The sequence below is a fragment of the Medicago sativa genome, chromosome 7, assembly GCF_051527215.1.
Source record: "Medicago sativa cultivar Bolivia chromosome 7, Bolivia_mono, whole genome shotgun sequence".
Lineage (NCBI taxonomy): Eukaryota > Viridiplantae > Streptophyta > Magnoliopsida > Fabales > Fabaceae > Medicago > Medicago sativa.
This window is the reverse complement of record NC_140755.1, coordinates 62,468,726-62,540,814: the sequence shown is the minus strand read 5'-3', so window position 1 is coordinate 62,540,814 and position 72,089 is coordinate 62,468,726. Positions and strand designations below refer to the sequence as shown.

The 72,089-nt window shown below is 34.4% G+C and overlaps 3 protein-coding genes, 2 long non-coding RNA genes, 1 other non-coding gene and 3 pseudogenes across 11 annotated transcripts; 4 read left to right on the top strand and 5 right to left on the bottom strand.

Annotated features, from left to right (window-relative positions):
- Positions 1-16,012: 16,012 nt before the first annotated feature.
- Positions 16,013-17,911, bottom strand: LOC146907478 (uncharacterized). The gene is made up of 2 exons (XR_015018484.1): positions 17,412-17,911; positions 16,013-16,480 (listed from the first exon to the last, which is right to left on the bottom strand). It is a non-coding gene; the product is annotated as an uncharacterized LOC146907478 (long non-coding RNA).
- Positions 17,912-19,812: 1,901 nt separating this feature from the next.
- Positions 19,813-20,943, top strand: LOC146907477 (uncharacterized; annotated as a pseudogene).
- Positions 20,944-21,266: 323 nt separating this feature from the next.
- LOC146907476 (uncharacterized) lies at positions 21,267-22,642 on the top strand (annotated as a pseudogene).
- Positions 22,643-31,411: 8,769 nt separating this feature from the next.
- On the top strand, positions 31,412-34,199 carry LOC146907475 (F-box/kelch-repeat protein At3g23880-like). The gene is made up of 2 exons (XM_085724309.1): positions 31,412-32,598; positions 34,060-34,199. Exon 1 carries the CDS (start codon positions 31,412-31,414, stop codon positions 32,594-32,596), a length of 1,185 nt encoding a protein of 394 aa, XP_085580435.1. The 3' UTR covers positions 32,597-32,598; positions 34,060-34,199.
- A 6,107-nt stretch (positions 34,200-40,306) lies between these two features.
- Positions 40,307-43,225, bottom strand: LOC146907474 (F-box/kelch-repeat protein At3g23880-like; annotated as a pseudogene). Its single transcript, XR_015018019.1, has 2 exons — positions 42,646-43,225; positions 40,307-41,183 (listed from the first exon to the last, which is right to left on the bottom strand). The product of XR_015018019.1 is annotated as an F-box/kelch-repeat protein At3g23880-like (transcript).
- Positions 43,226-46,442: 3,217 nt separating this feature from the next.
- On the bottom strand, positions 46,443-49,248 carry LOC146907473 (uncharacterized). 4 transcript variants are annotated; one of them, XR_015018022.1, is made up of 6 exons: positions 48,808-49,248; positions 48,582-48,704; positions 48,379-48,483; positions 48,152-48,294; positions 47,975-48,063; positions 46,443-47,594 (listed from the first exon to the last, which is right to left on the bottom strand). It is a non-coding gene; the product is annotated as an uncharacterized LOC146907473 (long non-coding RNA). The 4 variants fall into 4 exon arrangements; XR_015018024.1 differs by having other exon boundaries at positions 48,379-48,486; positions 48,582-48,747; positions 49,031-49,248; XR_015018021.1 differs by having other exon boundaries at positions 48,582-48,747; positions 49,031-49,248.
- A 2,749-nt stretch (positions 49,249-51,997) lies between these two features.
- Positions 51,998-53,939, top strand: LOC146907472 (uncharacterized). The gene is made up of 4 exons (XM_085729111.1): positions 51,998-52,223; positions 52,718-53,295; positions 53,650-53,676; positions 53,769-53,939. The coding sequence occupies exons 1-4, from the start codon at positions 51,998-52,000 to the stop codon at positions 53,937-53,939; spliced, it is 1,002 nt and encodes a 333-aa protein (XP_085585237.1).
- A 6,455-nt stretch (positions 53,940-60,394) lies between these two features.
- Positions 60,395-60,466, bottom strand: TRNAT-UGU (transfer RNA threonine (anticodon UGU)). Its single transcript has one exon. It is a non-coding gene; the product is annotated as a tRNA-Thr (tRNA).
- Positions 60,467-61,889: 1,423 nt separating this feature from the next.
- On the bottom strand, positions 61,890-67,966 carry LOC146907470 (telomere repeat-binding protein 6-like). 2 transcript variants are annotated; one of them, XM_085724307.1, is made up of 12 exons: positions 67,730-67,966; positions 67,104-67,187; positions 66,806-66,968; positions 66,275-66,555; positions 65,638-65,984; positions 65,093-65,278; positions 64,938-65,000; positions 64,463-64,542; positions 63,728-63,963; positions 63,141-63,458; positions 62,989-63,052; positions 61,890-62,426 (listed from the first exon to the last, which is right to left on the bottom strand). In XM_085724307.1, exons 3-12 carry the CDS (start codon positions 66,875-66,877, stop codon positions 62,277-62,279), a joined length of 1,797 nt encoding a protein of 598 aa, XP_085580433.1. In that variant the 5' UTR covers positions 66,878-66,968; positions 67,104-67,187; positions 67,730-67,966; the 3' UTR covers positions 61,890-62,276. The 2 variants fall into 2 exon arrangements, with proteins under 2 accessions (XP_085580433.1, XP_085580434.1); XM_085724308.1 differs by having other exon boundaries at positions 67,104-67,169.
- Between the last annotated feature and the right edge of the window lie 4,123 nt (positions 67,967-72,089).

The following is a 72,089-nucleotide window of genomic DNA, read 5'->3' as shown; positions in this document are numbered from 1 at the left end:
CAGGTTTCTCAAAGATGTATTTGATTGGATCCATTCGGGATATCAACCAAGTTGTATGATTCACCATATAATGACGCAGGCGTTTGGCAGCCCATGCTAAAGCACAACAAGTCTTTTCAAGCATTGTATACCGAGTCTCACAGTCGGTGAACTTCTTGCTCAGATAGTAGATGGCATGCTCTTTCTTACCAGTCTCATCTTGCTGACCGAGAACACAGCCCACTGAATCATCTAACACTGACAGATACATAATCAAAGGCCTTCCTTCCACTGGCGGGACAAGGATAGGTGGCTCCAACAGGTATTCTTTAATGCTATCAAAAGCTTCCTGACATTCATCATTCCATACAACAGGCTGATTCTTTCTGAGTAATTTGAAAATTGGTCCACAGGTAGTAGTCATGTGAGATATGAATCTTGAAATATAATTCAGACGTCCGAGGAAACCTCTGACTTGCTTCTCAGTTTGAGGGGCCGGCATCTCTCTGATGGCTCAGACTTTGTCAGGGTCAACTTCAATGCCTCTCTGGCTGACAATGAAGCCTAGCAACTTTCCGGATCTTACACCGAATGTGCATTTATTAGGATTCAATCGCAGCTTGTACTTTCTCAATCTTTCGAACATCTTTTTCAAATACACAACATGCTGCTCTTCATCACTTGACTTCACAATCATATCATCAACATATACTTCAATCTCTTTGTGAATCATATCATGAAACAGAGTGGTCATACCCCTTTGATAGGTAGCACCAGCATTTATCAAGCCAAACGGCATCACTTTATAACAGAACGTTCCCCACAGAGTGATGAAGGACGTCTTTTCCCTATCTTCAGGTGACATCCGTATCTGGTTATAGCCAGAGAAACCATCCATGAAAGAGAACACTTTGGATTGAGCAGTACTGTCAACAAGCACATCAATATGAGGCAATGGGAAGTTATCTTTTGGACTGGCTTTGTTCAGATCTCTGTAATCAACACACATTCGAACTTTCCCATCTTTCTTTGGTACTGGTACGATGTTGGCAATCCACTCAGGATATTCAGCTGTCATGAGGAAACCCGCATCAATTTGCTTTTGCACCTCAGCCTTGATCTTAAGAGCCATGTCTGGACGAGACCTTCTCAATTTCTGTTTGACAGGAGGACATTCAGGTCTTGTCGGTATCCGATGTTCCACAATCTTGGGATCTAGACCCGACATATCTTCATAGGACCATGCAAAGACATCTGGATAATCATGGAGAAGCTGAGTGATCTTCCTTTTCACCTCTGGCTCAAGTGCAGCACCGATCTTGATCTCTCGCTTGTTCTCTTCAGTACCCAGGTTGATAAGCTCAATCTCTTCCTGGTGAGGCTGAATGGCTCTTCTTTCTTGCTCAAGCAATCGAGTGATCTCATACGGTATCTCTTCCTCATCATCCTCATCTTCAGCTTCATATACAAGGAATTCAAAATTTGGAGGAACCATAGGGTCACTGTGTTCAACGGGTTTATTGTGGTTCAATCTGCATAATATGATTGGGATGATTTTAGAAAAAGTTTTTCATGCAGATTTTTGAAATTAATAAGAAAATATAGATGTTTTGGTTTTTTCTGGCATTAGAATTATTTCCAAGAAAAAGGCACTAAAAAGTAAAAAACAAAGAGTCGTGAGAAAAACGACAACTTTTATTGATAACGGCAATGCCGAAACAAACACGCCCTTACAATGATATCACTTTCGCCTTGGGCAGAGCGAAAGGATTGTTATTTTGAAAACGAAGAAAAACATGAGCAACAAGACACATTACATGGAAGCATGCATGACCAAAGGAACATCAATGGCTTCCCAATTTCTCACGGTGCCTCCTGGTATAACAAATGTAGGCACGTGACTACTTCCAGCAGCATCTTCGGCAATAGCATTGATGAACCCAGCACTGTAGAAAGCTCCAGTTGAAACGCCAGAGGTTGGGGAGAATCCAAAGCCCTCTTTACGCTTGTTTTCCAAGATCTGAATCACTTTGCCCCAGCCTGCAGCTTGCCCTGCTTGAACAGCCTTCTGGGCATCCTTCAATGAAGCCATGCTAGTACCAGCTCTTCGAGGCTCCACACCTTCAACAGTCAAGCCTTGAAATGACGTCCCCTCAGCGGACCCGTTCCTCATGAACTTGAGCTTTTGATGCAAAGTAGAAGTTACTGCTCTAGCGTCGTGAATCCACGGTCTTCCGAGGAGACAACTGTAAGAGGCATTGATGTCCATGACCTGGAAAGTGATCTGAAATGTCTCAGGACCAATGGTGATTGGCAAGTCTACCTCCCCCAGAACATCTTTGCGAGATCCGTCGAAAGCCTTAACCAAGTAGCTGCTTCCCCTCAAAGAGATTCCATGATGGCTCAATTGCCTTAGTGTGGATTCAGGCATTACATTTAAGGATGATCCAGTGTCCACCAACACATTTGATATCATGTCAGACCTGCAGTGTACTGAGATATGCAAAGCTGAATTGTGATGTTTCCCTGCTTCGGGGAGCTCATCATCACCAAACCCCAAGTTGTTGCAAGCAATAATGTTACCCACTATTCCATCAAACTGGTCCACAGAGACTTCATGATCAACATAGGTCTGCTCCAGTACCTTCATCAACACTTTCCTGTGAGCTTCTGAGCTCAAGAGCAGAGACAAGATGGATATTTTTTGATGGAGTTTGCAGCAGCTGGTCAACAATTTTATAATCGCTCTTCTTGATGAGCCTCAAAATCTCGTCCAGATTAGACTCTTCAATGGGCTGGCCCGAGGGGCTGGCATTCTCTTCCTCAAGGTTAGCCATATTTCTTCTCTTGTACAATCTTGTTTGATGAATTCTAGCCGGTTGGTAAACCTTACGAGCACGAGCCACCTTTCAGACTGCGGCGGAAAAACCAGTAGACAATGAGCACGGGAAGCCATTTGTGACCGATGAATGATGCATATGATGCATGATATGCAAATGCGAAAAGACTCTTTTTTTTGTCAGAGGATTTGTCAAAGTGGTTGTGAACATCACGGAGAAACACGGTTTTATTTGAAGATCTTGAGCAAAACTAGGAGTTTAGTTGAGATGGTATCACTTGGTGTTCACATCCGTGATGTTCAAAAGATGACTTGTCTAAGTCCTCTGATAAATGCATGGAAAAAAGTTTATGCATGTATGCATGTATGCATGATTATGTTCAAGTTCGGAGAAAACATGGTGGGTTGAAGTTCAAAGTCGAGGAGTCATGGGTGGACACGGTGTCCGGTGAAACTAGGGCTTTAGGATAATGGTAACCGGGTTCTAAAAAGGTTCCCAAGTTGCAACCTCTCCGACGTATATCATGGTGTCACGAGACAACACTCGCTCCATGATTATCCGTGGAAGGTCTAACTTGAGTGTAGTGTCGCGTGACGACTAAAACTCGAGACAACACTCGGTTTAGCCTCCGCACTACGTCCTAGAAAATGGCCATGGATGGGTTTGGTTATCTACGGTTCATAGCGTCATAGAACAATTAGAAGTAAAGTGCCTAAACGCGACAACACGCGCCGACAACATCACCCCCAAAATGCCTTAGCTATGTGGGATTGATCGCATAATCCAAAACACGAGGCAACCCCCGGAATGAATTGTTGATTATATCCCCCCTAAATCCTAAGTTCACTCGGCCCGGGTGCAGGGCTTTTGATATTCTCACCCCACACGTTTGCAAGAAATTAAACATTTATTCACATAGGAAAGCAAGTAAAAGAAGCAAGTAAAAAGACAAGTGCAAGCGTGGAAATAAAGACTAGGCGTAACTCTCGAATTCCCCAGTGAAGTCGCCAGCTGTTTTATCTTGGTTTTCGGGTGTCAAACATTGATTACGTTTGAACCTTTTTAACCGGTGATATCTTATTTTTTCTTGGGAAGGGAAAAAGTAAGCAAAACCCTTGAGAATCGAGGTCCGGGAGTTGTTTTCGCTACGGGAAGGTGTTAGGCACCCATAACGACTATAGTATCCTATAGGAACCGTCTTTAATTTCTACGCGCGCGCTTTATTTTTAAATGCTATTTTGAAATGATATTTATTTAAACCTAAAAGTTTCTAAGTGAAGAATTGGAGGGAGAAGAATGTTTTTGGATTTTTATTTTAGTTGAATTGAAGGAATTTTGTTCCTTGCCTACGTACCCGTTTAAGGGATCAAATCCACCGTAGTTCTCTTCCAAAAATGTTTTTGTTTTTGTTGGTTGATTTTAAGTTTGAAAATAGGATTTTGAAGAATAGAAAGAGGCCTTAAAGGCATGAGATTATGAAAAGAGTGAGGTGTGATTAGTTGTTTGCAAAATGTGGTCTAAACATGATTATTTTTCATTGAAATTTGATTAAGAAAATGAAAAAGGAAAATTCAATGGGATTTAGATCCCAAGGTTTATTAGGAAAAAAGATTTGAGTGATGTTGTTCACATTTTTTTGGAAAATGATTTTTCTAAGTATAAAGCCTAAACATTCATCTAAACATACAATCCTAGACATACATCTAAACATGCATATTCTAGCTATATACCTAAAGTGGTGTGTGTGCGTGTGTCGGTGCTTGTGTCGGTGTACATTATTAGAGTCCATTGTCCTTTACATCATTGGCCTAGATACATTCTATGGCCTCTTTGCCAAGAAATTAAAATTGCATAAAGGAAAATATTACAAAACTCCTAAGTGTTTACATTCTAACTTTGGTACAAATTAAATTGCAAGAAAAATAGAGATGAATATGGGATGAAATGGAGATGCTTATGAAATGATGAAACATGAAATGAAAGGAGTTAGTAGCACATGACAATATCAAAGGAAATAAAGCAAGAGAAACACTAGAACATAAAGGATAGGAAATGAGTGCAAACATGGCTAAAATTTGTTCATAGAATGCAAGAACCATATGACCTATAATTCTCACATTCCAATACATTTTTAAAGGTTTAGAATCAAACTTTGGAATATGAATTAAGGCAACATGGTTAACTTGACATTTTGGAAGCAAACTTAAGCATTTTTGCATTATTTAACTACACAACTAACTTGTAAGCTAAGTAACCTATCAAGATTCACAATCATGCAGCAATATCAAACACAAACAGTGGCTAAAACTCTCTCAAATCAAGTGGCATAGGTCACAAATGTTCATCAAGCAATCGGGATTGAAATCAAGCAAATTTTCATTCATTTTTAGCACAAAATATCACAAAATAGTAGGAAAATTAGCCACATTATGTCCACCAAATTTTAATATGTAAAAATTATCACAAAATGCTACAAAATTATCAAGAAACCTATATGAATTTTTTAGGAATTTTTTAAAGGTTTTTTGGACTAAAAAAAAAGTACAAGAAAATTATTAGTTTTAACAAGAATGGTAAAAAAATGCAACACATATTTTTTTATCAAATTTTGTTATGCAAAAATATTTATAAAACATCAAGAAAATTATTAAGAACCCATGGAATATTATTTGGAATTTTTATGAAGAGTTTTGGGTACGTAAAGGTACAAACAGCAAGAGGCAGTGTAGAAATAGCAAGAAAACATAAAAGAAAAGAGTCTGCACAAAAATCCAGTCCAGGCCCAAGGCTACAGATGGATCTTGGACTATCCAAATGCCTCAGAGGCGTTGGATTGATCCAAGTCCATCAAACCCTAGATCTAAAGGCTGAGATCACGTGGCGCATGGTAAGCTTATCCAGACACACCAAAAAGTTAAATCAGGACCATACACGTAGTCAAGCAGCGCAATCAATGGCTGTGAAAGCAAGGGAACAAGAACGTATGGTGCATGCGCGCGCGTGGAATCACGAAGCAAGTATATAAGCAAAAAACAAAGGGGAATCATCACAGTTCTCACTCCTTTCTCTCTCTACACATCCTAGAGAGAGAGAGTCTGCAAATGACTCTCCTCTCCGACCTAACGCCGGTCATCTTCAACCTTTCTCCGACGCGGTGGCCGGCGGTGGCGCCGCCGCGTCAGAGGCCCAAACCGCCCAGATCTCAAACCTAATCACATGTTTCTAAAGCTCTTTCTCTCCTCTATTCGATTCTAACGTCAGTTTTCAAAAGAAACTCTTGAATCAACGTAGATCGGAAATTTTTTACGGCTTTGATGTTTTTTTCGTTAACTCTTTTCCTTTTTTTTGTTCAAATGATTCTTTGAAGGAGAACTCTTAAACCGTTCCGATCTACCTTGATTCGAAGCAGAAAACGCATGTATGGAGCAAACTCCTCAGATTTTCGAAGAGAAGAAACGAAAAGAAAAGGAAATAGAGCTTGATACCTGTGTTAAGGTCGGAGATGAGATGAACGAAAGAGATGTGGATTCTCCGGTTGTTCTTCTTCTGATGAATTTCGTATTCTTCCTCTTCTCTGCTATGACTTCGAATTTGATCTTTTTCCTCTTCTCCTCAAATCCTTCGTGATCGTGTGAGTTTCGTCGTCGTTTGATGATGATCTTGCACTGGAATTGCGAAGGTGAACTCGATGATGATGCTTTGGAAATCTGAGAGTTTTTCTTCTTGCAAATTCGCACTGGTTCTTGTTAGTTTCTGTGAAATTGGAATGAAATTCGATGTGGTGATGATTCTGTGATGCTGAATTTGGTGTGAATTGGACGAATTTGAGCAATTTGGTGATGGATTGTGTTGCTGGAAAAGTGGTTAGGGTTTGAAGATGATGAACTTGTTCATCATGTTCTTGAGTTCTTTCTGGGTTTTTTGGTGTTTGATCTGTGAGAAATAGAGAGAGAAAAGAAAAGTTGTTATGATGATGTGTAAAGGAATGAATGGATATGTTGACCCTTTGACTGATGACTGGAATTTATAGGCTGATGCAGTAATGCCTGGACTAATAGGATGATGCCACGTGGCATCTGGACTAATGAAAAAAGGACATGTGGACTTGGACTTATAACAAACTTTCTGGACAAATAAAAGACTGACAAGTGGCATCTGGACTAATGACTTGGACAATTAAGGACCTAAAATGCGAATTTAAAGGATTTAGGACTTAAAAATAAAATAAAATGAATTAAAATTGGTAACCGGCAAATAACGTAAAGTGAAACGATTAAAATTGACAAAACGGACTAAAACGAACCAATGGCCTAAATGAGGTACTTTAAAGTAACCTCTCTCTGCCGAAATTTTGTGTGAAATGACCAAAATGCCCCTGGGGCTAAAATGACTGAAAATGACTCAGATACAAATTTTAAAATGGATTTTTAACAAGAAATTGAAGCAAAGACTCATACAAGCAAAATTAAAATACTCAGAGACAATTTTTAGGATTTAAACAGGGCTTCAACACATGAAAAGACTAAAATGCCCCTAGGGGCAAAACTGACTCAAAATGACTTCAAATGCAATTTTTAAAATGGATTTTGACATAGAATGAAACAGAGACTGATTCAAACTACTTGAAAGGGCTCAAACAAAATTTTGAAAGACTGAGAGAAGTTTGACATAGGGAATGACTAAAATACCCTTGCATGTGAATTTTGCAAATAACATTGAAATAGAATGCAGAGAAAGATGCAATTGATCAGAGACATATCAAATGGCTTGTAATGCAAGGAAAGAAGAATTGAGTTGGTATTTTTAGGTCCAAAATTAGGGAATAACAGGGGGAACATATTTTTGTCCCGTATCTTCGTATTCTTGCGCTGTATTTGTTCCAGTCCTCTTTCTTTTGCTCCAAGGCACCTTCCACCATATATTTATTCCTAAAATAAAATAAAAGACAATTTGAAGTAAAATATTCTAAACTAAAATAAAATGCAATAAAATAAAATCAAATCTAAAATAAAACTAAACTAAATAAGGCAGTAAATAATACTATCTATGACTCATCAGCTTGTAAGGTGAGAATTGCATCCTCTTTATAAACTCTCATCAAGAGTCTCATCTATCCGATGTGGGACTTGGGTTTTCCCAATACACCCCCCTCACGCCCAGCACTCTTTGGGCTTGGTGCATGAATAGGTAGGTGGCCTTTGAATTCGACTTTATAAACTCTCATCAAGAGTCTCATCTATCCGATGTGGGACTTGGGTTTTCCCAATACACCCCCCTCATGCCCAGCACTCTTTGGGCTTGGTGCATGAATAGGTAGGTGGCCTTTGAATTCGACAAGCTTTGATACCATGTTGAAATTTGGGGCCTAACTCATCCTCACAAAACCGGATTGTAAGGTGAGGATTGCCTCGTCTTTATAAACTCTCATCAAGAGTCTCATCTATCCGATGTGGGCCTTGGGTTGTAAGGTGAGGATTGCCTCCTCTTTATAAACTCTCATCAAGAGTCTCATCTATCTGATGTGGGACTTGGGTTTTTCCCAATAGTTCACTTGATAAGAAGTTGGCTCATCCGTAAATTTATGGATTTAACTTCTGTAGTCGATTTGAGAAATTTTCTATGGGTGATACTGATATGTAAATACCATTTTTGAAGTTTGAGGTTTGTCTTTAATCATGGTGAGCCTCCAAAGTGTATGATTGGTTATACATTGATGAAAATTCATTTTGGTTAAATTAAGGTCAATATAAATTGATTTTTGTTTGGATGTACTAATAAGAAAGTTATTTTTTTATCAATTAATGTTATTTGAATAGTTTGTACTATCAAAATTTCTTATGAATTTCTATTACAAAAAACATTTTTGAGTGTATAAATGTTACATTAGCCTAACTTCAACAAACAAACAAAAAGTTAAAATCTTTTATTTTCTAGTGGTGTTAAGACTTTTCATTGAATGGACGCTGATATGAACATATGTTTATAAGTAGAGACAATTATCACCTTAAAAATTTGTTTTGTTAGGATGAGTTAGATCCAACCAAGCTTAAAGAGGGTATAGGACATTATCGAAAATTTGTTGTGTCATCTGCTATCATATTTCCAACATCGCTCAAACCACGCTCCAAATATCCAATCCCAAAAGAGGTTTTAAGAGTCCCGCGTTGAATGAAATAAGACATGCATTGGATGAGAGATGATCCAAACATGTGATTTTATGCGGGAGTAATCATAACTTTATAGATCAGTTTCATAACATGTGATAAAAATATTTCATTCTTTTAAGTTTCTCTTTTTGAATGTTTTATGATGACACCTTGTCATTACGTAATTTTATATGTATTTTCATCACAAAATGGAGTTCACAGAAGACTTATGCAGCAAAAAGAGCAGAAAAACTGAAGGAAACGCAAAGAAATAAAACGTGTCACGATTTGGTACAAACGTGACACGATTTGGGAAGCACAAGAAGCCTTGTTTCGACATTATGAAAACGTGTCACGATTGGTAAAACGTGACACGATTTGGTGAAACCCTAATTCAGTTTCTTGCTCCAGAAGGTAAAAACGTGTCACGATTCACTTAAAACATGACACGATTTGGGCGATATTCTGTGCCTATTTAAGCTGAAGTCTATTCCAAAAACAAGGGTTACGAATTCTGGAGAGAGAAAGTGCGATTTGCAGACCTGGAGACTGAAGAACGGGGTGATTTCCTCCATTCTTTACCAGTTTATGTATGTTTTAATTCTTTCATTGATTATGCTATTTGTAAACTCAATTATGAGTAGCTAAATCTCTTAGAGATTAGGTCTGAGATGATTCTTTGTAACCCTAATTGATACATGATGCTGTGAAACTCTATTTATTGTGAATGATTATTTAGTCTTTATTCAATTCAATTGTTCTTAATGCTTTTTATATCCTGATCAAATATAAACATGATTTTGTGAGAACGAATGACTACTGACCATAGCTTTCGACTTAGACCAAATTGAATTGTTCTAATAAACATGGTTAGTCTAGGAATGGATAATCGTTTGTTAGTGATATTAGGTTAACGTGCTTAAACCTTCAAATATTATTAGACCACCTAAGGGATTAGGGGATGTAGTGTGAGAAGAGGGTCCTAACTCAAGGGATTGATTAGGACTATTTTGTTAACTATCGTGGGACTAGGAAATCAGTCATAAGAATAGGTGCAGTATACCAATTAGGGGAACATAGATGATTCGAAAGACCTGATCTCATCTCTCTATTATTTTCTAACCAAATCTTTATTTTATGTTATTTAATTTTATGCAATCAAATCTACTGCCTAGTGGCAAACCAAAAATAACTTTTACGCATCCTAAATATTTTACCTTATTGCTGAATTGAGATTAACACAGTCCTCGTGGGATCGATATTTTTACTACTTCGATAGTATTTGGTGCACTTGCCAATCTCCTATCAAGTTTTTGGCGCCGTTGCCGGGGACTGTTGAGTCATTTCAATTTGGTAATTACGTTATTATTTAAGATTTCTGTCTTTTATATTTTTGTATATATATATATATATATTAAAAAAATAAAAAAAAAATATTATGCTCTTTGTTTTCTTCTGATTGTACTGTGCTACTGAAAAGTTTATCCTAGTTTTGCAGCTATGATAGACAGGGTACTCCTCTATGACACAGAAGAGATTGCTAAGTTGCAGTATGAAAAATATATGTTATCTTTTAAGATCAAAATTTTGGACAACAAAATCTCGAGTTGTGGTCATTATGAGGCGAATCAACCAGGTAGTGATGGTGAAGGGAAGAAAGAGGTGATCAACATCGATTACAATACTCAAATTCAGAATATTTTAGATGATTTCTTGATCTCAAATCAAGTTTCATTTGAGAAGTTTGATCTTAAGTGTGGTGATCTTGTTGAAAAAGCACATGAGTCTCATAGGAAATTGGTTCAGATGAAGAGTGAGTGTCACAAGGTTGTGGTGGAAGAAAAACCCAAAGTAATGAGTGTTGATATTTTCCCAAAGTCTGGACCAACGGAGGTTAAGGAAATCACTCGTGTGCAGATGGATGCACGTCCTTCTCTACGGTGGAAGAGCTTAAATTCCAAAGGTTTAACGATGAGAGCATGGGAGCATCTACTTCTTTGCTACAAATTCATGGAATTCTTACCAAACAAGAGGAAGAAGAAGGATGATATATTCTTTCTATCATATTTTCCACCCTAACATTGGTTGAAGCGTCAAGCTCAATGACGTAAAAGAAAGCGCTTGGTGGGAGGCAACCCATCCTTTTTATTATGTCTTTATTTTCAGTATTTTTTTTTATTTTTTTTTTTGTTTTGTCGAGTCAGACAATTGTCAGTATGTTTGAATAACTCAGTTGTATCCCCCTGTTATGTGATTGAATCTGAACTTGTTTATTATTGATGAATTTGCTTGTTTAGTTGACTTTTTACAGTTTGATAACAAATAGTTGTTCAAGTGGTATTCCAAAAGTTCAAAAGGAGGAGTGACTTGATTCAAAGGCGAAGTGTACGACAGTAAAGATAGGTAGTCACAACTCCCAGAAATCTCAGCCATAAGGTTCATTGCCATATTTTATTTTTCAATTTACTTATATTTAGATTAGTTTTCCATGCAACTACATTTATAGAACTTGCATTGTTTCTCTATTATTGATTGGTCTTTGTTAATTACACACTGAGGCAAAAGTGCTTGGTCCTGTGAGCCTTTTGAAGCCTACCCTGATTTTAATTGTTAAATTTTATCCTTATCTTAGCCACTTTGAGCCGGTAGGATTAGAACTTTTTGTTCGGTGACAAACTACATTACAAACTTAGAGACTTTTAGGATTTGTCCCTTATTGTTTTCTGAGTTAGGCATTGTAGAATGTTGCTTAAAATTAAGTTTGGGGTTGCTATTGGAATTTGCAACCAATTAAGTTTGGGGTGGGGGTACTAGAGAATAAGAGAACAAAAAGAAAAAAAAAATATGTCATGCAAAATGCAAAAATACACACAAAATTGGTGTATGAGAAAGAAAAAAATTGAAAATGAATGATGAAAAAGGGACAAAACATTGAAAATCCGAGTAACTTCAAACTCGATTGTTCCTAAATGTTAAAAATATTCTCTAGTGCCTTTGCATTGATTGTTATTCCACAAGGTGAATGATTGTAGGATTGAATTTGTGCTTTAACTTCCGTAGGAATGCCTGACTCAAATTTTGTGTAGCCTACTTATCCAAATATATCCCACCTTTCACCTAAGCCCCGTTATAACCCTAAAGACCTCAAAAGTGTGTAATGATATTGACTTTGATTGATGTTTAGAAACTTTTCAAGCGTATGGTAATATGTAGACCTGGATGTCGACTGGTAGAACCCTATTTCAATTATTTGCGTGGAGTTGTGAATTGGTGGATGCATACAAGTCAAACTAGCTCATCTTTAGCTAGTAAGGTGTTGAACTTTTGGGTACTACTGCTTGAATAGGTAATTGTTATTTTACTGTCGATTGTCAGCTTTGCAAGTAAATTCCTTGAGGACAAGGAATGGTTTAAGTTTGGGGTTGTGATGACACCTTGTCATTACGTAATTTTATATGTATTTTCATCACAAAAAGGAGTTCACAGAAGACTTATGCAGCAAAAAGAGCAGAAAAACTGAAGGAAACGAAAAGAAATAAAACGTGTCACGATTTGGTACAAACGTGACACGATTTGGGAAGCACAAGAAGCCTTGTTTCGACATTATGAAAACGTGTCACGATTGGTAAAACGTGACACGATTTGGTGAAACCCTAATTCAGTTTCTTGCTCCAGAAGGTAAAAACATGTCACGATTTGGGCGATATTCTGTGCCTATTTAAGCTGAAGTCTATTCCAAAAACAAGGGTTACGAATTCCGGAGAGAGAAAGTGCGATTTGCAGACCTGGAGACTGAAGAACGGGGCGATTTCCTCCATTCTTTACCAGTTTATGTATGTTTTAATTCTTTCATTGATTATGCTATTTGTAAACTCAATTATGAGTAGCTAAATCTCTTAGAGATTAGGTCTGAGATGATTCTTTGTAACCCTAATTGATACATGATGTTGTGAAACTCTATTTATTGTGAATGATTATTTAGTCTTTATTCAATTCAATTGTTCTTAATGCTTTTTATATCCTGATCAAATATAAACATGATTTTGTGAGAACGAATGACTACTGACCATAGCTTTCGACTTAGACCAAATTGAATTGTTCTAATAAACATGGTTAGTCTAGGAATGGATAATCGTTTGTTAGTGATATTAGGTTAACGTGTTTAAACCTTCAAATATTATTAGACCACCTAAGGGATTAGGGGCTGTAGTGTGAGAAGAGGGTCCTAACTCAAGGGATTGATTAGGACTATTTTGTTAACTATCGTGGGACTAGGAAATCAGTCAGAAGAATAGGTGCAGTATACCAATTAGGGGAACATAGATGATTCGAAAGACCTGATCTCATCTCTCTATTATTTTCTAACCAAATCTTTATTTTATGTTATTTAATTTTATGCAATCAAATCTACTGCCTAGTGGGAAACCAAAAATAACTTTTACGCATCCTAAATATTTTACCTTATTGCTGAATTGAGATTAACACAGTCCTCGTGGGATCGATATTTTTACTACTTCGATAGTATTTGGTGCACTTGCCAATATCCTATCATTTTATTTTGAGTGTGTGGATCATAAAAGAGTAAATGGGCAAGAGGCGGAACAATATTAAGGGGTCCATTGTAAGATCTAATGTTTGGAAATTGCTTTTTTTTTTTGGCATCTTTTATTAAGCTCTAAACTCACATCTTTGAAATAAGTCATTTTAAATAAGTTCTAGAGACGTTTTTTATCAAATAAATTACGAAAATGTTGTATGCGTGAAATTTTGTAGAAAATAATAGTTCAAATGATTATGGTCAAAGTTAAAGGAGTTGATAGAATAAAAGGAACCGAGAGAATATAGACTTATTTATATGCTCAAGTCTGGCCTATTTAAGTAAATAAGCTTTTTAAAAAGGCTAGGCCTGGATCTTTTACTAAAGAGGTTAGGTCAGGCCTGGCCTGGCCTTAAATAGGTCATGTAACACCCTAATTCCCAACGTTGATTTAATAAATAATGTGAATAACTTTAAACAAAAAGGATGTTACACATACTCATCAATCAATCCTTCAAATAATAAATAATAACTCATATTTCAGAGTGCAGAAAATACTTCAAAAATATTACATAAAATAAACAAGTATGAATCTCAACCGTCATTGTAGAAAGTGTCATAAAGATTTCAAATACTTAACCTTAATAAAGTTAAACATTGAACATTTAACCTCAACCCTAGTGTTACAGATCATAGCACATTCTTATTCGACTACGTAACTAATTAGATAATAGCTACGGAAATATATCTTCGTTGCCACCTTCTAAACGTCTCGCAAGCTAGAGCTCCTCGTTCTTAGTGTTTGTACCCCAAGAGTACATACATCATAATACACAACAAAACAAAGGGGTGAAAATATTCATCATAACATATATTGGGATACATGAATAATATATATATATATATATATATATATATATATATATATATATATATATATATAAATAGGCATAACATCATTGATCATCATTTACAACATATTCACAATTCTTCATAAGGTTTTACAACATCATCATCATCATAAATCATCAGTTTCAAAACATTAAGGAAATGCACATAACACTCAAAATATATCAATATTAACACTTATCACATATATACCACATATATCACATAAACATCATATACACCAAACATGAGCCATATGCAAATACACTTCATTCCTAGACCTATATGCATCCTGGTATCAATTTCTAATCAACATTTGTATGTCAGAGTTGTGTTACTTAACATACATACATCTTAATCAACCCGGTATCATTTTCTAATCAACATTTGTATGTCAGAGTTATGTTACTGAACATACATAACATGGTATTACCTATGATATGATGCATGAGGGACGACTCATTTAAATACTACATATAGCACATCATTAATAATTATAGATAAAGATTGTTTCATCATTACTCATCATCATAGACATCATTTACGTCATCTCTACTCAACATTATACAACATAGTTATTTCTTCATCATTCAAAATTTTACAACCTAGTCATAACATCATCACTCGACATCATAATTACTCAACATCGTCCTTAAACCCTATACTCTTCATTGACTATCTCCATGCCTTAAGTGCTTCATCTTCACGATAACAATCCATTCTTCGTTTTTAGTTAAGTTTTCATCTTACCATTATCTTTACGACTATCACTTTTATTCTCCCTATTAAAACAACCTTACGCCAAATTACCTCTTGTCAACATTAATAACCTTATAGGACACTAATTCATTCTCAACATTAGCAGACTATTTACTCTACGTCACAACTACACCATAACCTAGTGTCTCACCACACATTCACCGTCATTTATAACCTCATTCAATCTCATCATCCTTACTTAATTCTAACTTAGGTCATTATCTCTCTATTGATTCATTATCTTGTCTCATAACTAATATTACCTCTAACATCATTCGTTAATTAACACACATCTTTCTACTCCCGTGCTATTTCATCTTATCAATTTTCTCAACATCATCTATCCTCTTAATCGACCACACTTTATTCATTTTAACTTAAGGTCATTTCTTCACCATAATCATTATTAACATTATCCCTTACTTTTACACTTTTATAATTCCAATTACCTTCGTCTTAATTCTTCACCTAGCATCTTCATTACCTCAAACCACTTCACCACTCTACGTGTTCATTTTGGCTTTACCCTTTCCATCTATGGTGTATCCTACTCTTCATCTTAGTTTTAAGCACTTACCTCATCATTTCTTCCACTTATAAACTTCTATCTTCATGTATTGACTCATCTTATTCGCTGCCTACTGCCACTACAAAAAACGCGCCTGGATTGCGGCGGTTTTTAAGCCATTTTCCGGGGGTTTTTAACCTCCGCGGAATGTTTTGCGGGAGTTTTCAAAACCCCCGGTTATACTAATCCCACAAATTATCTGCGGGAGTTTTTGGCAACCGCTGGTATTCTGCCAAACAAACTGCGGCGGTTTTGTTGCGGAGGTTTAAAACCCCCGCAAAATGTTAAATTAATTAAAAAAAAAATTGGATCATTTTAATCAAATTTCATTAAAATATAGTAATACAACTCAAAATTATTGTCATCAATTTAGTCTCCTAATAATGTCAGGTTTTCTCTCCTCTTCAACTTCATCATTATACTCAAGTTCTCATTACAATTTCACAATACAACTCAAAAGTACTAATTCTTATCATTTCAGTCTGTATATTGTCAATCTTCTCTCCTCTTCAGCTTCATCTTTATCCAAGACATCATCTATGGCATCTGATTCTTTTCAGTCTGCACATAAATTACAGAGTCTAAAGCACTATAGACTTATTAACAATATCAAAACCTAAAGACTCACAATGTTTGATATTTGAAGGCCCTGACTTCTAAGCTTCAATACCTAAAGTACATTAGACCATTGATAGCTTACATAGATATTAATTGAATTCAGTATCCAACTATGTAACAACAATGATAGGCCATGAACAATCCCCTGCAAAATTTAGCAGCAGTTCAAACACAAAAGATCAATTGATAACTAGTTAACCACTTTATACAATGACAATCTTTGCAGAAAATTAGGAACCCACAACAACAAAATTAGACTAAAATCAACATATGCATCACCTTAATAAGACTCAAGTCACTCAACACCAAAAGCAAAATGTAAATCGATAAATAAAATTGTGAAATTAAATAGCTAGATTACATTGATGAGTTGAAAGTTGAGACCCATTAGTTATCATAATAATAATAATAATAATAATAATAATAATAACGCATAAAAGAAAAAGATGTTACATAGCTCCTTAGTACACAAGGTAGGCCAGATGCTCGTAATGATAAAGATGGTTCTTTTACCCTAGACTAGATTTTCATGAGATTTGGCTTTCAGTTTTGGCTTCTTAATGGTTTTTCTAAAACACTTGGAACAAAACATATTTATAAAGTATAAAATTTAAGTGTCTGACTGAGGTTATATACAACAGAAAAATCATGAACATAGTCACTCATGAATAAATTTAGGTGTAAACATAGTACAAGTAAGTTTGCACCCTCAAACACAATCGTTAAATACATAAATAGATTGCAGATAATAAAATATTTTACTCTTAATCTTAAACAGGGTATGCCATCGAATTCCAAAATACCCAAAAACATATGTCACTGTACCAGAAGAACACCATTTTTTTGAATCAAAGACTTGGCATCAAATCAAATTCAAAGCAACTCTAGAACCCAAAATCACAAATTCAAAGCAAATCAAAGGTGAAACCCTAAAACCCAAATTCACAAATTCTCAGCTAATCAGAGGTGAAGGAGCACATAAATCAAAAACCCCAAATCAGAAACCCTAACGTTCTAAATCACAAATTAGCAGCAATAAAATCAATTTAGAAAGATGGATATTGTGATTCACTAACCTTTCCAGATGGATTTTGAGTGAGAAAGTGGATTGTGGACTGAGTAAGCTAGCAAAATTCTGTATACTGAAATAGGTGGCGAGAGAGAGTGAGAGTGTGATGGACGGTTCTGATGTGGGAAAGGGTGATGGGGAGTGAGAACTGATAGAGTTTCTAGAGACACATAGGTTCTTAGATTGGGTTTTGAGAGAGAGGGAGGAGTTCAGGTTGAGTGATAAGGGTTTCAAGAGACAACATAAGGGTTTCTTCTTTTTCACCAAAAAAAGAAAAAGAGGGAAACGAAAAAAGAATGAAATAAAATCAAAAAATCAAGCGAGCCACCCTAGAAAAACAAGCGGGAGAGGAAAAAAAGGGAAGCTAGCTTGAAATTTGTGGGGGTTTTCAAAACCTCAGAAAAATAATGAGCCTTTCCGACGGTGTGGAATCCAGGCGGCACTTTTTAGATTGAATTGCGGGGGTTTTCTAAAACCTCCCCAAAAAAACCGCCGGAATGAAGCGCGTTTTTTGTAGTGTGCCTTAGGCTGCTAACAACATATGTTTGTTTTACTTATGTTTTGCACTCTTTAATTTTAACTTATGTGGTGAGACACAACCTTTATTCTAAGTTTTTAGAAATGTTTTCTTATTCAGATCATTTTGCAAAAGAAATTACTAAGGAAAGTTGTTGAAGATATATCGATGGAGTGGATTTAAAGCCTTGATTAAAGAGAAATATGGTGGATACCCTATTAGTGGTCGAATGAAGTCATATGAATACTTCTAAATCAACTATACCCTACTGCATATTCTGCCAAGGATGACTAGGGCAAACCCGCTCCTCTCCATGAGCTTCGCGGTTGCACCAATTCCAAAGAAAATGACGGCTAGCCGCCCATACACATCCCCAACGCGCTATCGAGTCCTTTCCAAGCTCATCGTACAAATTCATGGTAATCCGCTCTCGCAAATCAACTATATACAAAGATTCACGCACTTCATTTTTTCATAAAGGGTTAATTAAGTAAATGATCCCTATAAATATCGAGAATTTTGTTTTTAGTCCCTACAAAATAAAATCACACTTTTTAGTCCCTATAAAATTTTCCGTCAGCATTTTTAGTCCCTAAAAAAAATTTCCATCATCATTTTTAGTCCCTGTCAACATTTTTGGTCCCTAAAATGCTTAAGGAAAATGTCAGAGGGACTAAAAAGTGTGATTTTATTTTATAGGGACAAAAAACAAAATTCTGAATATTTATAGGGACCATTTCCTTAATTAACCCTTTAATAAATTACACCTGCTTTTGTAAGAGGGCAATCACTCAACACATGCAGGACATCTTCAACAATATAAAACCAATGCCGACATCAAGGCTCTCCGATATGCATTTTTTTTTTATACAAATATGCATTTTACTCTTGCGGTAATTAGTAATTAAATGATCATGCCAAACCAACCAAATAAAAGTTCGAATTCACTCCGGTATTTTTAGTCTCCAAATACGCATCCACGTAACATCCCAACTATCATCATCGAACCTACATAACAAACTATAAGTTTCCTTCAAAAAAAAACTATAAGTTGAAGAAATATAAAATTATTCATCAGCAGATCCACGCCAGACCCTTCTATCCAGATCACCACCATTCTTAGGTGGAAGTACAACATACAATCTACTCATAATAGTATTGGGTAACCATGAGCTCAACATATTTGATTTGCATCTTTTCCCTAAATATTTGTTGCATTTGTCTTTGTTGTTCTTGTACTCTCTTTGCGTTTTATGGTTTATGAATTTTTAATTTTGGGGAAATTTCAATTTTCATGGTTTGATGGGTGAGATCACTTGTGGTCTTGTTCTTGATGGAAAATAGAAAGAAGATGACGAGTGAAGACCTGATTATTAGATTTCTTCATATTTAGACCAAATACAATGGTTGTGTTGAATGACAATTTCAACACTTAGAACATGTGCAATGGGGAGTTGAAGTTTGTTGAGAAATGATGTGGAAGAGAGAAGTAATGAATGCTCTCAGCATGTTGAATGCTGAAAAATGGTAGACCAAGCAGGCCACGCGGCGCGATGTGGTTGGATGAATGAGCGTGTGTGATGCACGCGCCGACAGGAGCGGTTGGTTGTGGCAGGGACGCAGAGAGAGAAGATGTAAGTGGATAAGTTATAACACGTAGCGCTTGCTGGTTGGCTGGCTGGATTTTTCTCATCTTAATAATTTGAACTCAATTATTTCATTGCAAATGAATTTTTCTTAATTTTTTTTTTTTTACCAAAATTCATGATTTTTTTTTGTAGACTTGGTTCATTTGATTTTGACACAAAAAAAAACGAAATTTTCCACTATCTTAATATTATTATCTTTCTATTAGTTTTTCTTTTGAAGTTTTAATCTTCTTTTTAGTGAAATGGATCCCAATAATAATCATTTCAACACCCAGTATTCTTCTAATTACCCATTTAGCTACCAAAATCCCAACAATTATCAAAATCCAAATCAATTTTCCAACCAACGTCCTCAAAGCATACTAATTTTGGTTTTGCACCAAATTTCAATCAGTCATCCTCTTTTCCAAACTTTAATCCATATTATGGATCTATGATGGGATATCCATCTCAAACACCCCCGTTTAATGCTTATATGCCAAGGGGGAATGAAAATGTTCCTAGTGTTGGTACACCTGTATTTCCCGAATTTTCAACACAAATAACTCTTGGTGGCATGACAGGTGCTAATGAAATCACTCCAAATCTAGAGGATTCAACTCCTAATCTCAAGAAAAACCAACAACCAGCATGTAACACTTAACAAAATTTGGTGCTAATTAGTGGGTGGATTAAATATGGAACAAACAGTGTTGTCGGAGAAACCAGAAAGGTGAAACATATTGGGGTAGAATTGTTGAGTATTGTAATGAGCATTTCTCATTCGATCCTCCGCGTGATGGAGTTGCATGCCGAAACCATTTTAATTATATAAACAAAATACTGGGTAAATGGATTGGCGCTTATGATGGCGTTAAGCGTTTGCAAGGAAGCGGTATGTCGGAGAATGATATTTTGGCAAAAGCGCAGGAATTATAAGCAAGTGGGAAGAATGTTCAATTTACTTTAATGGCAGAATGGCACGCTCTCCGTGATCAACCACGTTATGGTAGTCAAGTAGGAGGAAATATTGGCTCACGAAGTAGTGGATCTAAGAGATCTCATGAGAGTGATGCATGTGGCTGAAACTCTGTAGGATCTAGTGCTCGTCCAATGGGTAGGGAGGCATCTAAAAAAAGGGTAAAAAGAAAAGCAAGGAAGCTGCCTTGGAGGTGGTGGACAATGAGTGGGCTGAATTCAAACAATTCAAGGAGAAAGTGCTTAAACGATTGGACAAGATAGCCTTGGTGTAACAGGAGGCTAACCAATTGATGAAAGGAATGACTCATACTAAGAAAATGAAAATGTATCTAAAGCTAAGTTCCGAAGAGCATCTCGATGACCAGAAGAATGAGTTGTTGGAAAAATTGGACCAAGAGCTGTTTGGAAATTAATTTAAATCAAGTATTTGTCCATATTCGGTCAAAATTGTCAGTGTTATCAAGTCCCCAGTGTTTGCTTTAATAATTGTCAGTGGTGTCAAGTGTGTAGTGTTTGCTTTAATAATTGTCAGTGGTGTCAAGTTTGTATTGTTTGCTTTAATAATTGTCAATGGTGTCAAGTCTGTAGTGTTTACTTTAATAATTGTTCGTGACTCTTGGCTTTAATGTATGGGTTATTGTGTTTGAATATGTACCATCCAATTCAAATCTAATCCTTATCTGATAATTAACTCTATACAATAACTTATTTTGAATCCGTCAGTGTGCACCACTCAATGTACTTATATATAGGGACTCATAGATACATTGATGTACCAATATCCCAAATCTCATTCAATCTACTTCCAATATCACAAAAAACTATTAATGGATCCATCAGAATATCCTTTTGATATCGCAGCCTACAATCAAAAATGTGAAATTGAAGAAACTTATATCGTCAACCGATTTAGAGAGCGTCGAAACAAAATATTGGAAGATAGTGCACCTCGTAGTAGAAAATAACTTATCGGTACCAAAAACCAAAAACTAATTGACGACTACTTTGCCAATGAGCCTACATATGACGATGCAATGTTTCGTCGTCGGTACCGGATGCAAAAACATGTTTTCCTTTGAATCGTTGGGGACCTTTCAAGTAGTGATAACTACTACACCCAGCGAGTTGATGCAGCCAATAAAGAAGGTATATCACCCTTAGCAAAATGTACCACAACAATGCGAATGTTAGTATATGGTGTGGCAGCAGATGCGGTCGATGAATACATCAAAATAGGAGGTACTACAACATTTGAGTGCTTACATAGATTATGTAAAGGAATTATACGATTTGTATGAGAAAGTGTACCTGAGAGCACCAACCCAAGATGACCTGCAAAGAATACTACATGTTAATGAAATGCGAGGATTCCCAGGGATGATCGGAAGTATTGACTGCATGCAGTGGGAGTGGAAAAATTGTCCTAAAGCATGGGAAGGTCAATTTACTAGGGGGGATAAGGGAACCACCACAGTTATTCTTGGAGCAGTTGCATCTCATGATCTATGGATCTGGCATGCCTTTTTTGGATGTCCGAGAATGTTGAACGATATAAACATTATAGACCGATCACCAGTGTCTGATGATGTGGAATAGGGAAAGGCTCCAAGTGTGAATTTCTTTGTGAATCAACGTCCCTATAATATGGCATACTATCTAGCTGGTGGTATCTACCCTTCTTATCCAACTTTCGTCAAATCGATTAGACTTCCTTAAAGTGAACACGATAAGTTATTTGCAAAATATCAGGAGGGATGTCGGAAGGACATCGAACGTGCATTTGGAGTGCTTCAAGCTCGATTTAAAATCATCCGGGAACCAGCTCGCTTGTGGGACATAGCCGATTTGGGTATCATCATGAGGTCATGCATCATATTACATAATATGATTGTTGAGGATGAATGAGATTCATATTCTCAACGTTGGACCGATTTTGAGCAATCTGAGGAAAATGGATCTAGTACACCGCAACCATACTCGACCGAGGTGTTACCCGCTTTTGCAAATCATGTGCGTGCTAGATCTGAGTTGCGTGATCCAAATGTTCATCACAAATTGCAAGCAGATTTAGTGAAGCACATATGGGAAAAGTTTGGAATGTTTCGTGATTGAAGATGATTTGTATCGTACTAATTAAGTTACTTGTGTGTTGTGTGCTTAGTTTGTTGTCTTGCATTTTAAGTTATTTGTGTGTCGCGTGCTTAGTTTATTTTATTGCGTTTTAAGTTAAGAAAATAAAAATAAATTATTTAAATAAAATTTTGTTTTTACAAAAAACTAAAAAATATATTGTTAAGTGTTTATTATTTTAATTTAATTATAATCGATTATTGTAATTTTATGTAATCATAAAAACAAAAATATAAAATTAAATAAGAATATGAAATAAAAAGTGGTGGGGTAGAGAGTTGAATGAAAAACCATTGGAGAGTGTAAAAATTGAATGAGTGTTAAATTATTAGGTGGGAGAGAGAAAATGATGTGGAGTGTTGGGAAAAGAAAAAGTGTGTTGAGTTTTTTAACCATTGTAAATGGTCTTAGAAGGAAGAAAAGAATGTAGAGAAAGAAAGGAATTCAAATAAATTAAATATTAAAAAGTTGCAATGAAACATTCTTATATGTCGATGTGGAACTCCAAATCAATTAAAATGTCCTTGTGGTGGTGTCACTTAAATTTTTGTTAGTTAATTTTTTTTTTGTTAAAACTCCAATTTTCACATAAAGTGATTGGATAATTTGAAGTTTAGTTGAAAGGTAAGTAAACATGACAAGATTGAAACAACAATAAGGACCAAAAGTGTAAAAGAAATTTTTTGGAGGATCCAAACATATCATTTTTAAGGAAAAAAAAACTTATTTAACTTTATTTTAAAATTTTATTTAGATATAAATTTAAGATTCGCTCTTATCAATTTAATTCTTAAGGGAAGGAGAATCTATTAATGTGAAATTAAGTCATGACGTAAGTAAAACTTATCAAATATCGTTAAAATTAGAGATAAAATTTAGATACTCTATATTAATAATTTAATTTTGAATCTATAGTAGAATTCAGAATTTTACTTTTTATTTAGAAATTTAATTATTATGTATATTAATAAAAACACAATTCAAATTTCATTAAGTTTAAATTAATAAATTTTGAATATTAAATAAATCATACACTATTGATTCTCTTTCATTCTCATGTATTAAATATGACATTTGAAGTCATGCATATTAATTACAAAGAACACCACCAGAGACATGCACCAACCACCAATATATATCTAGTAAAATAATATAGTACCTTCATTCTTCATGTATTAATAAGACTCTTTGAGTCATGTACGTCATGTGTAAATGAATATTATATATGTTACAAACATAAAATGATTATATATTTTAACCCTTATTAGATTAACTATGTATCCTTTCAAGAACGAAAACTATGCCCCCTAAAAAAATCCATATATTATGTATCTTTTTTTTACAAGATATATTACGTATCTATTATATATTAAATATCTGATTTTTTATTTTTTTAAAATGATCACATAAAAGTTTACAATGTTTCATAATTACGTAGTTATTTTGTAAACTAACGTAATAAAATGACATTATAATGTGGTTTTATTAAATGTATATATAAAAACATTTTATGCCATTAGAGTAGAAATTGATGTCTCTAATGGTATTGCCTAGATTTTGTGTCAATTTATTAAAAAAAAAAAAAAAAAAAAACTTGTCTAAGTAATATATTAAACAATAACAATCTATAATGAAATTGTGGGATATAATGTTTGATAAAATCAATACCTATAAGTCTTAGAAATTTATATGGCCCCATGATTATTATTATTAAGTTCTCTTTTCTAGGTAATGTTTAAGAATTAGAATATTCACTTGATTGTTTCCTCAAAAAAAAAAAAAAAGAATTAGAATATTAACTTATCAAATGCTTCATTGGTAAGAAAAAAATTATAAAATCAACTCTATATGTATGCAGTTGCAATGAAAGAACCACAACTTTTATAAGTTAGTGTTTTGAATTTTAAAATGCCCAACAATAAAGCCCCCAAAAATAGTACAAAATAATTTTGAAAACAAAAGAAGGTGTATAGAGAAATTGCTTTAAGCGTTTTTTTTTAATGAAAAAGGGCAATAATTGAATTAGATTAATTGATAAAAGAAGATGAATTCAAGGTCAAACTATTGTTTATAGAACAATATTTCAGTCAAAAAAAGTATAACATAACTATGGAAAAAAAACGTTTATATATACATATGTATTTATAATTTTTTTATTAATACATAAAATAAAATGTCTGTAAGTCCTAACACAACTTAAAATTTTGATATTGTTAGGTTGGACGTCTCCCCTTTATTCAAACAAACGACCTCACGGTTATGTGTATGGATTTTTTTGTGATGCTTGGAATTTCTTCCACGGAAAAATGGAAATATTCGATTAATGTATTAATACCACAAAGTATTTTTTTGTTTTTTTTTGTAAAAAAAAACCTTAAAAAATATTACATTTGTAATTTATTTCTTACTTTTGAATGAGTTAAGTAATAATCCTCACTTTTTAAAGTGGTAAATTCATTAATTTAGAAAAGATTATTATCAAACTAAAAATAGGAAAACAATATTTTTATTAAATATTAAAATGTCCTACATATTTTATTTGTTTTAAAAAATATATAAATATAAAGATAAGTGATGATCTGGAGAATGAAAAGAAATTTTGAATAAAAAAATTGTGTGGATAGACATCATAAGAGGAAAGTGAGGGAAGAAAAGAAGACTGATGGTGAGACTCAAAAAGATACAAGTATCTGTCTAATGCTATATATATAAAAGAGATACAAAGATTGAGGGGACATTAGACTCAGATCGATGGATGAGTCCAATACGATGGTAACTAGACCGTTAACAGAACCTGACCCTTGCTGTTTTCTGAATCACAAACAAAACACATCAAAAAGAGGCATAAATCTTCAATCACCAAACCAATCTCTGATCAACAACTTAAATAAAAAACGTGTATCAAACTGTCGGAACCCACAATAACAAACAACATGCTAACTACGAGGCCAGCAACACGATAACACCACCAGTGACCCAACCACTAAAAAACACCTACAACACAACAATGAACCTGTTGTCACTAACCTAAGACCGGCTCTGCAACAGTAATACAAACTAAACAACATAATAAAGATACAACCACCAAATAGAACATAAAATACAAAAAACAGCGACGGCAGAAAAATCATCAACGTCAAAACCATCGGCCAAAAAGAGAGCAATTCGAAACTCAAATAAACCCAATCAAACCCAGATATGAAACTAGTAATAAGCCAATTCAAGAAGAAAATGAAGAAAGTGGTCTGCTTCCAAACCCACCAAACAAATCTTGCAGTAGGTATTATGTTTCAATTTTGATCATCCTAATAAATTGTAATCGGTTTTGAATGGTTCTTAAATCGTGACTTGCTAGTAATAAAAAATTTATTTTCATTCCGTTAACTTCTTTTTATTGTCTATTTTTCTTCTGTTAAAATGTACTTTTATTGTTTTCTTCTTTTTTGTAAACACTTTTATTGTTTATGTTATTATCTTTTTTATGACTATTTATTATCATATATGTGTATTTTATATCTAGTTTCTAATACACCTATCTCATGGTGTGTCATGCTATGATTAGGTGCTACAAATATTATTTTTTAAGGAAGGTGCTACAAATATTGAATCCATCAACTTGTTGTATTTTCCATCACCATCAACAAGAATAATAATATTGACATATTTCGTCACGTATAATATTATTTTGTTAGAAGAGAATAAAAGAATTAGGAAGGATCACATGCAAGGTGTTCTGCTCGCTGGAACTACCCTCTGCTTGGAATGGAATCTCTCATTCTAAAAGATAAGCTGGGAACTTAATTTTGTCTCTCCTTTTTTTTTTCTTTTTCTTTTTGCCTCGTTACCTTGTAACACTACCAAAAAAAAGAGAATAAAAGAACCGATATAATAGCAGTGTATTTAATTTCAAAAATTTGAAAGAAAATAGATATAAGAGAAGGTTTTTAAAATTTCATAAGAAAAGGTTTTTAAAATTTCATTTTTGAGACATGTACAACCATATACTGTGTATAGGTTTCTGTTGAAGATGTTGCTTCACCTGTGCAACTAGCAAAAGCTTACATTGGGAGCAGGCCTTCCAAGGTTTCCCCATCAATGTTAAGCATGCAAAGTCCTACTGGGGAGGATTCAACTTTACTAAAAGACCATCACTTTGCTCAAAAATCCCCTATTATGTCAGTTGTACCAAGGGTTATTAACCATGCCAGGGTTTATGAAAATGGTTTTTTGACCCCAAGATCTCGTGGCAGATCGGTTATTTATAACATGGCCCGAACACCTTATCCTAGAGTTTATCCTGACTCCACACCCAAGGTTTGCCATTTACTTAAAGTATATTGGATCGCGATGTTTCTAACATCGAAATTAATATCTTGTTTCTCTAACTTTACAGGGTGCTGGGGTTGGTGTTGAAGATGGGCCGTCATCTTCATCTCAGCATGCACTCGATCATGGTGTGCTTTCTGGAACTAAACAAGGGGTACAATTACTTTCGATTATACTATTATCTTTGTCTTTTGTTTATGAACTATTCCTATAACAATCCCTTTTCTTCACTTTGCCTTATCTCCCTTCTCATTCATCTTACTCTCTTCTTTTAGATTCCTATCCTGACTCACCGCTCTTACTACCCCTCACGTCATTCGTTTACTTCATACACCACTCCCTATCTCCGTTTACATTTCATCCTAACGATCCCCTCATCGTATCTTTATCTTTACCATTTTACCTCGACTCCTTTCCGCTTCAACCAAAAAACATTCCAATGTTCACACTCCTCATATAGTATCCTCACTACATTTATCCCCTACTCTAATTTACAATTGTTGAGAATTCGATGAAAAACTCACACCAATAACAACTTGATGTGTGGAGCAAGGGATAATTAAGCAACCAAACTCAAAGTGTATGGAACAGTTATAATCACAAGCCAAAAGTAGAAAACAACAATGAGAGAAAAGGAAGAGAGAACACAAAGAATTTGTTGACCCAGTTCGGTCCAAATTGACCTAGTCTGGGGGAGAGAGCAGCCCTCCGTTCCACTATATGATGAGTAACGTTACAAAGAGATTTCAATGGGTTACAAGAATAAGTCTCCCGCCTAATTCTACCCAAATCCCAGCCTCTTCCCGTAACCAAGAGACTCAATCCTAATAGTGTTTCCAAGGTGAATCAACCCTCAAAACCTAGTATTTGTTCCAAAGAGACAAACTCTATACAAACCCTAGTTTTGTTGTTGCCTTTCTAAACCCTTGTTTCAGCCCCCTCTATCTCAAGGTTTACACTGATACAATGCCTATATTTATAGTAAAAGAAACTCCCATAAAATTGTACCAAATCTGGCCCAAAAAATACGTTTCTGAAAAATAACAGCACGCAAAATCGGGCCCCGATTTTTACCATTCGGGCGCCGATTTTTCCAGTACCAAACTGCTCCCAAAGACTGCCAAAATCGGGCCCCGATTTTTGCCATTCGGGCCCCGATTTGTACTTTCAGCAAACATCAATTTTTGGCCTCCAAACTCCAATTTTGAGTCACTTTCACAACAATCTCCACCTTGACTCCAAATTAGTGATGATGCCCATTTAACATCAACACCTTGCTGCTCTTTCCCTTGTTCCCACTACACCAAGTAGCTCCACAAGTTTACACCCTAACCTCTTCAGCCATCGGAATGTCTTCCGCCTTCTCGAAGATACTTGCAGTCCAACTACGCCAGGAATTTTAGGTAGTTCCACAAGCCTTTACCATAACCTCTTCAACACGAGACATCTCCCGCTTCCTTGAAGATCTACTTGTTCCCAATCACCCTTGGCTTTTAGAGTAATCCACAAGTATACACCTCCCATCCCTTCAGCCCTCGAAATGTCTTCCGCCTTCTCGAAGGTCCTTGTAGTCTAACTACGCTAGGTATTTTTGGTAGTCCCACAAGCATTCACCATGACATCTTCAACACAAGACATCTCCCGTTTCCTTGAAGGTCTCCTTGCATCCAATCACCCTTGGCCTTCTTTTAGAGTAATCCCGCAAGCTGTGCTATCCATATAGCACCCAAGGTCCTCCATAGTCGTACCGTTACCGGTGTGTTCAACTCCACCTCATGCTGAGCGTACTCTACCTCAACTAGCAAATGCGTACATCCCACTATGTCTTCAACCTTGAAACTCCACCTCAACAGGTAGATCATGAGTATTGTTGCCTCCGCCTCTCCAGACTGATCATGAGTATTCTTACCACCGCCTCTCCAGGCTGATGTTGAGTGTTTAACGTCTCTCCAGACGATCACCGCTCCACTAGGCATCAATCCCAAGGTGACCAACATCACCTTCATCCTCCAAACAACACCACACCATCAGAGCATCTGCATCCTCATAACCTTCAGTGACAATTTGTGCGGAGTTACCATTAATCTCCGGACAATCCTTCATGAAGTGACCCATCTTGTGACAGTTAAAGCATTCAGACTTTGACTTCTTACCACTCTTTCTCCGGTTACCTCTACCTCCACCATTCCTTTTTGAGACACTTAGGCCTTCACCGTTTTCATGAACTCTCAAGTCCTTGGACTTGGTCAACTCCTTGGTTCTCAAAGCCGCTTGAACTTCTTCCAAGGTAACAGTGCCTTCTTTGCCATAGAGCATGGTATCTTTGAACGATTCAAAAGATTTCGGTAGAGCACACAACAAGAGTATAGCTTTATCTTCATCCTCAAGTTGCACCTCAATATTCTCCAAGTCATCAAGGATTTTGTTGAACTCCGTAAGTTGCTCCATGATAGCCTTTGACTCCATCATCTTGAATGAGTAGAGTTGTTGCTTTAGGAATTGCCGATGAGCCAAAGACTTTGTCATATACAAAGATTCCAACTTTGCCCACATTGATGCCGCGGTTGGTTCCTTTGCTACTTCTCTCAAAACTTTATCTCCGAGGCACAAGACAATGGCACTCCTGGCCTTGTCCACCATCTCGGTCTTCTCCGCTCGTGACATGGTGACCGGTAACGAACCTTCACCCTTCAAAGCTTTCTCACACTTTTGCTGTATTAACACCGCTTCCATCTTTACCTTCCATAACCCAAAATCGTTATCTCCGCTAAACTACTCAATATCCCACATCGAACCCATGGTACTAGATTATCCTTTGACCTTTGCCCCACGGTGGGCGCCAATTGTTGAGAATTCGATGAAAAACTCACACCAATAACAACTTGATGTGTGGAGCAAGGGATAATTAAGCAACCAAACTCAAAGTGTATGGAACAGTTATAATCACAAGCCAAAAGTAGAAAACAACAATGAGAGAAAAGGAAGAGAGAACACAAAGAATTTGTTGACCCAGTTCGGTCCAAATTGACCTAGTCTGGGGGAGAGAGCAGCCCTCCGTTCCACTATATGATGAGTAACGTTACAAAGAGATTTCAATGGGTTACAAGAATAAGTCTCCCGCCTAATTCTACCCAAATCCCAGCCTCTTCCCGTAACCAAGAGACTCAATCCTAATAGTGTTTCCAAGGTGAATCAACCCTCAAAACCTAGTATTTGTTCCAAAGAGACAAACTCTATACAAACCCTAGTTTTGTTGTTGCCTTTCTAAACCCTTGTTTCAGCCCCCTCTATCTCAAGGTTTACACTGATACAATGCCTATATTTATAGTAAAAGAAACTCCCATAAAATTGTACCAAATCTGGCCCAAAAATACGTTTCTGAAAAATAACAGCACGCAAAATCGGGCCCCGATTTTTACCATTCGGGCGCCGATTTTTCCAGTACCAAACTGCTCCCAAAGACTGCCAAAATCGGGCCCCGATTTTTGCCATTCGGGCCCCGATTTGTACTTTCAGCAAACATCAATTTTTGGCCTCCAAACTCCAATTTTGAGTCACTTTCACAACAACAATCATTTTCATTTTTATTGGTTCATGAATTACCCTCTTACAACTTTCTCTACTTTCCCCTTAAGTCTTTCATAAGCATCTTTTATTATGTCGTCCATCATCGTCATGACATTTATACTATCATCATACCTCATCATCTTACAACGTTAACATCTCATTTGTTGATTAACATTATATCTACATATTATAGTTCATGTATTCGTTAAATCAACATCATGTTTAGAACCCACAACCATCATTAGTTTTATTCCGCATTTCCTACGTCCTTTGTTCTGGTGACATGTCTCACCCTTCGTTCTCGAACTTATATTTGTTAAAGTATTCTTTTAAAAAATATTAATTTAATAAATAGTAATTTATAATTTAATGTATATTAAAACATTAAAGTTGGTAAAAAAAATATATATCTTAAATGACTTTTTTCTTCATCTTCTTCCTTCCACCTCTTGAAATCATCTTTATCGTCAACTTCATACTATCATCATAAAATTCAAACAAACCTATATAAAATTGAGAAAATGAAATTAAAAACAACCCAAGATCATTATCTTCATCATCATCTTTTCATTCTAAATTTGGTCAAAAAATAATGAAATGGAAAAATATTGAAATGATTAATTTCCCCTTATACGATATTTATTTTTAATGATTTGAGTAGGTGATAAGAATGTCTTAAGTTTTCTTAAAAAAATTAAAATGGAATGTCTTAAATTTATTGTCAAAAAAATAAAAAACGTCTTAAATATTTTGTATTGTCTTTTTTGAAAGATTATTGTATGATGTCTTAAAAATTACTAAAACCCTTTCATTCATTCACACACATGTTCGAATTCTGTAGCCACCGCCGTGACACTGATGAATACCAATCCACCCAATTCACGGCGTCTCCGACCTCGACCCAATCCATCGCCGTTCCTCCCTGACGAGCTTATCCCCGAAATCCTATCATGGCTTCCTGTCAAATCTTTGATGCAGATGAAGTCTGTATGTCATACTTGGAACACTCTCATCTCTGATCCTAAATTCATCAAAATGCACCTTCATCGTTCTGCACGAAACCCTTACTTCTGGTACCGTGATAAGCCGCACGATAATTACAATTACAATTTCCTACACTTCCCCATTAGTCGTGTACTGCAAAACCATTGGATCAAAATTCCCAAGGATCCTTACTACCTTTTGAATGACAAGGATTGTGAGGAAATTGTTGGTTCGTGTAATGGATTAGTTTGCTTGCTAGGTGAAGAGACTTTTAATTATAAAAATGTTTGGTTCCGTTTCTGGAACCCCGCTACCAGAAAAATATCTGATAAATTAGGGTATAAGTCTTCTTCGATAAATTGTACGTTCGTGTTTTGTTATGATAATTCAACTGACATTTATAAGGTGCTGGAATTAAGTCCTAGTGGTAGTAGTGATCTTCAAATCAAAACCACAGTGAGAGTCTTTAGTTTGGCGGATAATGTTTGGAGAACTATTCAAAGTTTTCCGGTAGTTCCTCTTAAAATTGTCAAACCGACAGGGGCTGATGGTGTACATTTGGGTTGTACTGTTAATTGGTTGGCCAATAAGAGTGAATGGAGGAATGACACTATCGGCGAATTTGTGATTCTTTCATTTGATATTGGTAGAGAGAAATATACACAACTTCAGCTCCCTCAAGGTTTTGATAATGATGGAGCACCGAGTATTTGTGTATTGAAAAACTCCTTGTTTTTGTATTATAACGATTTCATGAAGACCGGTTTGGTTATATGGAAGATGACAGAATTTGGAAATGAAAATTCTTGGACACAATTCCACAAAGTTAGCTATCACAATATTCACACCAATTACAAATATGCTGGTAGCCGGCTTATAAAACTAAGACCAATGCATCTATCTGAGAATGGTGAAACAATGGTATTGGCGGACATCATTCAAAACCAAGCGATTCTTTATAATCTAAAAACAAACAAAGCAAAGAAAACTAGGATTAACAAAAAGATACGTTGGTTCCCGATGAAAGATTACGTCGAAAGCTTGGTTTCAACATCTTGAAAGTAAGTTCTTTTGGCCTTATACATTATCATATATATGTTGAATCAACCAAGTTATCCTATTATCATATTAAGATATCAGTTATGTAAGATGTATGTATATTTAAAGCATATAATGTTTTTGCTAATCTTTATATATATATCGAATATTCTTCTTGGTCTGATTACATCAATTCAAGTAAATTAATGCGTGATGACTATCGAATTGAGAGTTATTATGTTTATACCTTATAATGATATATTGCTATTAAATTTGACTTTTAATAAGACACCTGTGGTATAGATGTTGGTGTTATTGTTGATCTTGATCCCTTAAACTTGTGCAGAATAATCCCACTTCCCATACTTGGTTGGTGAGGTAATTTCTAATGTGTCCAGTTTGATACTATAATTCTCAAATTGGAAGCGAGAATAAGAATTTAGCATAATAGCTTTAAGTTAGACTAATTTATTTCATGCGGTTAGAACATTCTGGTTAAGGGTTATGGTCAGTGAGTTATGAAACTATGTATCTTTCTTCTGAAATGAAGATTAATTGATACATAAAATTTCTGTTTAAACAAAATTAGGTAACTGCAGATTGGAATCTTTCAAACCATGCTCTTTGGCCTTGTTTGAGGCCGCACAGAAGTCTATTTAATTAGCTTGAAAACTAGGGAGCCATCTGATGCCTCAGCTTAGGGGCATTTACATGTATTTATCTTCTCATAAGGACAAGAGTCAAAATTAGTGACAAGTTTAATTATCGGAAAAAATGTCTTAGTGTAGCCAAAACTATGTTCCTTGTGAAGTCTTTTAGCCACTAATTTGGCCTTTTAAAATTTAAATTCTTCAGTGTTATATGGTCTAAGGAAGTGAAAACATGCACTGCCAAAAGTTTGTCAGAATAGTGATGATATAAGAGGATACACTCATATATTGATATTGATATTTAGTAATTGATGATGTGCCTTACTCAAACATCAAGCCAAGCAAAATTCAGAAATACTTTTAGTTGGCGATGGCATGTTACAAAGTTTGAGAATGTCTTTTAACCTTTCATGATATTTCATGATAAAGGGTAACCAAGCCGCCAAATCTAGAGATTAAACTGTAAGACACAGAGAATGGAGAATTCAAGATAAACCAAATTGTACCAAACAAATTGATTCACACTACCTTCCGTACTTCTGATCAAAATATTGCGGTCCACTGTTGTGATGTAATAGCAAATCTGACACTAAACAGAGGGATCTGACTCTTAGAAATCGTGGTTGGGCCTAACACAACCCCACAAAACCGGCTTGTGAGATGAGGATTGCCCCACTTGTAAACAAATTGTCAGACCATCTCCTATCCAATGTGGGACTCTTAACACTGATTTTACTATTGAGAATTAGGCATTTATTTTCTTGTGTCTTTGTTCTTTTGATATCTTATGTTGCTTCACTCTCAAGTCTAATGGGAAACCTTTTCGAATTGTAGATCTACAAACTCGAGTATGAGCAAATCCAGTGTTATTGATGGTAAATGTCGTGATGGTGGGATGAAAGAGGCTTATTGGAGCTACATTCTCGTCGGCCATAGTATCTCTCCTGTCCAACGGGAAACCTTTTAGAATTAATGGCTTTCTTGATGTTTATTTAGACTATCTTTGGAAACATTTGTATTTTGTAGTAATTTATTGCACAATAATTGTGTTGTTTTTCAATTATAATCTTGTTTGTGTAAAGGCTAGTGAAAATCCCCAAATCTTTATGAGTAGTTTGAGTACACTTTTTGCAGGACCATTTGAGTATGATATAAATATTTTTGTAGCTGCATAAAATTCTCTAAATTATATGACAATATATGGTTCTCTTGTATATTTAATTATCTTGGCAACATTTGACTATCTGCTTTTTATAAAATGTTCCTAGTATATCTATCATAAGACCATACGTTTTATTAACCTTTTCTAACTAAATTTAGTTGCAACAATCACTATACTTGTAGATTTTTTTTCTTATCTGCAATTGATTCTTAACGAATTTTATAAGCTTAACGAATTTTTTTTCAGTTCAAAAAATGAAAATATCCTTCCATATTTAGTATTTCATTGCAACGAAGCATGCTATCTTTGTCCTAGGTCTTCACTTTTCAATTATATTCCTCGACTTTCCTAAGAATTTATTTCTCTTTCTGGATTATATTTGAGACAAACAAAGATTTGTAATTGCTTATTTGCTTCAGATTTACTATGGCAAAAAGAGTTTCCGGTGAAGGTTTCTTTGTTAGCTTGGCACCTATTCCTTAATAGGCTTCCTATGAAAGATAATCTTGTTAAAAGGGGCATTATTACTCAAGACTCTCACTTTGGTGTGGGAGGATGTGGGGAGATAGGATCCTCTATTCACCTTTTTTTTCAAAATGTAACTTTTTTACTCAGGTTCGACAATTGGTGCTTTGTTGGACTGGTTTCTCGTCAGTTGAGCTGTTCAGTTTATTGGATCATTTCATTCAGTTTAGTTAATTAGCAGGAAGATCCAGATTTCGTTGCTCTATCATGCGGATCATTTGGTTTTCGTGCATTTGGGCTATCTTGAAGGAAAGGAACGACATAATTTTTAGAAATCAAGATGTGTGTATTCAATAACTTTCGGAGAAAGTTAAGTTGTTATATTTTTGTTTTTTTTTTTTTGAAGGATCTTTTTGGTTGTTTTGTCCGTTTTCTTTTATAGGAATTGGTTAAGCTTGCCATGCTTGTTGGTTAAGAATGTTTTTCTTAACCTGGTTTGTATTGTATCAAACTTTGGCTGTTCTTTCCTGGTACGCCTTGTACTAGAAAGAACGTACAAAAAATTATATGTCGGTAACTAATGTTATGCGTTTGAATTAGATCAGAGTTCTAAGAGTGATTGATACTAATTTAACAAAGTTTGATTTAGATATTGGTGTCATACTATCTTACAAAAGGTACTGAATAAATAGACCACATTCACTTATGTATAATCTCCAGCATCCCATACTTGGTTGGTTTGATTATATACTACTCCAATTGGTTTGATAAATTGAATTACTTGGACTAAACTATTTCATGCTGTGAGAACATTCTGGTTAGGGTCTAATTTTATGAGGTTAAGGTCAATGAATATATGGATCTTGATTATGAAATGATGTGTAAAAAATATTTTTGGTGTTTTGGGGAAAAGAGATTGTTAAGTTTTAGTATGGTAGAGGCTTAAGAGTCGAAACATATAAGAAGCCAATAATGGTTTAACAACCCTTGACCATTTCCCACCATATCCAAAAACAAATTGAGTTCTGAAAATTATCATATGCTAACTTTAGAGATTGGAGTATCATAACTATTGTAGCAGTCATAACTCGTTTGAAGCAAAATATGACACTAAACAAAGGGATACAAAATTGTTGTGTTCTCTATTAATGAATCCTGGGAAGAAATTATTTATTCTCAAGTGTTGTCTCAAAGTAACCCTGTTGGATTGGCCTGATGATGTTGGCTTGGGACTTTGGAATGTGCTCTTTGTGCTCCAATCTATCCCCTTATATATAATGAGTATTTATATCCTCCCGAATTCCATAATTAGTGATATAGAGAAAATGCTAAATGCTATTTTGTAGAGAGGAGGCACGAACAACTAAGGTATTAAATGGTTGGTGTGGCAGTGAGTGGAGTGCCCGAAGGAATATGGTGGAATGGGATTTCGTAAGTTTAAAGCGTTCAATTTAGCGATGGTAGCAAAAGAAAGGTTGGAACTTTCTTGCTAAGCAGAATTCTCTAGTGGCACAGATCTTTAAAGTAAGGTATTTCCCTCGCACTTCTTTTTTGGATGCTAAACTTCCTTATAATCCTATATTTTCTTGAAGGAGTATTTGGAATTCTCGTCAGGTTCTCTTATGTGGTTGTGGATGGGTAATTGGCAAAAAAACGAACATAAATGTTATAATTGAACCTTGGATCCGGGGTCACCAAGGGAGGTGTGTTTCTTCTCCTCAATATCAAGTGTATGAATTGACTCTTTGATTTATTGACTGTTGGGGAGAAAAGATGGGATATTGACATTGACAAAGTTTCCTCTTTGTTTTCAGTTGAAATGACGCAAACTATCATAGATACGCCACATTTTATATCAGTCCAAAAGGATCGTTTAATTTGGACCGATGATCAAAAAGGGCTATATTCGGTGCAGTTAGGGTGCAGATTGATAATGAATGAGCTTTTACATGTTGATCGGTTTCGTGTTGAGGGAGATTGGACTTGTTCATGGCGCGTAAACACACTGCATAAACCTCACAATCTCTTATGGTGTATTTGAAGAGGATGTGTTCCCACGCGTGTTAAATTGCGACAAAGGTATGTTCCCTGCTCAAATATTTGTCCTTTGGGGTAATTCGATAGTAGATGATAAGTGACACGTGATTGTGGTGTGTGATGTCGCGAAAGATTGTTGGTATTGGGCTGGTCTACCTACAGTCTTGCAACAGCGGTCAGGATGATTTAATAACCTTGCAGACTTTGTTTTCGATGTTTATAGGATGGAAAGTAAGGATACAACGGGGCGTATGACGATGCTTCTTTGGAAGTTATGGTCAGCTAGAAATTATGTATTGTGGAATGATGTTCATCAACATGCAGCTAATGTGGGGCGTACAACTCTAGACAGTTTGCAGCAATGGAATGAGGTGCATGTTCAAGCAAACAATCAACCACGAAGGAGTGGTTCCCACAAGCAGACCGGTCCACTTCTTTTAGGTGTTGTGTTTGTGATTCAGATGGCCGATTTGTGGCAGCTCAAGCGCAATGGAGGAAGGGTCATATGTCGGTACTTGAAGGCGAAGCTTTAGCTCTTCTTGAAGCAATCAGGTTCACCATTACCAACGGATGGGAGTTTATGAGTTCTGAATCAGATTCCTAGACGTTGGTGGCATCTCTAATAGCAAGTAATCATAGAACTTCTGAATTTTCTATTATTGTTTCTCATATTATTTCTGAGTTAGCTTTACATTCCAACTTCGAGGTTCCAACTTTGAGGTGAAGTTTATTCGGCGACAAAGAAAGTGTTCAAAATGTTCCAAAATGTCATCTTGAGTTAGCTTTCCATCACTTGTTTGTTCTTCCTCAATTTTTTTGCACATTTATCAACTTATAGACTACTTTGTGAGGAAATGATCATGTTAACCTATCAATGTTACGCATGCAAATCATTGTTCATATTCAAATATGTTCAAATATGTAGATTTGTACCATTTATGCTAAAAATGCATATATTTTGGAAAAACTAATTCATCCTTCATCGATATAATCAAATTGGTTTAGAAAAATATGTTCTTGATTATTATTTCCCAAGACCAGCCACGCCAATAAGTTGCTCATTTATGAGTTCAATGTAAAATTCTGATACATAAGACTAACTATTAAATAGTTAAGCCAAATTGTCAAAACTCTCTTGCAAGTGGCTATGTCTGTTTTAATGATAAACTGATAGAAAAGATTATGGTAAATCTAAGAAATCTAAACATAGATTATAAGAATGACATTTTAATTATGTTCTTCAAAAGAAAATAACTGAAGCCTTAAAAGATGGTTGACATCATAAATTTTAAGCTGACCTACCTTGAGAGTTGAGATATAATTTGGAAGAGAAATCCTATTCAAACACTCTCAAAGCAATTACAGGTTGTTCATGCATTGTGAGAAAAAAAAATTAACAGTATGTTTTTGTGGGGTTGTGTTAGGCCCAACCACGATTTCTAAGAGTCAGATCCCTCTGTTTAGTGTCAGATTTGCTATTACATCACAACAGTGGACCGCAATATTTTGATCAGAAGTACGGAAGGTAGTGTGAATCAATTTGTTTGGTACAATTTGGTTTATCTTGAATTCTCCATTCTCTGTGTCTTACAGTTTAATCTCTAGATTTGGCGGCTTGGTTACCCTTTATCATGAAATATCATGAAAGGTTAAAAGACATTCTCAAACTTTGTAACATGCCATCGCCAACTAAAAGTATTTCTGAATTTTGCTTGGCTTGATGTTTGAGTAAGGCAGATAAACCAGATAAACAGTATACGAAATTAACAGTATGTTTTTGTCAAATTTTCTTCAATTGATGATATATAAAACCAGATAAACATTATACGAAATATAGTCACAGTAATGGCAAAGTGCAAACAACTTCATATATAATCCAACGACTAATTTTCTGTCTGATAGCTTACACATACATGAAAAATGAATTTTGGGGCTTCTTGAGTTTGGAAAATTTGTTCTGTAATCAAATGTTCTTTTGTAAGAACAAATGCAAATCTTTAGCTCAAAATGTGTTTATGTATCAAAATCAAAATGTTTCCAAGAATTGAGATTAATAATCTTTATCTCTATAGCACCAGCACTTCTAATCGAAGGTATGTCTGGTGTCCGACATTTGTGTCTGAACCAACACCAATGCATTCAATTATGTCATTTTTTTCAAATTACTAGCGGTGTTGATGTGGACTGTCATGAACTGTGTCCATGTCCGTGTTTCATTGATCTGTGCTCTATGCTCTTTATTCACAGAAATTATGATATTGTATAAATCTAAATATGGTTTTCTATTTCATATGTAAATTCAGCAATCACCACACTAATGTGCATATAACCAAACAGATTACAAAAGCAACAATAATACAGAACCTTCTTTCAATAGGTGGAAACAGAAGCAGTCAGATTTTACATTGTAACATATCATCCAATGACCCAATTGTACTGCATAACACTTACCAAAACAGATTGAAAAACAGAAAGAAAACCGGTTCACTTATAAGTGAGTCCCTATGAAGCACGGTTACGGACACAGACACTGACAAGCCAACACCGTTAATTATTGGCGAAGATCGTGATTCTGTGTAACTATGTGTCGGTGTCGGACACATAGTGTAATTATGTGTCCGACACCGGGTTACACATAATATGAGGAGTGTGGGTGATTCATAAGTCCCAATAAAATAACTTTTCATTCAGTATTGCAGCCCAATTCACATCCACTTCAATTAAAGATAAGAACATCAAAGGAAAGAAAAAGTGAAAGCTTGAGAGCAGGTCAAAAGTGCATAACAGCCCAGTAAAAATAAAGTTCGTAGAGGGAAGGCTGAAGCAAAACACACAAAAAAAGCGACAACAGGAGAACACGATTTTCTTGTGATCCACAAACTACGATTTAGGTCAACTTCAGATTATCAGAAACAGCAAACCCAAAACACTGACTTGTAATGTGAAATCAACCATACATAACAGATAACCGAGACAAGTAAATAGTACACCACATGCTAAATCGAGACATTCTAACATATCTGAAAACTTTCATATACAACTTTCAGACATTTCTAAAGCAGTGACTGCAACCAACTTTCGCTTAATAAACTGATTGTAAATTACAACTTGAAGGTCTACCCAAGACTGTCAAGTTAAAAAGAAATCAGTTGACACAGTATCATTAAAATTTAATCAGTTGACACAGTATCACTTGAAGGTCTGCTTTGGATTGTAGATGCAAATCTTAGTATAAAGGTCACCCTTGAACCTTACAAGTTACAGCATAAAAATGGCCAACAACCAACGGTAGTATATAAAACAGATCTAATGCAACCAACATAGGATTACATTTTGCATATATATGATGCAGAAGAAAGTATGGAGCAAATGAACTAAATTATAAGTGAAGATATACAAATTAACTATGGCTATTATCTCTGCATTATGTTGATAACTAACTCATAATAATTAATATAAAATCAAAACATCATCATCCAATCCAAAGACTTTGATCCAACAACTATTTATAAGTACTGACAAAATCATACAACAAAATAGTCAAACTAGCTAATGAAAACACATTTAAGGACCCATCGATAGCCATCACACCACTTTCATAGTTTAGCAAAAGTTCTGAAAACAAACAATTGAAGTAGAGGAGTTTAATGTGGATGAGGACGAGGCAAAACCAAGCTATGCATATGTTCATCGGCCGCCCAAATTTGGTTGTTAGGAAGTCGAAGAAATTGAACTATATCATCTCTCCGATTATACATAATAACAAAATCTAAAAGATCTTCTTCTTTGGTAGCCAGTAACAGGACATCTCCATTTACGGACAAACACACAGGCAACAGCAGAAAATTAGGCACAATATCATAAAATTTTAGATGCAGATAACTGATATTCACCAACCGAGTCCAAGATTCTTGAACTCCATACTCTCTCATTTCCCACAAAACAAAATGTGTTCTCATGTGATCATAATAAAGGCAGAGGCGACCTCTCAAAACAGCAAGAGCTGGTTCATCTTCGGGCAGCTCATCAAAACCATTAGGCAGCAAAATATACTTACATTTCTCCTTCCGCAGATCAAGTGAGAAAACCACTAATTGTCCCATTTATAATTATCACTGTCTAAGTTGTGAAGTGCTAACCAGTTAACACTACCATTCACGAATGGTCCATTGGAAGTTCGTAGTAGAATTGGAAAAGTAGGGCAATCGAGAGTCTTTCTCCAACAACTATCACCCATACAATGAACTCTCCCCTCCATTTTATGTGTTGTATGATCCCAAAAGACAGCTACCACCTTGCATGACGTAAATAGAAAAATTAAACCGAGATTAAATGTGAGCACTTAAACTTAAGAATTGTATCACATAACACCAATGTGCAATAATTTTTTATTTGTATTTTATATTATGTGTCCCATTTGTTTATAAGTCCCATAATTCATTGAAAAGCTCAAGCAAGTGTACAAGTATAGCAACCAAGCAATAAACAACCAGATCCATCATTAACCAATACACAAAATCATCACTAAGACAACAAATATTTTAAACAATAAAAACAGACAAGTCAATAACACTCTCAGAATCAACAAGTATTTAGCTTATACACATGACTGACTACATAGTTTTATATTTGTATTAGTGTTTAGTCTCCATATTGATTAGTTAGAGGAATTTTATTATGAAGTTACTAACTCTGTTTATTGACAACACATATTAAGAAAGAAGACCTTTCCATGACTAATTATTTAACCAAGTCTTCAATTATTTGGGATGAAATTTGCAACTTTATGTCAGATCAAACTTCACTTGTGCAATTAAGTACTCCATAATGATCATTCTAGTTTTTCGAAGAGAAATCCATAAGATCAAATGCAATTTCTGAGGAATGTTATGTTGGGTTAACATATTGATAAGGAATCATCGACCACAGTGTTTTCCTATGTTGTGCAACATGACTATGAAATTTGAACTTCAAAGCCAAAGGGGCTATCATACCATGCAATAGGGATTCGAACAAATTCTGCCACGCAATAATGTTATTGCTGAACAAAAGCAATTTGTTCAAATTATGCTAAGCAAGTTAACATTAACAATGTTTTCTTACATAGCAAACTGCATTCCTCCGCTTCTCCCCTCTTTGAAAATAAATCAGTTTTGCCAACACATCGAGCCCAATGTTGTGGCATAATATTGCCCTGCCAAGTTGCTACTAAACTGAAGGTATCGCTGAACAATAGCAATTCAGCGATAGCAATTTGACAACACTTTATACTAACTAAGGTATCACTGAACAATAGCAATTCAGTGACAGCAATTTGCTCAAATTACGCTAAGCAAGTTAACATTAACAATGTTTTCTTACATATCAAACTACCTCAGTTTTGCCAACACATCGAGCCCAATGTTGTCGCATAATATTGCCCTGCCAAGTTGTTACTAAGCTAATCTCTTATTTTAATCTCTACAATTTAATATTTAACATGAAAAAACTGAAGGTTGGTACTTCCATTATCATAGAATCTATCATAATTCATTCTATTATTTGTAAAGATTATATACACTTACGCATCATTTTATACGCAATAACAACCAATAAATGATTTCATTCATGACTTGTAAATATTTGAACACTGTCAATGCATCATAATCGTATCATAATCATAACGATTTTTCCTTTTAAAATAACAGAACATTTTACAAAAATTAAAAATCACCAAGAAATTGCGCGAAATGATTAGTAATTGAAATTTCACTGACCTTATATGTGTCATTCAAATCATCATAGCCGAATCCAACCCGCGCCGTACCATACAATCCAATATTCAAACTGGGTGCCTTTTTGGATCTTAACCTTAAACTAGGGTTCCAAAACTTGATAAGAAGTTCATATATTTTATCATCTTCTAGTGATTTCTCAACAGCCAAACAAACCAAGCCATTAGTAGAACCAACTATAAAATAAGAGTGATAATCAAAACTGCGACACTCGTCTTCTAAGAAACACGATTGTTCGAGTAATAAACTACGCACCGGGTATGAAGTTACGGCCATAGTATCCTCCTCGTCATCGAGTGCGGTGAGTATGGTGTGTGTGTTTTTGGGAGATTTTTGAAGGTGGAGTTTTGCGAAATTTGGGTCGAGGATGAGAGATTTCCAGTGTTTGGAAACGGAAGTGAATCTGATGAGAAGCTTTACTGGAAGCCATGAAAGGATTTGCATGATCAGGTCTGAAGGGAGAACCGGAGGAGACGACGTTGCCTCCATTGACGATTCACAAACAGATTCACCTTTCTTTCTCTTTTCTGTCATCGCCGATAAAATCCTCTTTCTTAGGCGGTGTATATTCCTCCAGGAAACACGAGGAGTATTACAATGTATGAGTGACTATGTTTTCATTTAATTGATAGACAATTACACACAGCCGGCCCTAGGCTTTTAACAGAGAAACTCCAACTTCTCTTTACTCCCTCCGTCTTTACAAAATAGTCATTTAAGATTTATGCACGGTCATTAAGAAAATGATTAGTTCTGTTGATTTTGATGGTAAAATTAGTATCATTTACTAAAACACCTTTATTAATTGTAATTAGTTGAGTACTTAGGTTGGAAGAGATTCAATAAATAAGGGTATAATAATGGAAAAAAATAATAAATGCTGCATTGGTATTCTAAAGTGACAATTATTTTGAGAAAAAGAAAAAATGGTAAAGAGACAATTATTGTGAGACGGAGAGAGTAACTTTTCTCACTCTTTCATTCATTGAGAAATGGAGATTTTAGGTCATTTTTGACCTAAAATCGCTCATCTACATCTTTTTTCCTCTTTTCTTTCAGTTTAAATAAGTGGTTTTTACATATATCAAGGTTTTTTGCTTTTGTGTTTTTGTGATTTTGTCATCTAATTGCGGTGTTGTGTTGGTAGTCGTCTTGTGCAGCGTTTGATTTCGCGTCTTGGCACGGTGTTCATTTAGTTTTTTTTGAAAGATCGACATTAGTCAATTACAAATTCAATCAATGATTTGGGCGTCAATGTTGTTGATCTGGAAGCATGAGTATTTCAGTGATTTAGATTTTATCATATTATTTGTAAGCATTTTGTTGTTGTATGCTATTAACTTGGGGTGTTGTGATTTTGTTCGTAGATTCATCATTTAGGTTTATAGCGATGTGTGTATATGATGTGATGTACTCTATCAATTTGAATTAATAAATATTGTTTTGTTTTTGTCAAAAAAAAATGTATGAGTGACTATTTAATTCTTTCAAAAATTGATGGGAGCTTAGCTCACTTGGAAAGATAATGTAAAATAAATGAAAGGTCTAACATCATACATCGTAGTTATTTGAGAGAATAGGCAATTACCTCCTAAAATTGTATCTTTCATAAAAAATCTCCATGATTTTAACAAAACTTCAATTACCCTCAAGAAATTGTATAACGTTAATTAATTTACCCCTCCATCAAAGTCCTCTCTTAGTCAACATAACGTGACATTTGATTATCTACATATCACTTTATTACTTGGTAAACGATTTAGTACATTTGTCTAACCTGAAAAAGAGTGTGATTAAGTACATGAGTTATTTTCCCTCAGTCTGTCCTGCTTGGAAGTAATTTTGTAAATGGGATGAGATAACAATTTGAGCAACCTTTTTGGAAAGGGATGTTTTTCCTAAAAATAAATGCTACGAAAAAATTATTATGTATGATGTATGAAATTCGTTTTTCAACAAAATACATATGTGGCATTTGCTCATAACCGTAAAAAAAAAAAAAAAAAAAAAACCAGTATTTCTTTTCAAAAAAAATATTTGAAAAAAAAATTACCACTTGTGACGAGGCATGACACGTCAATCACATGGCAGTGCCACGTAGATAGACAAATGTCACGTCATATTGACTAACAGAGGAATTTGATGGAAGGGGTAAATTGATTAACGTTATGCAATTTCGGAGGGTAATTGAAGTTTTGTTAAAGTCAGGGGGTTTTTGACGAAGGTTACAATTTCATGGGGTAATTGCCTATTCACTCCTAATTATTTACTCTTAGATGGTGTCATGCCAATGCCACACGTCTAATCACATGTCACATCAGTACTCAAATGAGTTTAGAATCAAAAGTTAAATGATTAAATTTTGCAATGGTTTTTTGAAATGATAAGTGAGCACAGAGACAAAAACTCAATTGGCTCCTATTTGCAGCAACTACTTACATATTTAAACCTAATTTGAAAGGCTGAAACTTTGATTCCCGTGATAAGAAGTTGGTTCATCCATAAATTTGTGGGTTTAGCTTTTATTGTCGATGTGAGAACTTTTGTATGGGTGATATGTAACTTGTAAGAACCTTTTTTGACCTTTAAGGTTGGCCTTGATCACGACGAGCCTCAAAAGTGTATGTTTGGTTATACATTGATGAAAATTGATTTTGGTTAAAATTAAGTTAAATGTAAATTGATTTATGTTTGGATACACTTGTAAGAAATTTAATTTTATCAATTAATGTTATTTGAATAGTTTGTATTAACAAAATTGCAATCGAGTGTATAAATGTCACATTAGCCCAACTTCAACAAAAGCATTATTAAAAAATCATATTTTTATCTTTTATTTTCTAGTGGTGTTAAGTAGGGGTGTTCGCGGTGCGGTTTGGATCGGTTTTGAGGCAAAATGTCAACCGATCCAAAATAAAAATCACATGCGGTTCGGTTCGGTTTGGATAAGTTTTCTAAAAAAATCCGAACCGAACCGATCCAAATATATGCGGTTTAATTTGGATCGGTTTTTGGATATCCAAAATGCAAAATATATTTTTTTATTTACTCTTTTTTTAAAAATATTATTTTTTTATTAATATTAATATTACACAAACATGGTAAAAATAATAGGTTTGATGCAAAATAAATTAAAAAATTAAAATTATAGTATGAAAATTATCAATTATTTTTGAAACATATGAAGTAATAATAATATAGATTAAATTAGTGGAATATATAAGATTACAATTTAACAATGATTATAATAATGCAATATATAATACTAATAAAAGAATAAATAAGTATTAATATTTATTTTTGCGGTTCGGTTCGGTTTGGTTCGGTTTTGAAAAAGTGATCCGAAATCCGATCCGATCTTAGCGGTTTTTACACACTACAAGAAAAACGTTGATTTGGGACGGAATTTTCTGTCGCACAACAGTGTAAATTTCCGTCACAATTGAAATCTGGGACGGAATTTGAGACAAATTATTTTAGTCGCAAAACCTGCTGTCGCAATTTGTTGGGGACGGAATATTTTCATCCGTCACACATTTGGGACGGAATCCAAGACGGAATGTAATTTTTTGTTTTTCACAAATATTTATTTCCGTCCCAAGCTTGTGACAGATATTAAAATTCCGTCACATTATTGGGACAGAATTTTTAGATTCCGTCCCCATGAGCAATTTTATTTTTTTATTTTTGAGTTTGTGACGACTATAATTCTGATCTATTTTTTAAAATGTTTGTTGGGACAGGTTTATATACAAATAAATTATGTGCAACATATGATATTTGTAATATTCTCCCACAATTTTAATATCTTTATCATGCATATTAAATTGTGTCAATCATCAAGTTCAACAATTCATACTAGACTACAAATCATTAATAAATATAAATTTTATAACCATCCAAAATAACAACATATATCAAATTTTTATCACCACACCCAAAAGATTAAAGTTCTAGTAACTAGAATAAAAATTCTTCATTTTCCATTTCATCGTCAGTTGAACCTTCATCTTCCAAATTTGTGTCATTAGTTGCGTCCTCGTCTACTTCTTCAAAATTACTATCATTATCTAGTAAGTTGTAAATTTGTTCAACTTTAGGAGTAACCGGTAACACTTGCACGTTCTCAACTTTTTGGTAAGCATTTGTCTAACTTATTTCACAGCCTCTTGCATTGATTGTGCTTCTTGCCTTTGTCTTGATAACCACCAACCAGTTTGTATTATCACGTTCTTTAGGAGTAACCAGCTTGTAGCTCACAACATTTACTTTTATCTTCTTTGTTTCAAACTAATATCAGCTAAAGAAGAAGCAAAAAGAAAGCAGGTACTAAACTAGAACTATCATCCTTTTTGAAATGGCAGGTCTAATTTATCATTCTCAAAAATCCTAGACAAACTTGTAAATTATATAACAAAACTATGGTCATCATGACAAGAGAATCGAAGAACCATTGCAGTCAGTTCACCTATTTTCATTACATTTCATTTGGTCATTTGTATTCACTATTTATGTCATGAATGGTAACAAAAACAACCCTACAACTTGTATATAATTTACAACTATATTTGTAATTGAATAAAGTTAACCAAAACTCATAGTGTCGTATCTACGTCAATTCAGCTCAAATGAAAAAAACAGAAGCACAAATAGATTTGGGGGGTCATGGAACAACATTAAACACCAAATATAAACCTCCTACACATACTAAACACCCAAGACACTTGAAAAAATGCAGCAGAGGCAGAAACATAGAGAAATCAAAACAAAGAAAACAAAACTAATATGAAAAATATTATCATAATAAAAGAGGTGAAAGTAAAGAATGAAAAAAGTTGAAGACCTGGGTTTAGAGCTTCCATCAGCGGTCGTGTATAGCTAGATTAGGAGCTTTAAATCTTTCTCCTTTCTATTGGATTTAGACGGTCTTCCTTGAACTCAAAACAAACGAAAACAAACGAAAATTAGTGGCAGAAAAGAGACACTTAATTTCAACAAATTAATAAACAAACAATCAATATTGGCTAGTGACTCCAGTATGCAAACAAAGCTACCCAAATTCACCATTGTACAACCCATATTCAATGCTACCATTTTATCTAGTCAAAGCTCTAGTGGTAATATTGTTATTGATGTTACTCTACTCAAAACCTTATTGACGTTACTCTGTTCAACATTTGAATTAGCACATATATTAATTCAAAACAGGCCCCCGCACAAGCAAACATAAAAGATTGGCTAAGTATTTAAAAGTATATAATCACAATTAACTTGGCAAAAATACAATCGTGATTCTCAGACTAGTCAATACCTCAAGCTTGTTTTCCCAATCAGAGCTAAATTGATTGCTTAAAATTGGATCAGCCTTGACAACAAACTGAGGAAGTTCTTTGAAAAAATCTGCAATGTTGTTCAATACAAGATAAACATAACAGTTAATAAAAACCAAACTACAAACTCTAATACTAGATAAAGGTCAGAAAAATACTTAAGCTTTGATGTTCTCAGTATTCGACACAAGGTAAGACCAGTATTCTCAATCTCATCTTTTTCACTCTCCTCATTTTTCTGAGTCAGCCTCTTGATAGAGTATAAAATAAAAGCAAACCAGCACCGCTCTGCTTCTTTTGTCTGAAAATATATATAAACCTCATGACTTCAAATAAAAACTTCAATGACAAATGGATTTCGTACGAGAGTTAGGTACATACGTACCGTTCCATTTCCCATTGATGAAACATTTGCCATGAGAAGATGTTTGGTTTCTCCAAACAGATCCATTGCTTCTTTACAGGTTTTCTCATCCAATGCTAGCTCATTCTGCTACAAAAAAGAGAGAAAGTTAGAATATATAAAAATTATCCTGTCACAAAAATATTATATTATCTCGTAGGATTATCTTGTAACACCAAAACAACCTAACAGCACAAAACTGAAACACCAAAAGGCCAAACAGCAGAAGCATCAAAAGCCAGTCGAGAGCTATAACAGCAGAAAACTTAAAACTGCTAAGCTGCCACCAAAACACCAAAAACCTGCCACTGTCCACAAACACAAATGCAGTCTATATCCTCAAATTACGTCCTGAGCAACCCATCAAAGTAAAAATTAATATCATGAAAGGGAAAGATACAAGAAACTTACATGAATCAAAATGAAGTAACTAGCTTTGTGAAAAATCAAATTTTTGATTAACCCACTAACCAAACTCTAATTTTCAACAAATTCATTTATCAAAAACCAAAATTTCAACAAACCCATTTCATTAAAAACAAAAATTTCAATACAGAGCATACAAATAACAAATAGAAAATTGAACATCTCCTATATTGGGGAACAAAGCTGACAAAGAGAGGAAATGATGAACCTGAGATTGCACATAACAAATATGTCAAACATGAGACGGAGAGAACGAATAAACCGTGAAATGGCGGAGAAGGGAACGATGTGGTCAGAGATGAGAAGGAGATAGCGATGGAGACAAGAGAGCCTTCAGTGGAGTAGATCGAGAGAGTGAGATGGAAGTTGGGGATATTAGGGTTTCAATGGGAGAGAGACGAATGATAGAGAGAGAGAAAGTTGAATGAATTGGTATTGAGTTTTTTGATACTTTTATGTTAAATCAAATTTTTTTCATTTAAATTAATATATCAATTGTGACAGAAAATTAAATAATATTCCGTCACAACAATTGGCGCTAATATTCCCGCCTTCGATTTCCACTAAATTTTGGATTAAAATAGCTTTAGTTGAGACGGAAATACAAATTCCGTCCCAAATTTGCGACTAAAACTTCAATCCGTCCCAAATTGGGGACGGAATTTTGATTCCGTCCCAAATAAAGTAATTAAATTAAAATAAAATATTTGTAATAGAAGGGCGTCGCAAATTCCGTCCCGATTTAATTAATTTGGGACGTAAAATAAATTCCGTCACGAAGTTCCGTCTCAATTTGACAGTTTTCTTGTAGTGACAAAACAACATCCAAACGCATCCAAATATATTCGGTTTTTTGCGGTTTTCGGTTTTTTTGGATCGGTTTGCGGTTTTATTTTGGATCGGTTTGGATTTGAACACCCCTAGTGTTAAGAGTTTTACATTGAATGAACGTTGATCCGAACATGTATTTGAGTGGGAACAGTCCTTGCCTTAAAAATTTGTTTTTCTTAGTATGAGTTAGGTTCAACCCAAGTTTAAAGAGGGTATCAGACTTTATCGATAATATGTGGGTCATCTGCTATCATATTTTCATCATCACTCAAACCACGCTCCAAATATCCAATCTCAAAGGGAGTTTTAAGAGCCCCACGTTGGATGAGAGAAGACTTACATTTGATGAGAGATGATCCAAACATGTGTTTATAAATGAGAGTAATCATAACCTTACATACTAGTTTTACAAAGATAAGTTAGGCTAAACTCAAATTGTAAGATATATATTCTATAAGATGATTCTTTTTATTTTTGCTATATTTTTACTCTTAAGTTTTTGATAAAAATATTTCATTTTTTAAGTTTCTCGTTTTGTATGTTTTATTTTGAGTTTGTGGATCATAAAAGAGTAAATGAGCAAGATGGGTACAATATTAACTTGTCCATTGCAACACCTAATGTTTCGAAATTGTGTTTTTTAGGCATCTTAGATTGCTCACAGACACCTTAAAAATTCTAAAATACCTTTGTTGGATCCTAACTTTGGATCACTTAGAGGTTATTATCAGCGTCACATCAATAACATACCATATTCAAATTCCAAAATATTTCAAGAGTTAACTCCGGATCCAAAATCAGATCCTATTTCCCGATCCAATATCAGGGTCTAACTCCTGATTCATACATAAATCTACTTTATATCCTTTTATGTTTTATTGCATATCTTGGACTATATTAGTGTATACACACAACAGCCTTTTTTTATTCCTTATAATAGTAGATTATATTTCTAAGTGCTAATTTTTTTGTATTTTATTTCTCATAACTTTGGAAATATAAATATATTTGATTTAATTAAATATATCTTAGGTTAAACATGTATTTGGTTCTTATAAATATATCAATTTTTCGTTTAAGTCTGCTTAAAACTTTGCTTCAACTTTTGATCCCTATTAAATTTTCAATCACCACCATTGGTTCATAGTTTTAAGTCAACTCATGTTTGTTCTTTTTATTTTTTTAATGAAATTGTGCAGAAATGTGTACAATATTATTAAAATATCTCCCCAAAAAATTAGAATTTTTTAACAAAACATGAATTAACTAAGAATTTTAAACGGTCAAAAATATAAATTTTCATATTTAATTGATGTTTTGTTATAAAATATTAACTTTTTTGGGAGATATTCTAATAATATTATAAACTTTTCTGCAATATTTTATTCAAAAGTATGAAGTCTATTGTCTACATATGAGTTTACTTAAAATAATGGATCAAAAGTGAACATGGAAAACTTTTAAAAACTAAAAGTCGAGAAAACATTCCAAAGAGAATAAAACAAAAAGTTGATATATCTATACAAAGATATATCTAACCCATATATTTTTTAGGGTAGCTATAGACATTGAATATACTTATACGTACAAATAAAAAAAAAAAAATTAGGGTAGCCGAAGCTACCCCATGTTAAACCATAGAAAGGCTGCTTTAGTTATACTAACCAAATTTTTTTAGGGAAATGCTAACGAGAAAATTCTTTTAGAAAATTGTACATTCAATGCATCAAAAATTGAAGTGTTGAACTTTTTCAAAGAATAATTTCTTAACTGCCAAAACCTTAAAGAGTGTGTTTAGGACACTCGTTAGCAAGACCTATTTTTCTATTAAGTAACTTCGTTGTTTGACCTACTATACTTAAAAACTAATGAATTATAAACGATTTCTCATAATACTCAATGTTTGTCGTGTGTAATTATATGAACTTTTATCTAGTATTTTTCTCAATGAATTTGATTTATTTTTTAAATACATACATTCAATCTCCGTTTAATTGGATACTTTTTTTAACACTAACAATAGTTCCATCAATACAAATGTCATCATTTTACTGTACTTTCAACTTATAGTTACATCAATAAACCTCTTCTGATGGTTCTTTATTTAATACGGAAGAACAACTGCGCATCCCGAGAAGGGGTGGTTGCAATGATGCGAAGACGAAACATGGAAAGCGTACAAATTTTTGCTCGCCTAGTCATACGTGTTCGGTGTTGTCGGGGTCGTGGAGTTTGGAGTGGTAAGGTGATCATAATCATGGTGATGCGGGTGCCATTTTTTCGTCTAGAAAGAGGCACAAAATAAATTATTTCCTTACAGCGGCATCAAGTGAATAAGAAAACAATGGAAAGTGTGTTGCGACGTCCGGTGGTGAGTCTCAAAAAGGTTGCACGTATGCCGGATAAAGATAGAAAAGCGGTTCTTAAGGAATTAAAACATTACGTTAGCAAGCTACGTGGTGGTTCTGTTAGTAATGGGTTGAAGGTCAATGTGGGGGGTGTCAGTAACTCATCTGATACTTCTCAGGCTTCAGTCAATAATGATTGGAAGAATTGGGTTGTTTTGCATGGTAATTAGGAGGTTAATACGGAGGATGTGTGGGGTATCGGGAAGGCGGTCAGTGTTAAATTTAATGGGGATAATGCCAACATGTTTAATGTGTTGTCCCGACGTTGGCGAAGAAGTCTTCTTGGAGAGATGATTTCGGCTGGAGAGAGGGGGAAAAAGAAGGAGGGTGAAGTGAGGGTGTAGGGAAGGTCGGTGGGAGTGGGTCGGTTTTCATGGGGACGGAGTGGTGTCCGATGAAGATTATTTCTTGGAATGATAAGGGATTGAGTGGTTTCGAAAAAAGGAGAGAGGTGAGGAAGTTGGTAGGAGGAAAAAAAACCTTTTGCTCCGTGCCTTCAAGAAACTAACCTTTTGTGTGTACTTGGTTGTGGGGTAGCTCTCCTCGTGGCTACTCTTTCAGACCTTCTGTTGGGGCTTCTGGTGGTTTACTCATTATGTGGGATAGTGAGGATGTTGAGATTGATTTATCCTTTTCCTTTGATCATGTGTTGGCAGTGAGTGGTCGGTTGTTGAAGTCAAATGAAGATTTTATTCTATTCAATGTTTATGCTCCATGTGACGTAGGGAGTCAACATATGTTATGGGGGAATTTATCGTCCAGGTTGGCTAATTTTGTTGGGCAAAATGTCTGTGTTTGTGGAAACTTTAATGTTGTTTGGGGAGTGGAGGAAAGGCGGAGCGTGGATTATGTCCCTTGTTTGGCGGGAGCTTCTTATTTTAATCGTTTTATTGCCAATAATGTTTTGGTCGACCATCCTCTCATTGGTGGTCAGTTTACATGGTATCGAGGTGATGGTCATTCCATGAGTCGCCTTGGTGGACTTTTGTTATCTGAAAATTGGTGCTTACAGTGGCCAAATTACCTTCAATTAGGTCAGTTGTGTGGGCTGTCTGATCATTGTGCTATAGTTCTCTCAGTTGACGAGCAAAAATGGGGTCCAAGACCGTTTCGAATGTTGAAATGTTGGGCGAATGTTCCAACATACAAGAATTTTGTTAGCTCAAAATGGCAGTCGTTTCAAGTGGAGGGTTGGGGAGGTTATGTGGTGAAGGAAAAATTAAAACGAATTAAGGTGACGTCTGGGAATGGCATCAGAATCATACTCATAATATTCTAGGTAAAATTTTAAATGTTAAGGACTGTATTTCTATGTTGGATGATAAAGAAGAGATATCTTCATTGGGGGAGGAGGAGGTGGAGGAATTACATAGTCTATCTGTGGAGTTACATTCTTTATCTCGGATACATTCTAGTATTTGTTGGCAGCAAACATTCTTTATCTCGGATACAGTCCAGTATTTGTTGGTAGCAATCTCGTTTGAATTGGTTACAGGAAGGGGATTCTAATTCCAAATACTTCCATGGCACCATGTCTAGATGACGACGTGTTAATAATATCTATATAATTGATGTGGGTGGTGTTCAGGTGGAAGACATTAGCAATGTCAGGGAGGTTGTTTTCACTCATTTTTTGGATCATTTCAAAGTGTTTAATGTGGTGCTGCCCCGAGCTATTGATTTATGATTCCATGCTTTATCTTATAGGGAGGGGTAGACCTTGTTAAGTCATTTACAATGGAGGAGGTGAAAGCTGCAGTTTGGGATTGTGATAGTTATAAGTGTCCCGGTCCGTATGGAGTAAATTTTGGGTTTATAAGGGATTTCTGGGGGGATATGAAAGAGGATCTTATGCGCTTTGTTTCAGATTTTCATTGAAATGGCGTTGTTGGATAAATGGTGTTGGAGGTTGTAGGTGGATAGAGAGGGTCTTTGGTTTCGACTCTTGGATGCTAGATATGGCCTAGTTGGGGGATGTTACAGTTAGGGAGGCAGGAGGGATCGACCTGGTGGAGGGAGATAGCTAGGATCCGTGACGGTATTGATTCAACGGTGGGTACCTGCTTTTCTGATAATTTACGTCTTAGAGTATGTAACGAATCCACTACCTTATTTTGGTTGTATAGGTGGGATGGTGATGTTTCTCTTCAAGATAAGTCTCGTGTAACACCCCAATTTTCTGTTTTTATTTAATTCAATGATATTTGTTAGGTGAAGTTTTGATTAATATTATTATTCATGCTGCTTGTGCTTGAGTATTATTTTGTTGTTGAGAAAAGTGAAATATTGATGATGATTGAGAAGTAGTATGAGAATTAAAATAAAATGAAGGGAAGAATCAAGATAAAATGATATATAGTCAGGGGTGTAAAATATAAGTTTTATATAAGTGCGAGAGGGGAGGAGTAAAAGAATAATGAGTAGAGGAGAAGAGAATCTTAACAAGTGGGGCCCAATATATATATATATATATATATATATATATATATATATATATATATATATATAGAAAGGTTAGGAGTTAGGAGAGTCAGTATTGCTGAACGTGGAAAAGAATGAAAAGAGGTGCAAAGGAGGAGAAAACCTAGCCACCAAGAAGAGAGTCAAAAGCCGTAATTTCTGAAGAATTCGAAGTAAGGGGGAGAATTTATTCATCTCTAGGGTTTATTTTTCTTGTTGGGGCTGTAGAAAGGATAGAGGAGGAGAGTTATAGAAATGCTTATGAGAATTTATCATTGTGGTTGAAGATTTAATATTCAAAAAGAACAACGTTAGGGTAATTGAATCAGAGCTTTTAATCATGTGAAGAGTGATGCAATTAGGTAAATTATGTGAGAAAGTAATGTTTAGATGATAGGGTAATCCTAGGTAATGTTTCATATCAGTTTGCGATCATGAGGGCTCTAAAAATGAAAGTTTTGAGCAACTTAGAAGCAATTTCATAGCTAAAAAATGTAGGACCTGAACATGTCGCTGCGTTACGCTGCAGTAAGGGCGCCTATCACCCACAACCCAAGAGTTGGCACCTCAGGTGCCTGTTTCTGGCACCTAACACCCACTTATAGGTGTTTTTCACCCATTTAAATTCCGAACTGGGTCTTAGTGTAAACATGAAAGTTGTAGTTATGGATGTCAACTTTCCATTAGCTTTGGGTTGACCTCAATCAGACATTCACAACGTGAGTTATGATCAACATACTACACATGGATTAGCAAATAAACTTTTCCACCACTTTCTGTTCATATTAAGATTTAGGTGTCTTCATGAAGGTTGTAGATATGGATGTTATCTTTAAATTTCCATTGGTTTGAATACATTACCACCTCTAGAACTTGAGTTACGATTTTAACACCTCGCATGGATCATGCTGCGTTGCTAATGAAATTTCAGCACAACCCTTCTAGTGGGCTCTGCAGCATCTATAAAAGCAATAGTGATTTTAAGAAATCCATTAGTGTGTAAAGTAACAATAATGATCCCCGAAACTACATATTTAGATGGGGGAGTGTGTACGAGCATAAATATAAGCGGTTGTCTCAAGATAAAAGCAAGTCTAAATATGAACTGAGGATAGTAACCTATGAGAACCTGATATTGTTAAAGATGACCTAATAATAGAGAGTAAAATACAATGATAGGAGGCGGGGGAGGGGGGCATGGGGACATTTAAGATATATGAATAAGGTAAATATAGGTCCCTCAAATTAGAGACAAGTCTAAAACGGTGGAGTAATACAAGTAGTAGGAGAAGTAAGAGAGATATAGATATGTTGTTCACAACAGAGTGGTAACGACGAGAGTAATCCATTGGAATATTTAAAAGGTCTAACATGGTGATTCGATTAAGTGGGTATAAAATATGAAAGAGATAAAGAAGTCAAAACGACGATGATAAGAGGAATTAAGAAGTAGGTGCTTTCTGGGTAACTGATGAAGCTAAACATAAACTCCTTAAACCGATAATGAGTTTAGAAATAACTAATCAAGTAGGCGCTTTTTAATGAGTTTAGAAAAATATTGAGAGAGGGTCCAACACACTCTGAGAAAAAAGATTAGAGAGTTAAAAATATTAAGATTTATTAAAAAGATCAAGTTACTACAAAGAATTGAAATTTAGTTTGAATACTTTCCTTCAATTCTTTTAAATGATTGATATTCTACTTTTGTTATTTTGTTTGAAAATTTTAATTACTTTTTCTTATTATACTTGTTTTTGAATTTACATATGATTTTTATATTTACTTCTAATTCTTTAATGATATAATGTATTCTTTTACACAATATGATGTTAATAGTGCAAATATTGATAATTAAATAAAAATGTTAAAGCTCTTTCATATCCTTTCAATTTTTAGGGGAAAAGCGACTTTGATAAGGTTAAATTTAGTCATAAGGTAAGTAAAATCTACCAAGTATTGTTATAATTAGTGATTAAATTTTTGATACTCTTTATTTATAACTAGTGAAAAGATGGGCACGTCTTTTCGCATTTTTTTTAACAATAAAAAATGAGATATATTACCACAAGAGAAAACAGTACTACTCTCTAGCACAAGGTGTGCAAAGGAGAGCAGAACAAGAGTCTACAGAGTATCCAGAATAATTACAGCCAAAAAACAGTCAACCAATGCCCAAACACACAAGAGGTTATTGCCGCCACATATGGCAACCAAAAGGAAAACACACATTTTTAGCTTTTAGCCAATGGAAAGTAGTAATTTGGACTCTTTCTAAAAGCTACATAATAGATTTAGCTTTATTAGAAAACAATATGTGATTCCTCTCATTCCAAAGCACATAAACACTGCATAACCAAACAAGCTACAAAAACGATCGACATGGTTTAAAACTTCCCGTGAAATAAGCAAACTGAGTAAAATGATCTGAAATATGTTGGGGTTCCACTGAATTCAAACCAATCCAAGTTTTGACATGTTTCCAAAGCACGCCGAAAATAGGACGGTGAATTAAGGGATGATCTGCCTTTTCATTATTACCACATCCTGACACACACCAATTTGTCATTTGTAGGCCACTTATTGTGGAGAAGACGCCACGCAATAATTAACACCTTCAAAGGAACAACTTTATGTGAAACTGCATCAACCAATTCATCGTGATTATGCATCTCCTGCCTCATGAGAATTTGATACACACCCACATTAGGAGGCTACTGTCAAACATCTGTAACAATATCCTGCAAAATAACATTAGAAAGCAAATATGTACACTCCGGTAGCAGGTCTTCCTTCGAAGCCAACAACCAATGCCACCACCCCAAGCTTCTCGTCCTCCCCCCAACCTAAGGAAAACAATTATGCTACCGTCTTTTCCTTATTAACTGATAACTCATAAAGTCTCCTAAATCTCTCCTGAAGACGGGCCGCCCCCACCCAACAATCAGACCAAAAAAGTTTTTAAACCATTCCCTATTTTCATCTGAATGTTCTCTTCAAACCAAATTCCACCCTCAACCACAATCCCCTCACGAACTTTTACAATATCCCTCCACCAAGAAGACCCGTCACTCCCACCATCTTTAATCCGCCCCCTCTCCTCACCATGACGAGAGGACAACACCTTATACCACAGACCCTCCCTATCCACCAGACAGCTCCAACACCATTTAGCTAATAAAGCAATGTTAAACTTCTTCATCCGCCTCACCCCCAAACCCCCATATCTTTACTCATACAAATAGTATTCCAATCAACCCAAGAAATTTTCATATGATCTTCACTCCCACCCCAAAAAATATATATTTAAAATAGACTCAAGGGAGGAGATTATACCTGCGGGAGCTCTGAAGAAAGAAAGGGCGTAGACAGGCAGAGAAGACAGAGCGTATTTAAGGAGAATCAAGCGACTACCAAAAGACAAAAATCTACTTTTCCATTCAGACAGTCTAGTCTTAATGTGGTCAATAATCGGATCCCAAAACAAAAACCGTCTAGCATCACCACCAATAGGAAGACCCAAATAAATAAACGGTAACCTCCCTATTTTGCAAGACAAAACAGAGGCCGCCTCATGCATCCAAGAGTCCTCAATATTAATACCAACCAACATGCTCTTATGAAAGTTCACTTTCAGCCTTGACATTGCCTCGAAAAGGAATAGGACTGCCCTCAAGGCTCTTACATTAGCCCAACTCTTGACTCCTAACAGAAGAGTATTGTCCGCAAATTGCAAATGAGAAATCACGGTAGGGTTATTAGAACCAACACTATAACCAGTAAACATATTTTCCTTCGTCGTCGTAGTCATCATAACATTCAAACCTTCTGCAACAATAAGAAAAAGAAAAGGAGAAAGTGGATCACCTTGTATTAACCCCCTCTTCAATGGAAGTTCATTCGTCGGGCTTCCGTTAACCAAAACTGAGGTTGTGGCTGAATATACACACTTCTTCATCCACTTCCGCCATAATGTTGGAAATGTCATCCTCCCAAAAACATCATCCAAATAACCTGAATTTACAGAATCGTAGGCTTTTTCAAAGTCAACCTTAAACAACAACCAATCTTTTTTCAACTTACGCGCCTCATCAACAACCTCGTTTGCTATAAGAATACCATCAAGAATTTTCCTATCCTTCACAAAAGCCGACTGAGTATCAGAGATAACTGTGTTTATAACCATTTGCAACCAGTTTACTAAAATCCTTACTAGAAGTTTATATAGACACCCCACCAAAGCAATGGGTCAAAATTCATGCAGACTCTCTGGATTATCAACCTTTGGAATAAAAGCAATGAAAGTGTTATTGATACCTTTGAAAAGGTGACCACTGCGTTGAAAATCCAAAATAAACCTCAATAAATCATCCTTCATTTCCGGCCAAAAATCTCTCATCTAAAATACAGTAATATCAATATCATCAATGTCACCAAAATGGAACCCTAACAAGAACACTCTCAACTAAATGAACCAACCATCATTGTTAAAAAACATATGCACGAACCACCAATATGTCTAGTAAAATAATACATTATCACCTTTTTTTAAGTACTACATTCGGTCCTCTTTATAAGAGAAACTTGAGTCAACAAAAATTAATGTATTTGGTTAGAAATTCAGTCTACATACATTGAGTTTTGTTGACCCAACTTTCTCTTATAAATAGGATCGGAGAGAATATTAAATATGACTTTAAATTTGAAAAATATGAATATTAAATAAAGCATACACTATTAATTCCCTTAAAACAAAACATACACACTATTTATTGTTCATCATGACATGTATTAAATATGATTATTAGAGTCGTGCATGACAATATCCAAAACACCATCAACTACTGTAGTTTAAGAAAAACATGCACCAACCACAAATATAAGCAAAAATTTTGTTTTCATATTTAATGAATAATTGATGTATCTGGTTGATAGTATAGACCAAAGAAATCAGTTATTCAATGAAACTTGAAAAGAAATTTTTGCTTATAATAGTGATCAAAGGAAGTACATTATATTTCACCCTTCATGTATTAAATATGAATTTTAGAGTCATGTATTTGTCTTTTTTGAAAGAAAGAGCCATGTGAAGTTGAATATTATATAGGGTTTAAGCAATTAAAAGTATTAAGTTTTTATAGAAAAACAACAATTATTTATTAAAAAATTATATATTAAATCTAAAATGTACAAGTTTTATTGCAAAGTTACTATTTTAAACTTCTTAATATGTGTAAATTTGCACATGATAGAAAAACCTAATAGCGTTTGTCTAACATGTGCAATATTGCACATGTTAGACAAACTCTATTATATATATGTTCTTTTCTCAGTCAATAATATAATGGTAGGCATATAAAGTGGGTACAAATTATAACCCATGTTAGGATATAATTTTATACTTGTGGTCGCAATTGCTTCAGTTCATTAGGATAGATTTCTTTATCGATAGATTTGGTTTACCAAACTATCATTTACTTAATTTTTCATTGGATTTTAATTTAGTCCCTAAAACTTGTGGTTATTCTTTTTCCTTATAAATAAAATTTTGGGAGTGTTTTGTAGATGATTGTTAGAAGTTTGAGATTCTAACATAGCTGAGATGCCTTCCTTCTATAACCATGTCTATGCATGCTCTTTTCTTTTCTAAACATCTCTTGTTAGATTAGGGTCTTTAAACAAATTTTCTAAGGGCATTGCCTGAAAAAATGATGAAAAAATATGTATTGGAAATGCGTGAGGGCATTTCTTTTTACAAATATTTGTTGGGGGTCTGGAGTTCGATTTTATCAAAATAATAAATAAATATTTGTAAAGAGAAATGCCCTCACACGTGATCGAACTCCAGACCCCCAACAAATATTTGTAAAAAGAAATGCCCTCACGCAAGATCGAACTACGGACCTTTAGTTTACAAGACTGACGCTCTACCACTGAGCTATAAGGGCTTGACATTGTTTTATCATAAAAAGTAAATGTTATTGTATTTTCTTTTTTATTAATGAAAAATGGTATTAATTCATTTAAATTGATGAAATACATAAAAAAAAACAATACAAATTCAACATTTCTAAAAATGAAAAGGATAAATGAGTGAAAAATCTCACTTCATTCAAATTAGTAAGATAAAATGGTAAGATGTCTATAAATGTGAAAAAATCAAAGCGACTAGAATACTCATACCCTGTCCTCCCCTTCAAACTCGCAAACAAAGCCTTAATGTTGAATCCAAAAGCCGGTTCGGACGTTTTGATGGTCAAAATTGCGTATCTCTAAATCCCTTGAGTTGACTGCAGGGTTTGAGTCACACTTTTTGTAATGGGCAGATTTGTTTTGGGATTGAGCTATTCAATTTTGGATCATACTTGGGTCACTCTTCATCATCATCTTCCTTAAATAAAAGAAAACTTTATAATGAATGCAAGACTACTTCACATGATTAAAGTTCATTCCTCACCCGGTGGCTTTAAATGTAAAGAATTAAAGTTTTAAAAAGAAGCTATCGTCGTGTTCTATGAACTAAAATGAAAGCAAACTTGCATTTAATTGATACCAGATGTGTGATGTGTGGGATGATTTCCTATGTTGGCACGAAGTGTACTATTTGAGAACAAAATGTATTAATAAGAATAAGAAGTTGAATTTGGGATTAAGAGAAATCACACAAATAGAATCGAACAAATCATTTTATCTAAAATCTTAAGAGTGTATTTTGATGGGGGAATGTTTTGAGGAAATTCAAAAACTTTGATGTGAATTTCATTGGATAATAATTTGAAAAATTTTCAAAATGATGGAAATTTATGAAGTATTTTGTTCAGGTTAAATTTAGAGAATTTCAAATGACTTCTAAAAGCTAATAATTTCAAATTTCTTTGTTGTTATAATTTTTCAAATTTTGCATTTTAATCCTCAAATTTCCCAAAAATTTCAAATCGACCCCAATGAATTTTCATAAAATTGCAAATTGACCCCTCAAAATTTTTGAAATTTGAAAATTAACCCCTAATTTTAATTTTCAAATTTGGTCAAAAAAAATAAAATTTACAAAAGTTACCCAAAAATGAACACAATGAAATTTTATTACTCCATCCAAATAAAAATATTTAAAAATGAAGGCAATTTAATTGAATCATATTGTCTAGAATTCTAAATTCTTCAAAAAAATTCAATTACTCCATCCAAACACACTCTAAGAGATTACAACATTAGTCATTAGGCATGCGCGTATTGTTATTTATAGTATGTTGTTGAACATTTACTCTTTCGTGCGACTCTTATTCACATTATATGACCAAATGAAAAAAAAAAAAAAAAAAATAGAGAACATACTCTAATTGAGAAATCATCAAATCAATTTGCAAGGGAAGATATTCAATTGCACCTCTTCATAGGTCATTCTTTATGTGTAATATTCAAGATTACAAGTCACTAGTAACAAACTCATGTGTTGTCAACTTCTATACACATTTCATTATTCTAGTTTGCTTTTGATAGCATACTTACCAATATTTGACCATAAGGTATGGTAAATGTAACCATATGGTCAAATTATAATCATGTACAAATCACCCAAACCTTTACCTGTTTTAGGGAAATATAAATTATGGATCATATATATTTGAGTAAATATATTGAGATTAATATATACTATCAACTTTTAGCATAACTACACTAAATCTTTCTGGAGACTGTATACTTCTGCAGCAGTGTAACTTGTTCTTCTTCTTCTTCTTCTTTCTTCATACGTAAGAAGGTTCACATTGATTTAAATTGATGCTTGCATTGTTGTTGAGACCAATAGGCATGAGCAGATAAGACTCTGTCGAGAAGCTCTTGAGGAACAGGTTCTCCTCTCCTTTGTTGAGGAGAGATTCTTGCTGTGTGAACCAATGTCTTCCACTTATCCTGCAGAATTTCGAAAATCACATAACAGTTACCACAATACAGAGAGATCATACTTATCAACTGGCACGCATGTCTGCATGAGTGCGTGCCGCGTATCATCCTAGTCTTTAAAATGCTTCCTAATACTTTAACTATTAAAGAAAGATACTTTCTCTATGACTGTGGGAACATATTTGAACTTTCTGCACTCACGCAACTGCTGATTGGATCATTAGATCAAGATCGAACAGCTCATGATTCCTCTTTCTATTTTGGACCCTATTTACCAGAGCTGCGATGTGAGCCATCCAACCTTAATCAGACAGTCTAAATTGATGAATGTGCACGCATATGAATTTTCATTCTAGCACTTCAAGAAATTTTCTAATACAGAAGCAAAATAAAAATTTGCAACAAATAACTAGCAATCTTGAAAGCACAAGGAAGATAATTTATCAATGAAAGTACCAACTGGCCAATTTTTTAAGCTAACTCTTCCACTATTTGGCACAAAAGAACCTTTATGAAAGCGGTCGGAAGAAAGGCAAAAGATTAACGATTAGTGAGATTTCACATCACTCACCTTCAAATCGACATAAGTTCGATGCTTTGCATGGTCAAAAGCACGCTGTTTGACATCACGCCACCTGCAACACACAAGTAATATATAACACTATACAGTTTCTGAACTACTGATTAACCAAAGCAAAAGATTAAATAAAATACTAAATAAACCTTCCAGTTCCTAGTTTTTCGACTGCCTGAACCAAAGCTTCTACTTCTAGAACCGAAAATGGCCTCCTGATTCGGCGCTGTCCAAAGTAGGAATTCCCTGATTTACGCCGGTATGGAACCACAGCTAATGCATCCATGTTAATGGCAGGAACTGTGACCAGAGCTCGGCACTTTGACACGTTATTGTTGTTAGCTGAAGCTTCTCCAAGAGAGGGGACCATGTTGAGATCACCTTCAGCACAATTTTCAATTTTGACCATAGAACGTTCCCGAGATACATTATATGTTCCTTGTTGTAACATTAAAGATGTTGATTGCCTGTTTATTGAAAATGAGCATATTAGTTATGGCTGTTAGAATTGCCTGATACTGACACAATGTTGGAATTCAAGTGTGAGTTATTAGTCTCTCTCACATCGACTAGGAATGTGCAAAATGAAGGATATATATGTAAGATAAAAATAAAATGCTTTATAGTTTAGAAACTTCAAATATATGTTTGTACCTAAAGTATCTATAGATTTTCTCTAAGGCGTTGTTTGGACTCAAATAAACGTTCCTGACGAAAATCCATACATAATGGTTACCTAGAAAGTTTTGATCGTGAACCAGTGGTTAGGAAACAAGGGTCTTCATTGTATGAAGATGAAATTCGATTATGTCTCGGCTCCAACATGAACCCTAACCTATGACGTTTGTCATCTTGAGATATCCCGGTCTGGATCAAAGTTTTACTGTCATCTCTAATCTTCTTCCCTTGAAGAAGGATGCCTACGTGCAGTTCGTCTCCAAGTATAGTTGTCACGGCTTCCATTACTGTCCTCTGCAAATAATAACAAAATAAATCTAGCCAATAGACATTGTGAGAGTGCGAAAAATATACAATGGATTGCTTATTGTAGTTACTATACTTGTACTTTATACATTTGAAATATATTTTGACTTTGGATAAAAAGCTTAATTAAACGCTTATAACATAGACGTTTTATCATACAAGTACTTATATATAGGCTATCTTGGCGATTTTATGGAAATCAAGTGAAAACGCCTTATGGACATATCGTAAGCTATTTCCATAAGTTTTTCCAAACAGTCTCACAAGTACTTACACTAGCAGGTATACTCGAATAAGCCAATCCAAACAGGCCCTAAAGATGCTAGGTTCAAGACTCGGATTATGTCATAAAATTGTCCACATGCTTCAGTATTGTACTAGCCTCCATGGATTTAGTAAAAGCATGATCTGTTCAACTACATTACTCATGAAATTGTGCATAAATCATGTCATCACTATCTCTTTTAGACGAAGTTTAATTACATACCTTCAGCGAACCAATAGTTGCAGTTTCAGGGATATCAATAAAAAGCTCTGGGACTTTAAAGGATTTTATGCTAAGCTTCACTGCAAAGTACAGATTAAAACCATGTCAGTGCCGTATATAACAAGCATGTTAGACAAAGGCCCAGTTTGGATAAACAACTTAATTAAGCACTTATAACATAAACACTTATCATTTAAGTGCTTATGGATAAGCTATTTCTATAACAAAAGATAAAAAAATAAAGTCAAATTATTTTCAATAAGCTATAAATTGTTGTATAAACTATTCTGAAGAGTGGAGAGCTTATGGAAATAAGTTAAAAACAGTTTATAAACATGCCATAAGTTGTTTTCATAAGCTGTCCCAAACAGTCTCACACGTGTTTATGTCAGTAAATAAGTTATAGTAAGTCAATCCAAACAATCCTTTGGATTAAATGATCAAATGTGGTCAATCATTTCACGGACTTTCCTACCGTTACAACCCTTGGACTCAGGATGAACTTCTTCATCAGCTATAGAAGATGATTCTTCAATAACTGCAAATGATAGTTTGGATCGTTGAGCCAAAATGGAAAAACAAGCCTAAAATGAAACAGATTGCAAATAAAAAAGAAAGAAAGAAGGCAACCGTGCATTGTTCCGCCTGTACCATGGTTCGTGCCATTAACCCTTGTACAAGAATCAACAGTGCCTTGACAGTGAGACCAACTATCAGACGTAGACGATGAGGTTTGATAGAAAAACTTTCTTTTCTTAAATGGATACATCATTTCTGAATTTTCAAGCACAGAATTGTCCCCACTATTGTTCTCATCTGTGACAAAAACAATAAACAGAACTATCAATAATCATAAAGAATGAGGAAATTTATGAAATTGATTGACAATATATCGAATCCATGCATCACTAAAGATTGGTTTTATTGAATTAGAGTCATCAATTGCCGATAACAGAATATAGAGGTTTTTTCAAATTCCGCTACAATGATATATAGCCGCTATTTGACAACACTTTGTACTGAATAACATTCGACAGAAAAATAACAATTTGTTCAATTTTGCGACGCTATTGCTGCTATTTGACAACACTGGCTTGAATCACAATTTGGAACACAACAAACAAATTGTGAGAGTCAAACAAAATAAAAAATCGACTACAAGTAAAGCTAAATACCATTCACGAAAGGACTTGCATCCTTAACCTTTATTGTATCTGGTGGTGGGTCAGGTATCTTATTCTTTGAGTTCAGTTCAGTGGACCGAACAAAGTTTTCGGCATCATCTCTATTAAGTAATTTCCTAGTACCGGAACCATTCGGTAAAGAATCAAGATTCCTGTGGAAATGGCCCTCCAATGAAGGTTTCTCCACATGATTTTCTAATAATCCATCAGATCGGTTTTTGATGCGAATAGTCTTCTCATTTGTACTTCTCAATTTCACACGTTCATCTTCCCTCTCGATGACATTCTGTCCTTGCCCTTCAAGATGATTGTCATGAAACGATGAATCACCTGTGACTCTGGAGAAAGTTTCATAGAACACAACATTGTTGAGTGATGACAAGTTTCAAGCTCATAAAAGTAACATTGAATTAATTTTCTTCATTGTCGCACAAAAAAGTAGCCATTCAACATCGAGAAAAGAAGACATTATGGATTTTAGTGTAAACTAATATTACACTGACATCCAATGAAAATTCATCATTCTGCAGTGCAGTTACAAAATAGACATATGTGGCGTTATAATGAATTCTCATTGGATGACAGTGTAAAACTACATTGCATCTCCATTAACCTCTTCAACATTTACCTTTGATTTTCATGTTTCCCTTGCAAACTAGGGACACATCCAGAGACAACTTCACTGCAAGTTCCATTCTCAAATTGCTCCTCCTTAAATGATCCTACTTGATTCTCTTGTTTGTTATCCTTTATGTTAATACCAGAAAAAGCGAGAGGATCTTTCGCAGAAGCAGCATTATCAGGAACGGAACTCTGAGTCTTCTGCAAAAGGTTGCCAGCTACACTAGCCAAAATATCAAATGCTTGTATCTGATTGCTGTCAGGTTTCTTCCTGATTGTACCCCTCCCCTAAACATGTATATTGAAATTATAAGAATATCGAAACTTGATTCATACTACCTATGTACTACCGACATTTCTGATTGAAGGCGTGTCTGGTGTCTGACACCGACACATGTGATAACATTAAATGACTTCCATTTTCCCAAACTACTACAAATGTCGATCTATCAGTGTTGTATCAGGTGCGCCTATCTCAGTGCTTCATATTGTAATACGAGTCAGTAGAGAATGTAGGAGACGAAAATAATTTGCTTACCCTAGGAGATCTTGAAGCTCTAGGAACTTGATAGCCATTAAAACTGTAATCCAATCTCTTCTGCATAATCATATCTTAGAAAATCATCCCTATAAGAAAAAGTCATTAGATAACATAAAACGAGCTTCCTTGAGTTTCGAAGACACCCCCACCAGATCAGAACCTGTCAGAATAATCAAATTCAAATATCAGTCCATAACCAATAAGTATAAAAAAATTACATGACAATGTAAGATGAGATAAGGTTCAGCATCATAAGAGTACAAATAAATAAAGAAAAAAAATATTGAAAACTAACATGTAAATGGACATTAGAAGAATAAGTATTCACCCCATGTTGAAGACACTGTTATCCTGTTTGAATCTGAAGCAGATACATACCCTTCAATATTTTCAAAAGTAACAAAAATAAAATCAAATAAATAAATAAAGCATTGTTAGTTGATTTTCACAAACAAACAAAAGCCATAATTGTTACATAAAGATCATCATTATCCATACACAGTCATATTAAATCAATTAAAGATAACACCAACAAAAATCACTGGAAAAAACCACTTAATAAGAAATAATAATCATTTTTTTTATTCAAGACATTGCTCAAATGGATCTTTGATGAATACATTTTTTACCACAAAAACACACAGATCAAATATTTTCTTTATTTAAAAAAAAATGAAAACAATAAAAGTAGGAAAATTAATCAAGCACTAGGAAAGGAACTTGAATGATCCTAGAAAAAAAATTGGAAGGAGATTTACATTGTGCAATGCAAATTGATATACTAATTGAAGGGAGTGATCAACAACAAATAAATGTACAATATACTCATAAAAAACACTTTTTAGGATACCCTTTTCAAAGTGGAAAAAAAGAAGAAGAATTGTTGTTGAAGAAAAGAAAAGCAATGAAGAATTTTCAAACCTAGTGAATAGTGTTATGTGTATGAATGTCTGAATGAAGAAACAAGAAAAACCTTGTGAAAAACCACCACACCTTTGTTATTCTTAAACCTCTCACAAAACCAACCAACTAACTGTTTTTTCCAAACGTTTGACCATAAAACATATATCCTAGGAAGGGTCTAACATGTCTTTGTACCGAGTATAGTAAGGTTTAGTTACAAAAAACTAGAAACATTTGACCGGTTCCTTAGTTTGTGATGATCCACTCATCACTCCTTGCTTTATGTCACTTCTTTGTTTAACATGTGGCACACTCTCCACTCATTTTGGGGGGTTTTTACATCATCTTATCTCATTCACATAAACATCACACAAATGATAATTCTTGACTCTAGCCACATCTTGTCCTTAACTTCTTTTTTAACCTAAGGTTTCTTGAAAACTAATTGCAGTAATTGAGATCCATTTAAATGATTGACCTCTCCCAACAAATATATTTTCATACACATTAGTCAAAGATCTAATAAAGAACCAAATAGTTAAGGGATCAATATATATATACACACACACACTTGTGCTACACTATGTTAGTCTCTCAGTCCATCTATTATTAATATTACAAATTTAATTACGAGCAATAGATTGATCTACGTGGTAAGAGATTGCTCCCCAACGGAGGTTTATCATCATAAAACGTCGGTGAAAACTTTGTATATATAATATTGTAACCCAAAAATAAACACAAATAGAATTTAATTTGTATGTTGTAACAAAATTTATGCATGTATTTAATCATATCAACAGATGGATAATTATTATGTAGATATTTTGAAAACTAACATAATAAAAATTGACATTATATTGCAATTTTATTGAATGTATATATAAGAACATTTTATGCCATTAGAGTAAATATTGATCTCTAATGGTAATGTCTAGATTTTGTATCAATTTTTCCTTTAAAAAAATACATTGTCAGTTTTATTTTAATATATATATATATATATATATATATATATATATAATTTTAATACATAAAATAAAATATTTGTAAATCTTAACTCAACTAACAATGTTGATATTGTTAGTTTGGACGTATTCACTCGGTTTCAAACTTATGATCTTGCAATTGTGTGTTAGAGTTTTATGAGGTGCTTGCCACTTTGTTTCTGGACAAAAAAAAAATTTAAATATGTTTTTGGTCCCTATAAATATACCAATTTTTCATTTTAGTCCCTCTAAAATTTTCATTCGACTTTTAGTCTCTATAAATTTTAAACACCACATTTGATCTCTAATTTTAAGTCAACTCATGTGTAGCCTTTGTACTTTTTAATGAAAGAAATGTGTATGATATTATAAAAATTCCTCCTGAAAAAATAGATTTTTTTAACAAAACATGAATTAAATATGAATTTTTAACCACAAAAAATATAAAAATTCATATTTAATTCATGTTTTGTTTAAAAATTCTGCATTTTTTTAGGAGGGATTCTTATAATATAATAAACATTTCTCCAAATTTTTAGTCAAAAATATAAATTTTACATATGAGTTTAATTAAAAGAAGGGACCAAAAGTGAAGATAGAAAACTTTTGGGGACTAAAAGTCGAAGAAAACATTAAGATGAACTAAATCGAAAAGTTGGTATATTTATAGGGACAAAAAATATATTTAACCCAAAAAATAATAAATATTGTGGTATACATTGTGTTTTCTATAACATTTTGCTTAATGTATTAACTCTACAAAATAATTTTCGGTAAAAAGCCCCAAAAAAAGATTACATTTTTAGTTCATTTCCTATTTTTATATGGGTTAAGTCACAATTCTCTATTTTTAAAGTATTACATTTAAAATATCCTGCATGTATTTTTAAAATAACATTTTGTCAATAGAAAGAAAAGGACCTATAAGACCCAAGTAAGAAATAGAAATTTTGGTTAAAAAAATTGTGTGGATATACATGAGTAGAGGAAAGTGAGTGAAGGAAAGAAGATTATGATGGTGAGGCGTGGAAAGTGACAAGCCTCAACATAATGCTATGTAACTGTTTGTAACAAACTATTACTTTGTCACTAAAAAATCAAAGAGAATGTTTTCTTTTTCAGTTTTAATTAAATTGACCTCTTCTAGTTTAGACAAAAAAACATTTCCTTAAATTATGGCTTGTTATTATAAAATCATTGATGCTCCACTTTCTTTGCCTACACTTTGGTTAATTCCTCTATTCCTCCTCAACTTCCTTCCTTTTTAGGTATTTTTTTTTCTCTTGAAACGTGCTTTTAATGTTTCCTTTTTTAACACTTTAAATAGCTTTGGTGGAGATTTTTCAAAGAGAATAATAACAAAATTAAAAGCCTTATTATAAAATTCAATGATGTTGTAAAAAAAAAAAAAATAGTTTTGTGCTCTTGGTAGCTTTTCGAACTACGTCCTTAAAAACCACTACAAGAAAATATTGGATTAACTCTGTAAAATTTGTAGTTAGTTTCTGGCAAGATTTAGCTACGTAAATCATCTAACGAAATGTTTTCTTAACTAATGGTCAATTGTGTTTTCTAAAGTATCAAAAAGTCATTATGAATTAGAAATTACATTTAGTTATTGATTGTCCAACATTGAATGATTTTATGATGTGAATCGAGTCTCGAATAAAGATGAGGTATATTCAACTAGGAGGGACTTGTATATTTTATAAGGTTGTATACATATACAAAGTAAATGTGCATAGTGAAGTCCAAAAATGGAATCAGAATTCTTAGCTCTTAAATTTTCAAATCAAGAAGGATAATGGTTGAACAACTTAAATTGGCTAATGTAATTTTGTGGAAGAGATCCACACCTTCTAAATTCATTGTGATCACAAACTACAAGCTGTTAAAATTGAGAAAAACAAAGTGTTGATCTTTTTGCGAAAGGAAATGAGACAATGTTGTGAATGATTTATCTCGCTAGAGTATGTGAAAAGTGAGAGAAAAAAATTGCAAATCCTTTTGTGAAAGAATATGAGACAATGTTGTTCAAATCATAATGAAAATGATGTTATTGACTTCGCACTACTAGAAAAATCGGATTTTGCGACGGAATTTTGTGAGGTTATGTATTCCGTCGCAAATTGTGACGGATTTTGTGAGGGTTATTGTTAAGATGTCATTAGCGACGGATTTTGTGAGGGTTTTCGTCGTCGCTACATATCCGTCACAAATTCCGTCAGAGTTCTGAGCTTTCCTAGATTTGTGAGGAATTTTGCTACGGTTTGATTCCTTCTCTAGCTGGTCCGTCACAAATTCCGTCGAAGATTCCACTAATGCTTAGCGACGTTTTTGTATTCCGTCACAAAACAAAGATATCTCGCGTGTTTATATTAATGTACCAAAATGTACCAAGCAATTTAATATTTGGCAAAGCTGAGACTTGAACCAGCGACCTTCAACTGAAAATCAAGGCAACTTACCACCAAGAACTTACCACCAAGCCATGCTAACTCTTTTGTTGTTTAATCCAATTTCTTTTAATTAGTACTATATTAGAACTTTTTTTTTTTTTTGAAAAGCTTTCATTTTTCTTCCATTGACAAACGGACTTGAAACCCAAGTTGCCGTTTATGATGGGAAAGCCATTTAATTTTTCCATGATGGGAAAACTCCTATCCCACCATTGATAAACTATTTTTATTTTATTTTTATTTTATTTTTTTTTGCTAAAAAACTATTTTTATTTTGAATGGTTTAGATTCATGAGAGCTACTATTATTTTACTGAAACCGGACGGGAGGGGTACTTGACTACTTCTATGTTCATTTATAAATTCAGAATCACAACATAAAAAACCTGATAATGCAACAACAAAATAAAAAAACTACTATATCTTTTCTATGACTTTAATAATCACCTAAACTCCTTTATCATTTCCGTTCTGTCATTTATAACAAAATGACTGACGTGTTAATCTTTATAATTTAAGAGGGTAGAGTTTTTAATTTTTAAAATTTAAGAGACCAAAATAAAATGAAAAAACTAAATAAGTGTCAAAGTTCTTGCACAAAAAATAAACTTATATAAATAAATAAATTGGTCCCCCTCATAAAAATATTTTTGGATCCGTCACTTATCATAAACACATATTTACATCTTGGTTGGTAGTTATATGAATATTAATAAAAAAAAATGTATTGTTGTTTAAAAAAATTATCTAATAAACCTTATGTAGTGCTATTCAGAAACACAGTTTTTATCATATGTCTCTCTTTTCTCTCTCATTCAACATGATATCGGAGCCTCCTCCAATATTCATTGGGTCACCGACTATGAGGTTTCCACTATCGGACCACCCACAGTTTATATTCACGGTCCATATGTCTAGTCATATGCATGAT

Bases quoted from the DNA above. Each gene is read 5' to 3' on its own strand.
- LOC146907470 (XM_085724307.1), bottom strand. From the start codon at position 66,877: ATGATTATGCAGAAGAGATTGGATTACAGTTTTAATGGCTATCAAGTT. The intron at 63,964-64,462 runs GTATGTAATTAA...TATTATTTGCAG, and splicing joins CAACTATTGGTTCGCTGAAG to AGGACAGTAATGGAAGCCGT. The intron at 63,459-63,727 runs GTAACCATTATG...TTCAATAAACAG, and splicing joins TCACGATCAAAACTTTCTAG to GCAATCAACATCTTTAATGT.
- LOC146907475 (XM_085724309.1), top strand. From the start codon at position 31,412: ATGAATACCAATCCACCCAATTCACGGCGTCTCCGACCTCGACCCAAT.
- LOC146907472 (XM_085729111.1), top strand. From the start codon at position 51,998: ATGGAAAGTGTGTTGCGACGTCCGGTGGTGAGTCTCAAAAAGGTTGCA. The intron at 52,224-52,717 runs GTAATTAGGAGG...ATGTGTTGGCAG, and splicing joins GAATTGGGTTGTTTTGCATG to TGAGTGGTCGGTTGTTGAAG. The intron at 53,677-53,768 runs GTTGTTTTCACT...TTTATCTTATAG, and splicing joins ACATTAGCAATGTCAGGGAG to GGAGGGGTAGACCTTGTTAA.